Genomic DNA, 72,089 nt, shown 5'->3' with positions numbered 1-72,089 from the left:
GAAAACATAGTCTTCAGCCTTCGACAGGACAAATATCTCTAGTTAAATGCTGGGCTTCTCTGTCACATACTGTAATAGAACATATTCTTATTTATGATTAGGAGAACACCCTGGACATAAACAGTTAAATAAAAAATAAAATAAAAAATAAAAATAAAATAAAATATATATATCATTTGTAACTGCACTACTACACTCTTAGAGTTAAATGAACACTGATGTTACTGTGTATCTTCCCCCATCAACTCCTTTGATAGGATTTGGAATGACTGCTATAATATAAGCCCTAACTAAGTGGAGCGCCATTATGCATGCAAATGAGAGGAAACTGAGTGTGTTCGGCAGTATTCCAAAATGCACCCCAGGGATGTGCTGCTGTTTAGGGCAGAGAACAAAACATCACACTTTGTTTGAAGGGTTCTGAGGCAACAGGATATGGAACTACTTATCGCTGCAGTGAAGCTTATTGCAGTAGTCAAATGACAGAGTACCTGTCATCATGAGCGGTTGGAAACGAGGTTCTGCAATTATAAAAATCTAAACTATTTTAATGAAATCATTGCTGTTTGTAATCAGTTAGTTTGCACTTTCATAGAGGTCAGAGTAATGTAGTAAGAGAGTGGTGACACGCTTTGATCTCGCCGCAAAGCGGGTGCCTATGGGCGATAGTTCCAAACATTGCTCCTATGGCTGGAACTATTCCATTGAGATAGAATGAGCACTTCCGCATTCCATTGTTACAATGAGAGTCAACGGGAGTGTCATTACTCTCTTTTATACTACTCTGATAGAGGTTAAGACCTGAGGCTTAACCTCTATCAGAGGTTCTCAGTCTCACACTTTCAAGATTTTTAGCTGTGAGCTTGTATCTATTATTTTTGAATAGCCGACGCAAAATGTAAAAAAAAACACTGCTCATCTGCTGAAAAAACTTAAGTGAGGTGCTGGAGTCACAAAAGGATAATGAACGAAAAATAAAGGGAAGCTCCGCACACTCAAATCTGTGCGGAGCTTCCCTTTTATTTTTTCTTCATTATCCTTTTGTGACTTCCCTCACGTTTTTTCAGCAGATGAGCAGTTTCTTTTACATTTTTATCTGAATAGCAAAAACGCAAAAACCTAAAATGACACTGATGCTTTCACGGTTTTAATGGGTTAACGGACTGCTTTCTTTATTCTATCTATTTTAACCATCCACATATTGAACTTCAAAGTTCAATATGTGTATTTCTTTAATTAACAATGATTATAGCATGGACACTAAAATGTTAAAGCCCATCAGCTCAATCCATTATATAAAGAGGAAAATAGTGCAATGTCCCACAAAGTGCCTAGCCTGGTTTCCAGCCTGATTGGCTGCGTTCTGTGGTGTGTTTTATCACGTCGCTACCAAGGGGCCAGTGAGGCTATTCAACGTTGAAGGTCTGGGTCCTAGTGGTAGGAGGAGGGACTACAGGCGGACCCGTGGATTCATGACCGGGAAACCCCGTGCAGCTGGGCTTTAACATTGAGCGCTCGGTTGCATACGTCACCCCGGACCTCAAAGTTGAGGTCCGGAGGAGGGACTTCCGGCAGTCTTCCGGGTGCTTCAAAACGCCACTGAGCAACTTCCACTGACATGAATAGCTGGGGGGGCGGAGCTTCGCGCCAGTTCAGTCTCTATCCTTTTATATACTCTATGGTCGCTACTGCATATATCAGGAAAGGGTCCTATCTCCAAGGTAGGCGGGACATGTAAAAGGTAGAAATCGACCCGGGGCTTCTGATAGATCTGAGGACATGTAAAAGGTAGAAATCGACCCGGGGCTTCTGATAGATCTGTGGTGTGTGGGTTGGGAAAAAAACCACCAGTTTGACATCGCATCAATGCGCACTGCACAGCTACTGCTGTTGCCCTGCAACGTATGTATCATTCACTAAACTCATCCCATGCAGCCGTCGGTTTTTTGTACTACTGAATCTGACATAGTGGACTACTGAATCTGACATAGTGGACTACTGAATCTGACGTAGTGGACTACTGAATCTGACATAGTGGACTACTGAATCTGACATAGTGGACTACTGAATCTGACATAGTGGACTACTGAATCTGACATAGTGGACTACTGAATCTGACATAGTGGACTACTGAATCTGACATAGTGGACTACTGAATCAAATGAGTGTTTACTTTTTAGTTTTTACCCTAGGTTTTACTCTCAAGTCTCGAACTGGGACAATCTCTTTCAACAGTGAGAAAAGCATGGACAGAGTGGCGCTGACTGATGACATATCAGCAACAACGTGGCTACGTAACAGGTGACGATATGAAATACGAGTCAAACAGGAGACTTTCCAGACTTACTAGCAATAGTAGCAAGTGACAAAACAAATCACGGAATGCAGCGAATCAGGTTAAAACCAGGCTACAAAGTGCCAGTAAGGCTAAAGTGAGATTATCAATGGCATATTGCTCATGTCAGTCGATCTACAAACCTATTCACAGCTTAAGTCAAGTAGTTGGAATGTGTCTCCTGCATTAAACCATCCTAACTGTTAGGAGCAGTGGGAAGTTATGGAACAGTGTCTTGCTCAAGAGAACATTGACTTGATGCCAAGAGGAGGTTGGAATGAACCTTCCGAGTAGGTGACTGCTCTACCTTTGAACGACTGCCACAACTTGTGAATATGTATATCGCAAAAAGGGGTTAAAATGATGTAACACAATTATAACCCATGCAAAACTTTGACAATCACCTTTTTCAACCAAAGAGTTGCCCAGTGCTTTAATATTTTTAATATTTTTGAGAAACACTTATTGGAAGAGAAAGCTACAGTGTGTCTTACTACACCTGTACATTTTTCAAAATACAGTCACATAGTTATACTTTTTTTCAAAGTCACATAAAAGTAGGACTGGTAACTATTCTGAGCTAGGGCCTAGCACTCACAACGGTCCAGGGTCTACAAACTCCATGATGATGATGGGCAAGAATGCATCAACATAAAAATACATATTCCCAATTCCCAAGCATCAGTCATGTTTGTGTTTTCATCAATTTCAATACAGTCTGACTTTGTTTTTCAGCTGACTGTAAAGAATTTCCTGCAAGGCTTCCAATTCTCTCTCCCTGGCGGTCATCAGTGTAACGCTGGCACGCAGAGGTAGGATGACTTAAAAGTGGGACCTGCTGCCTCCATTGTCTTCCATGTACACATTGCAGCTTTGCCAGCATGCTGTGGCAAGAGGAGAGATAGCAGCTGCCACACACAGAGAGATAATACATATTTTTTTATGACTTGGCTCTGCTAGAGGCGAGACGTCTCCAAATGGGTCTGTCTGTCTGTCTGTCTGTCTGTCTGTCTGTCTGTCTGTCTGTCTGTCTGTCTGTCTGTCTGTCTGTCTGTCTGTCTGTCTGTCTGTCTGTCTGTCTGTCTGTCTGTCTGTCTGTCTGTCTGTCCCCAAATAAAAAAAAATTAAGCTCAGCACACTCAGATCTGCGCACAATCAAATTATTTATTTTGATCAATGACTGGACTTAAAGCTGCTATAAGCAATAATATGTCAAAATTTAAATGAAAATGTTTTTTTTTTATTCAGACAGCCAGCAATGGGTAGAACGCTCCCCCTACCATCAAGATGTGATTAACATTGTGAATCACATCTTGATGACATCATCAAGATGTGATTCACAATGTTAATGATTTTTTTCAGACCTCCAGTTCTAGGAAACACAGAATGGGGGGACTTTTTTTTAATTATTTCCAGCTCAAAGGTATATTAATGACATAGTAAAATGTTGAAAATGAGTGGTATGCCCCTTTAACAAGTTACCGCCCTATCTAGTATCTAGTCTCTCGGGACAGACTGCTGACAAAGGAAAAGAGGACGCTGTTTTTCCTTTGTTTTGCCAATGGGTCCCCAGATTGCCGCCTATCTGACCGACTTAATAGATGTCCCTCGGGTCATCGGACGGTTCTCGAGATGTTCTCATTTTGTTGACTAAACTAAAAGACTAAGGTTTTCCAGAAGACTAAATAGGACTAAGACTAAATGGTGTGTTATTCAAAAGATTAAGACTGAAACAAGAATTGTTTCAATCAAATTAATTACCAGCTGCTGCCATATATCCCATAGCTAGAGGCAAAATAACAAAAACGCTAGAAGCTAGAAAACAAAAACGTAAATTTGAGGGGGAAAAATTAAGTGTGACCGGATAGTGCGTTGATTACATAATAATGACATAATCCGATTCTGATTGGAGACCTGTGTCCTCTGCCAAAAAAGCCGAACGACAATCCTGATTTACTTGTAGAAATATGTCATTATCACTCACCCCGTTGACAGGATAGGTCCTCCAGTCTAGTTCTCCGAGGACTGTGGTAGTGTCCAACAGAACCACTAGAAGAGAGTATAGAGAGAGAGGTTAACATTGTATGATTAGAAACTATAGAAAAGGTGCTCTCTGTCAGGTCAGGTAGGTTATTGCGGATCAGAAATGTTCAAAATTCGCCAATCAGGATGGAATATGAAAAGTCGGACAGAACCGTGTTGATCACATGACTATAGAGATAATGTGTACCAATTTCCGTGATGTTTGGACAAAATCTGTAGGAGTAATATCAATAAATGTGTTTTGCAAAAGTTTGCCTCCTGGTGGCGCTATAAAAGCCTGCTGTGAAGCATTCCTTGGACTCTAGGGAGTGTATAGTGCAAAGTTTCATGCAGATCGTTCCAGTTATAGGTACAAACGCAAATCAGTTGAATTACGATGTTTTACTTTGGATTATTTTTTAAACATCTGCCCCAAACTGAGTTTACAGTATGCTTCCTTCAATGTATGAGGAGTGAGCAGGCAGCTTCTTATCACCTGACAGGGGCAGTTTTCCCACTAGGACATAGCGCATGGTACATGTTTTTCCAACCAGTTCCTTTCCCCTCCATCAGGCACTCTGGCTGACCAGGAGAAGGCAGTATAGACCAACACCACCTAGGGCATGGGGTTCTCAACCCGTGGGTCGCGACCCCTCGGGGGGTCGCCAAATTATTTTAGGGGGTCCCCAAATTATTTTCAAAAAAAAAAGAAAAAAAAAAGATTTTTTTAAAATTTTTATTTTCGCGATTTTTCAAAAATAGCAGACCTACAAGCTCGTAGCGCGCCACTCGGTGGCGCGCTATGAGCTTGTAGATCTGCTATTTTTCAATAGCTAAATTATAACAATGCTTAAAACACCAAAAGGGGTTCCCGCCCAAAATGGTTTAAGGTTATTGTAGCAGTCAATTTATATTGGGGGTCGGGAGGGGGCGGGGCGGGGGTCCCGAGACGTTGCCAAAGCATTTTCGGGGGTCCCCGCCCAAAAACGTTGAGAACCCCTGACCTAGTGTATGGGCACTAATGAGGTGGAGGAGAGAACACGCCCCATGCAGGCCAGCACCCACAGCGTCCCCGGTGGTACTTGAACCCGGGACCTTCTAGCTGTGTGAGGCGACTTTTACTTTGGATTTAAAAGATTCCAGTAGGTTGGTATCTACTCACACATTGTGCTTGCAAATAGTTTCGGTTCGCATATGCGAGTGAAATACTCACTGAAGTACAGAGGAATGGGTAAATATGTGCAAACACACCTAAAATTAAGTCAAGACAATTGAAAACAGAACAGCCATGCTGGAGACAGTGTGGCCACAAGGAGGCGGGCCACGCTCATATATTCTGGACTTGTCCAGGATATCCACTCCACCTTGGAGACCATTCTGTGTTTTAAGATACCTCAGACTTGTTCCTTTTTATTGCTGGGAAATATCCCTGAAGAGTTTCTAATACATGATAAATATTTAATCAAGTAAGAAAGCGATCACACGATACTGGTACCAACAGGACCCACCAACGAAAGAACATTGGATGCACATTACTGAGGAACTGTATGTTATGGAAAAACTAACATTCATACTTAGACTACAAGACAGAGAAGTTCTATAAAAAGTGGGAAAAGTGGGATCTCTTCTTTCAGCCTAGTGATAATGTATGAGGATTTCAATGAATGTATCTTGTAATATGAAAAATGCAGCCTTGTTTTTGTTTTTCTCCCTTTTCTTTTTTCGTATTGTCTTTTTTTTGGTTGTCTTTGTCTTTTCATCAATACAAATTAAGTGAAAAAAATAAATAATACTCACTGTAGTAATGAAATCATAAGAAATGTGACAGTAGGTCGTATAGTTTACTATGAAAACCTGCATCTCCTGTCAGTCAGACCATCAGTCACATGACAGAATTATTCCATATGTTGATCTGACCTCATAAAACCCCTATAGTGGTTCCATATATTGATATAGCTGACCTGTTATGACATCACAATGATGACTCGACCAGCTCAACAGAATGGTATAATATATTTCACCTCTTCAGGACTCTCAGCTGACTATCATCACCTGGATATATTGAGATCACGACACTGACCTCATCAAACCCTGGATAGCCACACATGGAGAAGACTGGATCATCACCTAGATCTGCATCTATGGAGCCGGCCAGCAACTCTACATCTGACCTCACGGACACCAGATTATTAGTTTAACTCCTGGTTCTTAACTGTGCCGTATTTAGAAGCTCTTTTGTGTCAGTCGCTTCTCGTCCTCAGGGCGTCTTACTGGTATAGACTATTTTATAACCCATAGCCTGGATGGACGATTGCTCTGCGATTGGCTAGTTCATTGTTAGGCCCCCACTTCATCATTCAGTCAGTGAGTCAGTCAGTTAGTTGCAGTCCAGCCAAAAATAGTTGTAAAGCTCTCAACAAAGACCCGACTGAGCTCTCAAATAGCCCCTATGGAGGAATAACAGCTCAGGACTGCTCTATCAGTGCATGAGCAGCTTGGCATCAAGGTGAATACTGAAGTAGTAGAGCATTCTGTGCTCCTCAACGATAAACTACTAACATTAAGGGGGGAACCTTTAATCTTTCGAAATGCTGAAAAACTAAATTTAAACCACCTTTGGAAAGAAATACAATTTCCATGAAAATTAATTCATAGAAAAAAATAAAAAAGGACAGCTGTCTAGTGTCTAATAATATGCGTGACCTCACCTCTGACAAAACATTTACAGAGCTGGCTACAACGTGGAAAGCTTTGACTTCAGACTTGTTGTTCCAGGCATTTTACAATGAATCCCACTTCAAACCACAAGTATCCACTACATGCTGCATTCAAGTGTGTCTACATCTGGTCTGTGTGTGTCTCATCCGTGTGCGTTTTGTAAAAGACCCATACCTAGATCCCATTCTCTACACCCTGGTCACGGCTTAAGCCAGAAGAGAGCCCGCCTGAGCACATTTTATATGATGAATGTGCAATTTCCTTTGTCTCCGCACACCCAGTTAATTACAATCTCCACCAATAAGTGGGCTTCAGTAGCCCACGTTATAGATCAGAGCTGTCCTCAGACAGCCTGTCATTCAAGCCTACGGTGGACTTCTCTAATGCTTAATTTATATACACAACAACAACAGCATCACACGCTGAACATAGCCTAGTACCTACAGTACGAGCTCACAATGTGCCGTGTCGCATAGCGTTGTGTACCTGCAGATCTGATCATTTCAACACAACACCAGCAAGATATAAAGTCAGGCTTCAAAGAGGCAAAACTAAAAGTAGTGTGAGTGTGAGTGATATTTTGTGGTTAAAAAGTTAAAGCTCTATATTCCGATAGTAATCATTGCTACTGAGTGTTTGTTCAGTAGTAGGGTCTCTGAAGCTCTTTAATACAAACATAAATACATTTTCAGGTGGCTTGCCAATTTGATCCAATCAGGAGAGATTGCCCATTTAAATCTGCTTCAATTATAGTTTCCAGATCCAATTTTATCAGCTCATTCCTGTGTCATCAATTCCAATTATTTCTGTTGTTAATCTTGCTTCCTGTATGGGTAGCTCAGTCTCAGGTAGCTCTAATGCCTTCATTAGAGTTACTCTTCTCTTCCTGCGCTCGCATGAAATGCAGACCAGCCTCTCTTCTGTTGTGAAAATGTAAAGAACGTTTTACCTACTAATACAAAGGCAGCTTGTGTACTTAATCTTCATATGACCACCGCGCTCTGACTGTAGGTGCGCCACCCGATTTACAACATATCAGGATCAAGGAGATGGGTCGCACACACCAAGACTGTGGTTCAAAATGTTTTATTTCAAACCATGACAAACGTTTCGGCTATCCAGCCTTCCAGCCAGCATGTGTACTTAGAAAGCCTACTTTCCTTAGTGGACGTACTCTGAGCCCCCCACCACACAGAAAGGGATTTTTTTTTCACCGGAAGGAAAAATCTTGTCTATGAGGTTTTCTCTTGGCAATATCGGTAGAGGGCGCAGTGGAGTAACTAAAATTATTTTTCTTCTGGTGAAAAACAAAATTGATTTTATACGTGTGGGGGGCTCAGAGTGTGTCCACTAAGGAAAGTAGGCTATCTAATAACACAAGCCACCTTTGTATTGGTGAGTAGGTAAACGTTCTTTATAATTTCGCAACAGAGGAGAGGCTGGTCTGCATTTCATGCGAGGGCAGGAAGACAACAGACAGTCCCAGAGACTTAATGCAACGGCAACAAAGGGCATTAGGGCTATGGACCACTTCTGTTTACTAGAGAGCTGGAAAGACGAGGAGACCCTTGTTACGGAACAAACACTCTATAGCAATGATTACTATCGGAATACAGAGCTAAAACACTAATAAAAAACCTACAGCTTTATGTTGAACGGTTGAACCACAGGTACCGGTATACAGAAAATCCTTTTTACACTCTTGGATTTTACTGTATTATTAATATTTGTAGTAATGTCATGAGGCCTTTTCATACCCTGCTGGTAATTAAGGAGTGAATTGTAATACAACTGCCTTTTTGATTGATTAATTGATTGATTGATTGATTGATTGATTGATTGATTGATTGAATACTTTATTAACAAGTTTGATAACAGTACAGGTAGTACTGGTAGTCAAAGGTTATGATGCTAAAGTAATAACATAAAAAGCCCCAGGGCCTTGTTTCCATTCCTTGATTCTCTTGTTGATTGATTTGCAATATGATAAGAAACAGACTGAAAGAGATTGAAAGGGGAAAAAAATCACAGTTAGACATCAATCAGTTCCAGCAACTATAGTATTTTTGGAGGCAGGGAATATGACCCAAAGCTGCACACTTCAATATGATGTACAGCGCTCATTTAATTATTAAACACACGCAGGCAGGCAGGCACGCACCACAATGGAAAAAAGACCCAGACCCAGGACTATTTTGTGTTATCCTTTTAGGTGTTAGTTACTATACTTCCCGTGCTGCTGTTTACATTTTTGTATAAATAAAGTATTCAACGCACGCACGCACACATGCACGCACACATGCACGCATACACACAGACACAGACACACAGACACACAGACACAGACACACACACACACACACACACACACACACACACACACACACACACACACACACACACACACACACACACACACACACACACACACACACACACACACACAGAAAGATTGAGAAGAGCACTTCCATCCATTGTTATGCCAAATATTACTGTTGCCGTCTATACATCTATTTTGTCAGGACAAATACAATCATGATTGTATTATTTTGTTCATGACATGTAAGGTCTCACACCTTAGTATGGGACATAAACTATTTTGTAGTGATCTACTGCTGTAGGTGAGACATTTCAGACTTTTATTGTGTTGCAGACTTGAAAATCAGTAGTAGTGACATAACAACAAAGGATAAGGATGAGTGGTGTAGCCATCATGGTAAAGAGTGTTGTTATTCATCAACATTGATTTCTAGATTTTCTACGTAGCTACGTTTTTCTATACATCAGTGACTGGCTGCTCCATTTGAATATTTGCAGCATACAAAAATGCTGGTACTCATGAAAGTATAATGCGCAATTAATAAACAACACTTTCTCCTTTGGCGTTTTATGGACACATTTTACAATTGACTCATTCTAAAATAAAAGTCTCTGTTACATAATTGGCCATGGGAATATTAACCTCCTGCATACATATTTTGCTTAAGACAAATTTGAAATACAGCATATTATATACAAAAATATATAGAAATTATATATATTTGACTGAGATACATTTATCAAAACGCCCTTCCGCTGCAAAAATGTTTTGCCTTCACCAGGCATGTATGTTTATATGTAATTAAAAGGATGGTGATGTATTGTTCTATATGAGATGATAACCACACTAAACAACAGAGAATGGCAATCACAGTGTACAGAATCTGCCTGTGAACCACACTGTAGTTACTACAGTGTATTCTCAGGACAAATCAGGACCCAGGGATGTCTACAGAATATTCCAACCTAGGTTGGTGATACAGCACAAAGGCGTTCTACATTAAAGTGTCTGCCAGAAGTAGGCTATGCCTGAAGGCCTGTTGAGATGACATACATGGGAATTCTTACAACAGTGAACAACAATGATAAATACAGTAAACGATCAACAAAAAACAATGTAGAATTTAATAAATACAAATATCTCATTCTCACTATGGTATATGTCTGTCTCTCCTTTAAGGACACCAAGTGTTTTACGTGTTTACCTTTACCTGGGTAAATCTTCACCTAGTCAACTACAGGTGCATGGGTAAAACTGACTAGCATGTACTACTTGGTACATGAGTGTGTAAAAGGCATGCATGATTGTTACGCTATAGAGCTAGACACTTTATGCATTGCACACAAAATAAGCTTGAATAGAGTGAAATAATTCAAGCAAATGGTATTTTGATGCTGAAATGAACGGCATGTGAGCCATACAACCTGCATCTGAAGCTTTTAGAAGTATACACCTAATATTTGAATCAAAAATGTAGTTTAATTAGTAAAATATTAGCAAAACGTGCATGCTGCTTTATTATGTTATATATATAGCCTATATATGTTAAAGTGTAATAGGTTACTTCTAGAGTGTAGGACTACACAGAATTTAATCACCAAACTTTATTACAGGTATGAATCCCCTCTGAGCATTGGCCTTCATTCTGCTCAGCTGTCATGCTACTATTAAAGTAAAGCATTATGCATAGCCTAGACACACGCACGTACGCGACTACCCGCACATGCACGCACACACACACACACACACACACACACACACACACACACACACACACACACACACACACACACACACACACACACACACACACACACACACACACACACACACACACACACACACACACACACATGCAAATTATTTGAAGAATGTGACATTTAGATTGTGAAGGGGTTATAGCCCTTTATAAAAGGGTCAGACATTTGTCCTTTTGAAAGGCATTTTAAACAATTGACAAGGACAATCTCAAGAGATTTTACAGTTGGATGTCAACTGCTTACTTAACACCTGTATGTGTGTGTGTGTGTGTGTGTGCATGTGCAAGGGAGGATACTCTGAAAACATGTAGAGGAATGTCTAAATATCTAAATGTAATGCTAAACTCGCTCTCATAGCCTACCAGATATATTGATGAACAATGCTTGAAGTAGGCTAGAACTTGTGAAAAATAACCTTTTTTGTTTAGTATTTTCTTCTGTAGCATTGTTCCAAGATAGCCTACCTTATAATATATGAGTATGACTGAGGGAGTTAACACATGCACAGAAACAGTAGGCCTACTAAAACGATTTAAAAATGATCACATTTGATTTAAAGGTAGGATAAGTGAAAGGTTAAAGCAACATATTCTGATTGCTATAGATTTTTCAGTAGGAGTCTCCAGGTGACAACATTTCAGCCAATGAGGAAAGAGTATACCCAATTATCAGCATTTTATAGTGCTCCAGTTCCAATTTTGCCTGCTAATTTCTCTGTCATCACTTCCAATTTCACTTGTTTAATCTGAATCCTGACTGAGTTCTCTATCCTGAATGGATACAATTGGTATTCCGACCTGAACATGCATTTTCTGTTAAATAAGAGAGGATACCCCCTACTGTAGCTGTTACTGAACAACAGAACAATCAGAATATAGAGCTAACACTTAATTGCAACCAAAGAAAATCAAGTTAGGATAGGCTTGCTATACTTTTCTTGAACTCTGTATGCACTGCACGGTGATTCATTCCAGTAGCCCGATCTCTGCAATCTCAAGTGAATTGGTATAGATAGAACATTGAAGAATGGAAGTTGACAGTTCTATTGCGGCGTTAGGAAGGACGGAGAGTTGGCAGGTATAGGCTATTTAGACTTATAATGACGACTGTACCATGTTACAGGTAGCCTAGCTTCAAACTATTGCAAACTAAGTAAAACATATAGTAAGAGTGTCACTTTGTATCGCTATAGCTATGTGTTCTATGTCCTTGAAACTCACCTTGGTTTGTGATACCTGGGTCCGACAAGATACTTTTAATTAAGAAGAAGAAAATTACGTAATAATTTCCACTCGACATGTTTGAATCGAACATCCAGTGAGTTAATGCTGAAGTCTAATGCTGGACAGAGATCCCCAAACAGCCAAACTACAATGATTTTAGTTGAAAATATGCTTCTGTAGCTTCCTTAATTCATCCAAGCCCAGAGCGATGCTGTGGAATCCTTAGAAATTGGTTTTCCAACCATCATCACCATCCCGATCCCCGCCAGGAAGGAGACTGGAACGCCGAGCCATTGCGCACACGACCAGTGAGTGGCAGTGATTACCGTGGTCGGTGCGCCGTTGTCTGTGTATGAGCTGGAGCAAGTTCAAGATAAATCGGTGTGCACCCTGTACCAAGATGCACTTAAATCTTCAATGACTAACCCCGATACACGGTACGTACGCAAATCAGTTATCTTGGTCAGTTGGTGAACCGTTGAATGTAACCGACTCTCCAAAAACTGTAGGCTTATAAGCGATCAACTTCGGTTATGCATCCAATGATCCAGACATCCAGTTTGTGCGGATGTCTACCTCGTAGACTACAGTAGGCATAGCCTAGTTTTCTCTCCGGATACGATTGATCTTGTCCATTTGAAGATTCCTCGAGTCGAGTCGGTTTAGGTTCAAACCAGTGCGCCTCTCTCTGTCTCTATCTCTGTTATGCATCTCTATCTCTCGGTCTCCCCCCTCTGTCCCTGGTGCTCTGCGCAGATTGCACAGATTTAAGTTTTTCACACGCTGAAACTGGAGATTTCTTTGTTGTAAATGAACACATAGGCTATAGCCTACATACATATTCATATATTTATTATTGGAACTTATATTTTACTTTAGGCGGTGAGCTTTGATTGATTGATTAAATAATAAATAGGCAACTCAACAGTTTGCAGAAAAAAGCACAGGAAAGTAGTAGCCCCCAATACAAGGTCTGCTAAGAGGATTTTTTTATAACCCAAGAAAGCCTGCCTTTGTTTCCATTGGGGTCCTTCATATTCAATTAATCAGAGCGGTCTGTATTGCTTTTTATTGGCGGTTTAGAATAGATAATACAATTGTATCAGTAGAGCCTATGCTAAAGATTAAGAGATAAATAATTAATGTATACATTTTTAACAAGCTGTTATTGCTTAGTCAAGGTAGTGTGTGTGTGTGTGTGTGTGTGTGTGTGTGTGTGTGTGTGTGTGTGTGTGTGTGTGTGTGTGTGTGTGTGTGTGTGTGTGTTGAATACTTTAGTAGACAAAAATGGGTTTGAGAAAGATGGAGAGGAGAGGAATGGATAGAACCATTAAAGAGGCTGGCTAAAATCAGTGAGTTGTCTTGACTGCAGGGTGGCATGAAATGATTAACAATGTCTCCAATCCAGGTTCCTTTATAGTCATGTAGGCCTTCATACAGATATCTGTCTATCTACTTGTATCTTTTTGATTGATTGATTGATTGATTGATTGATTAATTGATTGAAGTATTTATTTAACAGTTTGCAGAATTACAGTACATTTCAAGTATACAACTCAATACAAAAACTGTCAACTGTGAGTATTACACTTGTTTACAAGAGGGTCCACCATTTTCAATTCATCATAACATTTAGAGACGTATACAAATATACACTTCTATATAGCCAAAAAACAGGAAATCATCATAGAGGAGGTAAAAAGGGGGGAAAATACAGTGAGGGGAAAAAAGGGTGGACCAGCTGGGCTATATGTCTGTCTATCTACAGTAGGCCTTACTATACTGGCCCTGTTAATTGATTGAAAGTAAACGTCTTTGTGTACCTATGTCATGATAAGTTCCACAAGTCACTGCAGTGGGTGCAATGCTCATTGAAAGCAGCAGGAAATCGTTGAAAAGTAATTGTGGGCTGGTCACAGCGATAAAAGCAGCAGCAGGACAAAGTGATCCTGACACCGAGACAGTTTGCGCCCTGCACTGCACACACCCCTGCCTGTCTTGTCTAATGGCCTGTGAACTCTGATCTGGACATGACAGAGTGCTAATACCAGCCCAGCGGGATCCTCAGTGGACAGCTTATAATCAGTGGTGGAAGAAGTACTCACTCACTTGAGTAAAAGTATCACTAATGAGATGTGGAAATACTGTTACAAGTAAATGTCCAGAATTCAAAATGTACTTGAGTAAAAAGTACAAAAGTATTGGTATCTATTAAAACATAGTCCTAGGCCTACTTAAAGTAGCAAAAGTAGAAAGTACTCGATATGCAGAATGTCCCATTTCTAATGTATGTCTTGTATAATAATAATAGAAATAGTACTATAATAACTATAGTAATTCAAGTTTTCATATAATTGTAGTGGAGTCAAAATATTTGTCTCTCACATGTAGTGGAGTAGAAAATTGGAAATACTTGAGTAAAGTAAAAAAAAAGAAAAGTACTACTGCTTAAAATAATGACCACCAGGCCTCCAAGGTCACAGCTCAGATGTAGGCCTACTGTACTGTAGGTTCTTTTTGACTACAAGAACTAAATTAACCATACTGGCAAACGTATTTCACCACGTCTGTACTTGTTTCCATTGCCAATGCTGATCTACAATCCCACTGTATAGAAAAGCTTTCGCACACTTAGAGTATAGGTTTAGGAGCAGGTGCGTAGGCAAGTGCACATCAATAATAAAATGGATAAATACGCCCACACACTGTGGATCTTCTCGGTACACGAGAATACATTTATTTTAGAGGCAACGTTTTGGTCACTGCTGACCTTCAGGCATCGAACTACATGCCCACAATGAGCTATTCTAGGATTATTCTTATGAATAAAGGGATATTTCACTTTAAAAAAAACATTAGGTCATTTCATCGTCTACTCAGTCTTATGTGAACACCCCGGACAGTTTTTACAATTTACAATTTACAATTTAGGCATTTAGCAGACGCTCTTAATCCAGAGCGACTTACAATAAGCAAGAACAAAAAGCATGGGAATACATCACATATGTAAAAAGTTGCTCGATTCAGTATTTAGATATTTGATATTCATTTTAGCTGCCCCACCCCCTTACAAACCCATTGTAACTTCAAACTCCATTTTAACCATGATAGATTCATCAAAAACACCTGTCTTTTTTCTGGTGACTGATATTGTCTTTCTTTTTTTTTTTTTTTTTTTACTTATTGTTTTTATTGTCATTGCCGGGGTAGACATTTTATACATGAAGCATCATATAGGATCATTCAGTTCTCGGTACAAAATTGTCTCCCCAAGGAGACAGCAGCAACATTGAAAGTAACACATTTGAAAAATAATAAAAATCATAAATAATACTAACAATAATAATAAAGTGAAGAAATGTAAACAGACATGAAAGAGAAAAAAATAAATAATAATAATAATAAAAATAAAGAAAAGGAAGAGGGGAAGGGGGGGGGGGGGGGGTTTCCATAGTAATACATCTTTGTAATGTTAAATCTCGATGCGTGCGAAGGGCGTCCATTTCTTAATAAATTGCTCATTTTGTAGCCTCACCAAATAAGTAATTTCTTCCATGTCTCTAATTTCTTTTACTTTATTCAACCATTGTTCGTGGGTTGGAGGGTGTTTTCCTAGCCAATTTATTGTGATAGTCTTTTTGGCCGCTGTTAACAATATCTGGAGGAGGTACACCTTTTTCCCACCTTCAAACCCAGTCGGTACCACTCCTAGAATAGCTGTCTTGAAATCTTGTGGTATCTGAGTGTCAAACACTCTGTTAATGTCATTAAAAACATTATTCCAGAATTGCTGTAATTTAGGACACGTCCAAAAGATATGCGTATGGTTACCGATCTGTTCACCACATTCCCGCCAGCACTCAGTTGTAGGAGTAGTGCCTGCTCTACCAGTCAATAATGGAGTCTTACAAAATCTGCTTACAATTTTCCATTGATATTCTCTCCAAGAGTTAGAGTTTGTCTAGCCATTCTTCTTGTGAAATCTCTTGTTGTATTTCTGCCTCCCACTTGGCTTTTATATAAAGAGAATTATTGGGAACCATTTCTAGCAGAGTTTGATATAAGATAGAAATTACTTTGGTGAATGAACCATGCTTTTGTATGTCCATAAAAAGAGATTCCAAACTCGAAGGGGTTTGAATTTTGTCCCAGTCATCATGTCTTTGTAAATAGTGTCTTAGTTGGAGGTATCTATAAAAATCAGTTCTGGGCAGATTAAACTAGTTTCTGAGTTGTTCAAATGACTTTAACTGATTGGAGGAAAATAACTGGTGGACAAACCTCAGGCGTAGCAAACTCCACCCCTGGAACCCAGCATCTAGCCTTGAAGGCACAAACCCTCCCATGCACCCAATTGAAGACAGGCCTGATGATAGTTGAGGCAGTTTAAATTCTTTCTGGACTTCCTTCCATATTTTAATTGTGAACCTAGACCAAACTCCCATAGCATCTCCATTTATTTTATTCCCTGAGAAGGGAAGGACTGCTAGTTGTGACTGTGTGCATAGAGTTTTCTCAATTTTTAACCACCTGGTTGATTCATCATTTTCTATCCACGTAGTTAGAGGTCTGAGAGTTGGGCTGCCCAGAAATAGTATTTTAAATTAGGAAGAGCTAGTCTACCAGCGGTCTTGGCCAATTGTAATGTTTTGTGACGGATCCTGGGTCGTTTGCCCTGCCAGATGAATCGTGAAATTAATTTATTTAGTAAGTTAAATGTGGCGGTAGGTACTGGGATCGGTAGCATTTGGAATGGGTATAGCAGCCTTGGTAGGATGTTCATACGCACGGTCTCTACCCTACCTATTAAAGAGAGGGGTAGGACCGTCCATCTGTCAACATCTTCTCTGATCTTATTAATGAGTCTAGGATAATTTGCTTCAAATAGTTGGTCAATTGTTGGTGTTATGTAAATTCCCAAGTATTTAATTCCAGTTCTAGGCCATCTAAAAGAAAAGAGAGATTTGGTTTGTTGTGATATCAGCCCCCCAATGTCCATAGCCTCTGTCTTATCAACATTGATCTTATATCCTGAGTAACGCCCATATGTCTTTATTTTATTTAGAAGGCAAGGTACTGACGACGCAGGGTTCGTTGATATTGTCTTTCCAATACGTAATTTTATTTTTATTTATTTTTTGGAAAATAATGAGGACTCCCTGGAGGACGGAGGAGACTAAAAAAAATAGCCTATCTGTTTAATGTTTTTAATTATAAAGATTAGAACAAAAAAATATACAAGTTTGCATCACACACGTTTGTTTTCTGTCACCACACAATGAGGCAAGTATTTCAGCACCATGGACAGCGGAGAGGTTAAGTGACACGTCTCTTGCAATCCTTGCAACACTCTCGTAACAAAGCCGGCTGCACCACTGGTTTTGCACATTATGTATGATGTAGTTGTTCAGTTCAGTACCTCTTCCATAGTGATATTGCTTTCTTTTTCCAATGAATGATGCCATTAATAACTTTTGTTTGATTTTCTACTTTGGCTTCACGCAGGTGTGAGACATGTAACAATTAAGGGGATATTTGTTTTAGTATTAGACAATGTGCTTGGAAGAGCCAGTATTCCATCATTAATCATTCACAAACATTCACTCGATTTTATTAATTTTGGAACACAACAGTGTTATTACTGCTACAAGTCACCAAGGACCAATTATGTTCCCTAATTAGTTGCCTAGTATGTCACATTTCATTACTTCAACCCTTTGCTAGAACTGATATTGCAAAATATGCTGCTCTATATTGGATAATTATACCAGAGTAACTCATTCCAATACAAATGAGCATTTGTAACCTTTTATTCCCTTGTGCCCTCTAGCACTATTGTTGGATTAAAGCGTGTGCTTCATGGTATATAGGAGGTTATGAATGTTGGGTGACAGTGATAATGCTTAAACCATGGAGGAAACTTCAGGGCCCGTGCATGCGGTCATTTAATTACCTATAGGCTAGTCAATCTAAGGTTTGACCCAAAATAAATTGCAATAGTAATCGTTCAAGGTTTCTTATGATCCTCAGGGTCATCCAAATAACACATTAAAAATGGGGTACCATTGAATACATATATAAGGCAAAATGTATTTATTTTTAAATGATGCTTTAAGTAGCATGCGACGATGTCAAACTAGCATTAGTTTTGCACACAATACACTCCTTCCATAGCCGTCATCACAAATGTGATGAGGTCATCACAAATGTAATGAGGTCATTTGGGCAAGTAGCTATGGCCAAATTTTGCCCAAGGAGTGTTTTTCGTGCAAAACCCTAATGCTTTAGTCCGGCAGCCGACAGGCTTCTCTTGTTTAACCCATTCAGGCCTGACGTCGAAATAAAAAAAACGTTCGCTCTGAAAGAATATATATTCCAAGATTTGTGCCGCATTTTTACGATTTTTCAAAAATAGCAGACCTACAAGTTCATAGCGCGCCACTCGGTGGCGCGCTATGAGCTTGTAGATCTGCTATTTTTCAATAGCTAAAGTATAACATAATGCTTAGTTAAAACACCAAAAGGGGTTCCCGCCCAAAATGGGTTTAAAGCTATAATATGACACACATGCGTCCTCAGGTCTAAATGGGTTAAAGTGGGAAATTTGATATATAGTCTTTTTTATTGGCCTAAAATATTGTCTACACACATTCATGAATCCACTTGCTGACCGGCTGTCACTATTGGGCAATTATTTGTATTGGGGTTTCTTGTGACCCTACCATTAACATCCTATGGCAGGCAAAATTGTCAAAAATGTCAAACTTTCCTTATGCTTTAAGTATCATGTGACATGTCAAACTAGGGGGTTTTCATGATTCTGAATCCATTCCAAGCATTAGTTTTGCACAAAAAAACACTCCCTGGGCTAAAAACAGCCATAGAAGTCATGACAAATGTGATGAGGTCAGCACAAAATGTGATGAGGTCAGCACAAGTGGCTATGGCTGTTTTTAGCCCAAGGAGTGTATTTTGTGCAAAACTAATGCTTGGAATGGATTCAGAATCATGAAAACCCCCTAGTTTGACATGTCACATGCTACTTAAAGCAAAAGGAAAGTTTGACATTTTTGCCTGCCATAGGATGTCAATGGTAGGGTCACAAGAAACCCCAATACAAAATTGCCCAATAGTGACAGCCGGTCAGCAAGTGGATTCATGAATATATGTTGTATATAGACAATATTTTAGGCCAATAAAAAAGACTATATACCAAATTTCCCACCCGTCCACCTCGACTGCCGGACTACTTGAAATGGATTCAGAATCCAACGATCAACCTCTGAATGTACCATGATGATCCACAATTTTTCAATTACGATTACTATTGCAATTTCATTTGGGTCACGCTGCTTTTTAGCTTAGATTGACTGCTCTGGCCTACTAGTATGAGTTTGTTGTAGTGATAATGCTATAAGACCTCTTCATTTTGTCATTCAACAAAAAATGTGGGATCACTGAAATTACTATTTTAATAACTAATGTGGGTAATACATTAGCACAAGCCTTGTGCAAATGTATTTAGTATAAGGCTACACTTACCTTGTATTTAGTATACAACATTGGAACTTTAGTATACAAAATTGTTAAATTGTTAAATAGCTCTAGCTACTTTACCTTTTGGAATAAGTCCCTATCCCATGATTTGCATTATACATTATGAACCCTTGAGAAGTGTCTTCTGGGACTGGTTCACTAACTGTTCCCAGAGTTAAAACTTATTATACCACACATAGTCGGAACATACCTCCCGAGGATCTGAGGCATGCGGCAACTCTGACTAAGAAAAAATCTCAGGTTATTAATTCCACCGTATACCTGTTTTCATTTCATCTTCTTTTATCATTATTTTATTCATTTGTTTCGGCATTTTTTATGCTTTATTCAAGATAGGTCAGCGTAGACAGGAAACCAAAGACATAGAAAGAGGAGATATAGAAGAAAAGCAGGAGTCAGAAATAAGTAGAAATTAATGTAGAAATTCAAATGAGCTCTTGACAGGGATTAGCAGTAAAAGGCTGTATTCTAGGAAACAGGAAATGTAATTTAATATTAAAAAGTGTTTTTTTAAATTACAGATAATAACATACTAATAAATACTGTTAAAATCCCACCATAAATTAACAGCAATTGTTGTAGCTTCATTTGACCACCCATGTGGTTTCTCTAGTTGAGACATTTGTATATGATATGAATAATTGATTTTGCCGATGTACTTGTGTGACTACAGGATACAAGTGAATCCCAAGTCAACCATGGCTTGTGGATCTGTTCTTTTTAGCGAGTGAGTATGACAGAAGGTACACTGAAGAATTGACTGTGCAAAATGAGTTTAAGGCACTGCACGAGTGCACGTGAATGTGAAATAATTATTCTTCACTTAGAGTTTTAGACAACCATTATTACACCTGCAATCAGTGCAATGTAATTAGAATCACTCAATATCCTATTATCCTTTTTATATTATTGGCCATTTCCCCCTGATTGTCTCTCTGTATCGTTACTCTACTTTTCTATTTACAATTCACTCAACTTCTAGCTAGAATATGTTTCTCTCTTCTCTGTTTTTTATACAGGTTTAATGTTTGTTTTTAGTTCAATGTTTGTTTTAAAAACGCCATTGACAATGAAGGGAAAATTTACGCCATCTTGTCCCTAACACAAACATTAAATGCCATTAACAATGAAGAGAATTTAATGTTTGTTATGTCACTGTTTGTTTTACATCACCATTACATCAACATGAGTTTGACTTTAATATATTAGCACCCCTCACTTCACACGGGTGTGATTTTTTATTCTCCATGATCCTTTTCAGCCTTGTCATTCACTCTTCTGGCAACTCTGTAACCAACCATTCTGTGTTGAACGTTACATAATCCCCCTCAATTCCTTTCCTCAGCTCTCCTAACCCCTCCTTACTCCTAGTGTGCACCTCCAACCATTGTTTCCTTCTACATGCTGGGTCTCTCTCTCTCTCTCTCTCTCTCTCCTCTTCTCTGAATATTTCATGGTTGGTGGCAAGTGCTATGAGGAGTTTTCCTCAGCCTGAGCTTGCGCAGCACAAATATTTACTCCCTTAGCTGAGCTTAGTTGAGTGGTACGACGGTGTGTGTGTGTGTGTGTGTGTGTGTGTGTGTGTGTGTGTGTGTGTGTGTGTGTGTGTGTGTGTGTGTGTGTGTGTGTGTGTGCGCGCCTGTCTGTCTGTCTGTCTAACTGTGTGTTTGTCTTATAAATAACAGTGATTACATGTGACATGGGTCCCAGAGGGGAAGGGAGGTCTGTGGCCTCATCCTACATTGATGTTTCTGCACCATTGCACACCCACTCAAGTCTTCTAGTGAAAAAGAGAAGTAAGGGGAGAGAGACCGTTGGAAAGGAGTTGAGTGTGGGATAAAATGAAAGCCTGGGTGGGTACCGAGGCTAAGTGTGGGTTGAAATGGAATGAAAATGTGTAGCTGTTATAAACAGAATTAACAGCTACACCTGTGGAGAAGGGAAATAAAGCCTAATTCAAGTATAGTATTTCTTAAACTTGTGGGCATGGGACAAAAATCACTTATCACTTAAAATCACAGTAAAAACATTATTTTCAAGTATTAATTAGGCTGTGGTGGAATGACAGAGAGGAGACCGACATAACAAAGATGTGAATTGACAAATATCTTTTCTGTTTTGGCAAGCAAGAATGGCGCTCAATTGCAGGTCTAGAAGAACATCAAAACACAATTAAGGGCTGACAGAGAGTTGGTCATGCAGAAGAGTGAAGAATGGGGAGGAGGCAGGGGGCAGTGAAGAAAGGAGCTAGGACATGGACTGGACTAGATCAGGACAGAGAAAAAGAGAGGAATGAAACATGGCAGGTGCAAAGTGAGAGTCAGAATTAATTGCAAAAACAGAGACGAAACCTTTTTTTAATACCTCTTCACAATTTAACCCTGGCGTCCCTATTTTGGGCATATAGGCAATATAGGCTATGAATATGAATAAATGAATAAATAAGTAAGAAGAAAAGTAAAGCGATAAAAAAGCATAAACGATTTAAGAAGCATGTGTGAATGAATTATTACCTTGTCTCTCGTATGCGTGTATTTGGTATACAAGTGGCCAATTCTTATTGAAGTTGCTACTTGTTAAAGATACTAGATGTAATTTGAGGTAGTAATTGCAGAGTGTAATGGCTGTATAAGAATTATAAGACTGGTTGCTTCTATGTCTTAATTTATGGGGGGTTGTGGATACAGGTTCTGTCACTGGAAATGATGTTCAATCTCTCTTCCATATTGACCTAAGAATGGAGAGTTGATTAATTGAACAACTTTACCAGTTCATCGCAACTGAAATTAATATGCATAACGTGTGTTGCATCAGTTTACATACATAGCAGTAAATACGCTTACTTTTCTTTGTAAAACATTACTGTCATAATACATACTGTACAATACATAAAGTAATATACAGTACAAGAATAATGTGTTACGATTGCCTGGCTCTGATGTTGTAAACATGGTTGACAGGCAAAGTCACTAAACCAACTGTGAGTGGGTTCAGATGGGATCCACTTAGCTTTGTGGGCAACCTCTGTCGAGGATATATGTTTATATTTCACAGTTTGCCTTTTCTATGAGTCAATTTGTCTCACTAAACTGAGATTTTAAAAGAAAGTGCAAGGCTTCTATCGTCAATCACATCAGTGGACCGCTTTACAAATGAACAATTTAACTGGAATGCAGGAGAAAGGATGAAATAACACCTCCATCCCTCGACCTGCTGCCAACCTTATTATTTTGAGCACCCATATCTGGGACCTGTCCCTACATTTCCCATTGAGTTGATTTATTTTGCTCTTAAGCTGAAAAAGGGGGTTTTCAATATGGTCATATATTTCCAGTATGACCATATTTATATTTATATTGTGGTCAATCGTGATTTCAGGGGCCTGCTGGCCAAGTGGTCCAGGTGCATGCCACATAGAGGCTTTGGCCTGACAGCACGCCGCGTGTTCGAGTCCCGTTCATGATGACCTTTGCTGCATGTCTCTCCCCTTCTCTCTCTCCCGCTTTCCTGTCAATTTTCACTTGATAAAGGCAGAAAAGCCAAAAAAATCTTTCAATATAAATCGTGATGGCAGGGAAGGGACAAATTTGAGGTTCACAAATTGTATTTTAGCTGTGTCTGAGGAGGGTCTGATGGGATGTGTGGTGCAAAAGATATTGAATTCAACCACCAAGTGAGGGGTGATCAAACGAATTCAAACGAATATTTAACATGTACACTCCTGGACAAACATTTAGGTCTTCTTACATACAGTATATAGGTTGGAGAAATAATTTAGTGAAATACCATGGCACTTCTACAGCATACAAGTATATACATACATGTCCTTATAGGGCACAGTAGCATTAATGTGAGGGTGGGTGACTTCCTAGAACTGACTGCAGACTATCGGTAAACATAAGCAGGGAGCTTCCACTCTGAAAAATGAAAAACCTGCACTTTCTATACTCTACACTGGTTTAGTATTATTGTATAGAAGTCTATGAGCAAATTACCGTACCTCTCACTTGAGTTAGCTATTATACTGTCTTCTTCATTATTAGGGGCATTACCAATGTGTACCCCCAAGCTACATCCTCTTATCCAAATATGGTCACATATGGTGCAAAAGATCCATGGTGTCCGTAGCCAAAATGGCGACAGGCAATTTAGCTGAACTCAAGGTTTCAAGACGGGACTCCACAAACCAATGGGTGATGACACGGTGACTCTACAGTAAGTCCATTATTTCTTTAGTCTATGGTTAACATAACACACCCTTTATGTTATGCATTTGAAAGAAGCACAATGGATCCTGATCCTGATCCCTAACATGTTCTTTATTCATGTTTCGCTTACCCAATATGTATGGTCCAAAATATGTTATTAGGAAAATCTAACATTAGCTATACTCTCTCTTTCCCTCCCTCCCTAATTCGCTGAACCTCCTTTCTGTGTCTGCCACTCAACCCTAACCTTTAAAAAACAAACACAAACAAATTCAACCTTCAAAACTTGAATCTCCAATGCATGATCCTATCACACGTTGAATATTGTTTCACAAACTAGCTGGTCTTGCACAGGTATAACAATTCTCAAACCCATTAAACAACTATACAAGAGTGTGCTAAAGGTGTTCGATAGGAAATCCCACTCATATCACCACTGTAATATCCTTCAGAGGTACAGTTTCTTGAGTTAATTTTAAGGTTTTTAAACGGGTTAGTATTATTTACAAGATCCTACATGGTCTGTGCCCCCTAAGTGAATTCATAAAAAGGAAGCCTAATAGATGGATCAGCACTAGGGCAACCGCTAGAGGGGACTGCAAAGTGCCGTACCGGCAAACCGCTTTTGGTAAAAACATCCTTTCAGTTCAGGGCTGTTCAATCTGGAATGACCCACCTCTGACAATAAGAGATTGGACGTCTAAAAATTGGACAATCTAAAAAAAAAAAATGGTTACTCGACAACCAAACCTGTGTCCATGTAAAGTCTAATAGTCTACTCTAGTCAGTCTAGTGCACTTGACAGTGTATCCTGAATTACTTGAATCCTGTATTATTTGAAAACAATACTGCACCTTATGCACAAGTTACTTTAGTTACAAATTCGTATCACCTTAAAAGAAAGCTGCTAAATTATATAGATGCACTTTACACCTTTGTACTTTCCTTGTGCATGTATGTTTTTAAATGCTTTGTTTCCTAATGTAAGGTAATGTTTGCTTCTTTTGTTTAATGTTTTTAGGTGGAGACTGCGGATGAAAATTAGCATTTTTGCTAATTCCGGTGTATTTACATAGCAATTATGTCTATTAATATACATTGTCCTGTCTAAATAAACAAATAAAGTAAAGATTCTTGAGGCTCCATGTCACTTTAGACCAGCCTGGCGAATTGTACATTCCAGTTCTATGAAAAGTTCATCTCACAGAACCATTTATGTTTTACCTTGTCTCTATATTTATACCTATGCTCTATATTTTCATGTGCTACATGTACGCCTCATATTACTGTCTTGGGTTTCCCCCGTAGTGAGCCGTCTTCTCTCTCTTGCTATATCCCTCTGTGTGTATATGCACAGGAACAGGTAAGGCCTGGGCTTAGATCTGCTGTTTTTGAAAAGTGTGTGCCTATAATGAGTGGGTTTCATATTTTCCTTTTGGTCAATCTCTGATATAAATGTTCTTTCACTGCTCATCATCTCATGCTATCTCTCTTCCTTCTTGACCGCCTCTATCTCATGGCTCATCATCTCATGCTATCTCTCTTTCTTCTTGACCGCCTCTATCTCATGCTATCTCTCTTCCTTCTTGACCGCCTCTATCTCATGGCTCACTGCTCATCATCTCATGCTATCTCTCTTCCTTCTTGACCGCCTCTATCTCATGGCTCATCCATTTCATTTAGTGTCAGCCGGAGCATATTAGGCTCCTCAATTCTCCTCCTTCAAAGCAAACCAGTTGTATTCCACCTGATTAACTCTGGTAACAAGAATAACCTCACTTATCTCAAAACAATCCGAGTGTCATACAGAACAAATACTTTGGAATTGGGGTTAATATAGATAACAAAAACTAACAAAATAATGAAAACTAGAATTGATAAAAACAAACAAAAAAGAAATGGTTAATTAAAAATAAAATACAAATGGAGGGTGTAATTAGGGGAGGGAGACAGAGACATTTTCCACACAATTAGCTTAATCATCTCCCTGCGATTGAAAACATCTCCTCCACCATGGCCTGTATCAGTCATTTTTAGATTCCACAACTGGACAACAATCACAATAATCTTACATGGCAATTATACATACTTACTATTGCTAAACTACTCTGATATAGCCCTAAAATGTTGCAATCTTGGTAACATAATTAATGTGTACATTACTTATTATTATTGCGACCGTAAGTCTCAGTTTACTATGAAAATGTCACGCTCCATATATGGTCAAGCCTCGTCACGTGACATCACGCCTCTTGACACATCACGCCACCATATATGGCCATCCCCATATGAAGATCACAACACTGACCTCATCAAACCCTGGATAGCCATATGAGAAAACTGGATCATCACCTAGATCTGCATATATGGAGCCAGCCAGCAACTCTACATCTGACCCCAACCCAAAGATCTCCATATATGGAACTGACCGGTTCTGACATTCTATATGTTGATCTGACCTCACCTCCTTCCCCACCCATCCTTCCTCTTCGATGTCTCCCTTTTGACTGATGCCTGTCCATTCAAACTCGCCCAAAAGAGTTCTCAACAGGCCCGAAAATGAAGGACCGGCTCTACCTGGGCCCTCATCAAGCCCGGTACACTCAACACACTGCCCCCGCTGCCACCCTTACATCTGCATATATGGAGCTGACCTGTTCTGACATTCTATATGTTGATCTGACCTCATCAAACCCTGTACACTCAAGACACGCTCCATATATGGACAGTACATAATTCATTCCGTATGTTGATCTGACCCCCCATGCTAAAGCGCCAGCTCTCGTCCAGCAGTCTGCCGTCACCCAGGTGGATGCGTGCACGCGACCTCTGTCCTCAGGGCGTCTTACACGTTAAAACCCTTGGACTGCCACCCCAACAGCTTTTCAGTGCCTTCTGCCAGCTCTATTCATATTTTTAATTCATCATTTTAATGCCAATAGAAAAATCCGTGATATACACACTATATCTCATTTTAACACGGCAATCCTATAGTATTAGAAACCCAGTCCTGATGGTGGTGGTAACTTCACCATTATGCCGATTTTGAACGAATAGAGCGAATCTGGCGATGTAATTTCCAGTTAAACGGATCACAACATCCGCTAGCTTTCTGCACTGTGTTACACAGTGATCTGTCCCCGATTCTATGCAATCATCGTTTATTTTCATATCTAAGTCAAATTAAGCTCTAATCAAGCCCCGAATATCGCATTTTACGCAGCTATGCACATAAAGACCGTGCACGTGCGTGCGCGACCGTGCACGCGAGGATTTCGGACGGTTTTAGGTAGATTACATCGGCCGTTAGCCAAACTAGCCAAAAGTTGCTACATTATGCTACATTAAGCCCCCGAATAAAACAAACAATTCAATCCGTCAAATCCGTCAACGGTAGTTCAAGGGTTAAAGTACTTATTATTTTTTCTGCTCACTAGAACCAATTATGAGAACTTCTGTCTTATCCTCATTTAGCTTGAGAAAGTTCTCACTCATCCAGCATTTGATGCTGGATAGACAGGTCAACAACCGGTCTAAAGCACAGGGATCGTCTGGAGCTACAGAAAGATCTAGCTGGGTTAGCCTGGGTATCATCGACATCCAGAGAGATAGAGACAAGAAACCAAGGGCAGAGGAGACACCAAGGGCGAGACATAATGGGAGTCCTCACGACTCACAGCAAACATTTTGGTTAGTGCTGTAGCTGCACCTCCACCATGCATCCCAATGTATTGGTGCAACCACTCCAAGGAACAGCAATGTCCGTGTTAACCTATGTGACTGTGTGGCTATGTGTGTGGCTATGTGACTATGAGTACCAGTAGGGGCAAAAGTGGCGCTGTTGTGCCAGAAACAGAGAGGAGAGAGATAGTGTTGCACTGTTGCCTAGTGCTAATTACAGAGAGAGAGAGAGAGAGGCAGGGAGAGAGGGGAGTTGCACCACTCAGTTCACACAGGTGTGATTTTTATTTTAATAATGTATTAACTAAGATGCACTCATTGCACTGGTTACCTGCAAACCAGTATGACAATATGACAAATCTTGTGCTTTTTCCCTTTACAGACTTATTGTGACTGTGTGACGTGTGTGCTCCATTGCGTAACCTCATTCTCTGAGCACCTTAGTTTTTATTGTCATTACTGTCAAGGAGACAGCAACAACATTAAAAGTAACACATTTGAAAAATAATAATAATCATAAATAATAATACTAATAAAGTGAAGAAATGTAAACATGAAAGACATCTGATCGAGTAGTTCAGTCAACAGACATGAAAGAAAAAGAAAAAAAAGAAAGAAAAGAAAAGGAAAGAGGGGAAGGGGGGGTCCATCAATCAAAGAGAATGATAAATAGTACAGTATATGCGAGTTACAGAACGTACCATACATATTTTTATAATTATTGTCACAGTGCGCATCTACCCACATATTGTACAATAATATCACATTAAACATGTGTTAAATCTCGATGTGTGCGAAGGGCATCCATTTCTTAATAAATTGCTCATTTTGTAGCCTCACCAAATAAGTAATTTCTTCCATGTCTCTAATTTATTTTACTTTATTCAGCCATTGTTCATGGGTTGGAGGGTGTTTTCCTAGCCAAATGATTGTGATAGTCTTTTTGGCCGCTGTTAACAATATCTGGAGGAGGTACACCTTTTTCCTACCAGTCAGCACCAGTCGGCACCACTCCTAGAATAGCTATCTTGAAATTTTGTGGTATCTGTGTCAAACACTCTGTTAATGTCATTAAAAACATTATTCCAGAATTGATGTAACTTGGCACAAAACCTCCCATGCACCCAATTGAAGACAGGCCTGATGATAGTTGAGGCAGTTTAATTTCTTTCTGGACTTCCTTCCATATTTTAATTGTGAACCTAGAGTCCTAGACCAAACTCCCATAGCATCTCCATTTATTTTATTCCCTGAGAAGGGCAGGACTGCTAGTTGTGACTGTGTGCATAGAGTTTTCTCAATTTTTAACCACCTGGTTGAGTCATCATTTTCTATCCACGTAGTTAGAGGTCTGAGTTGGGCTGCCCTGCCAGATGAATCGTGAAATTAATTTATTTAGTAAGTTAAATGTGGCGGTAGGTACTGGGATCGGTATAGCAGTATATTTGGAATGGGTATAGCAGCCTTGGTAGGATGTTCATACGCACGGTCTCTACCCTACCTATTAAAGAGAGGGGTTCTTTCTGAGCACCTTTTAATAATGCATTTATTATGCCTGATGATAATTGAATCACTCCTGTGTAACCGTTTAGTTCCCTGCATTATACATGTTATTATGGGGGTATGGCCAATGTTCACAAAAACATACAATGAAACCGTACAAATCTCTGCTTAAGTCGTCCCATAACATACAGTAAATATAAATAAATATGGCTTGTGTATGTGAGTGTGTGGGTTGCATTTGCATACGTGTGTAATGTTAATGTATAAAGTACATTCCATGTTTATATTTCACCACACTGGCCCATCTAATTGATCTGTGCCAGAATATTCGTGTATTTGTGTGTGTGTGTGTGTGTGTGTGTGTGTGTGTGTGTGTGCGCATGTGCGTGTGTGTGTGTACGTGCGTGCCATCTACCATTTCCTTCAAGAGCCAGTTGTGCCTGCACCTGGTGCATTGTTCTTTTAATTGACAGATAATAAGTTCACGGTGAAGTGGTTGACTGGGAAGTGGCCTGCCGCAGTGGAGTGGAGTCTGATCAGAACTTGAATGAATGAATGAATGAATGAATGAATGAATTTGATGATAAAAGGAAAGAGCACTTCCACAGCTTACAGCAGACACAATATAACAGAGGATAAAACACAATAAAGCCCCATGGCGTATTTCCATTGTGGTCCTCTAAAAACACATGAGATTAGCAGCAGACATAGAATGGAAGAATCTCCTGGTTGTCAACATGGTTGTCATTGACCGATTTGTGGAATTGAGGTCATTGGCTTGCTGGAAATATCACACCTTAATAATTTGTAAGGTTACTTGCAGACAGACACACCAACACAGAACAATAAACAACTTATATTACATTTGCACTGTTATAACATTGTCATCCCTAACATGGCCTAATCTTAGTCAAATAAAAACACAGAATGGGAAGCTTCACCATGTTCAGTACAAACCAATGTCCTCGTTCAGTTGCTGTCAGACACCACATGATCCACCTGTCAGAAAGGCAGCATCCACCTGCACAGCACAAACACTCAATGTCAATACACAAGGACACAAAAACTGCTGGTGCCCTGTTTCTTTTTCTTCCTTTTTTTGGGGGGGCTTTTGTGCCTTTATTGGTAGTTACGGATAGGAAAGAGGGAGAGAGAGCAGCGAAGAGACATGCAGCAAACATGCCTGGACCACTAGGCCAGCGGGCGCCCCTGGTGCCCTGTTTCTATCGCTGAACACATCTCCTTGCAAACTACACTTCACACCATACAATTGCATCTATGGACTGTTGGAAATTAATGTGTATCAAGTAATTATTGAGCAGTCAAATTGTACTAAACCAAGGATTAAATGTTTTATTACATCTGGGTAAAAGATGATTTTCTTTTCTTGTCTGGAGGCAAAGGGTAGATTCTGGATTCGGCATAAAGAGGTTAAGGTTAAGTTTAAGGTTCAGAGGTTAAGGAAGAATTAAGTGCCTGCCCATGGGAACCAATGGCTCCTGGGTCATGTGGTCCATAGGTCCGGCCACGGAGATGAACCCCAATCTTTCAATCTCAGGACAATCACTACAGGAAATAGTACACAATATAGTACACATCTATATTTGTACTGTATGTCTTTGCGAGCATTGTAATACAATTGCATGTGAGTGGAGGCACTGGTAATAGTAGTAATAGCAAATACTGTACAATACACTCTCTCCTCCCCCTGCGCTTCCTCTCAGCCAAGGGTTAGGAGAGTACATGTTGTGCCTCATGAGTGCTGGGAGCACATGTAAGTTTCACTGAACATCAAAACACAATCAAGTGGTGCGAGTCCCTACGGCCTGAAGCTGGGAGCGAGCACTTAGTGAAGGAGAGGAGAGACTCACAAAAATATACATGAGAAGGATATACTTGGTAGGTAGTGGGAAACGAGAGGATACAGAATCACAAGATGCTTAAGATTACCTGATACCATAAAAGAGCAAAAGCAATCTAATATCAGTATATTCTTTAGTGAATATTGGTTGCACGTGAATCAGAATGTGTAATGTATTTCATGATTGGCTGACTGAGCAATCCATTTCAAATAGTTATTGGCTGAGTTTCCCAAAAGGAAATATGCATAGTGAAAGAAAAAAAGAAGAAAATTGTGGCTGACTGGCTACCATGCAGCCAATTAGGCTTAGAGGAGTGTGTTCAAGCTATGTGCAACACAACATTTCTTTGGGAAACCCAGCCATTGTCTGTAGTCGGAGTCCTTTGTAGTTTGGACCACAGCTGAAACAGCCTGATATGTCTAAAATAAAGACCAAGTCCAAAAACACAAACCAAGACAGAAAGAAAAGCAAGGAGACAGCCGGATATATACTGTAGAATATCACTCTATTGAGAGAAGAATAGTAACAAGGTTCACAAATACAGGGTGTTCTCAAGTGTGTGTGAATTACACAGTGAAATGCCTCGCTATATAGGAGCTGTCATCCATGTAGTCAGTGAGTTCACTGACCAAGGACAAGACTGGACAAGAAGACAAGAATCATCATACAAACAATGTGTCCGATTGTCCCGCTGAAGTGATCATTGTATCACATCGTAGACGTCTGGAGTCAGATATTGTCAGGACATTTCTGTAAAATTCAGTCTACAGAGATATGCTTTCTATATGACAAGGTGACATGAGGATGGCAGTTCAAATGGGCTATTACATGAATCAGAAATAGCCCAGGGTGACAGGATTATTACAATTACACAAAATTATACAAAATAAACTTGACCTAAAGTGCTTGACCTAAAGTGCTACATTTTACCTCTAAGCTTTCTCTCGATACTGCCTTTATAAAAATGCCTTTATATAATTTACTAGTATTTTTAGATGGCAGCATGAGTACCAAAGCTCTTGTGAAGGCAACCTGACTGCAGGACCGCAGACTGCTACAATTGTCTGTAAAGACACTAGCGAAAATCACTGGCACAGAAGTAACACAACTAATCATAACCTTTACACCTCACTGTAAAAGGAAAACCCAAACATCATTAGGGACACTAGCCACGACGTTCATGTTTTCGTTCCTTCCTTTCCTTCCATCTCAAAAATGTTACCGGAGCATCAAATCACACACCATCCAACTCAGTAACCGTTTCTTTCCACAAGTAGAATGGCCACTTGGGAATTAGAATGTTCCCGGTCAGATCAACAGATCCCCCTGAGTTAGTGTCAAAAAGTGTCCTTGAGCAACACACTAACTGCTCAGGCGGGTACCTCGCCATTGTTGCCTCTATAGAAAAGCAGCATACAAGCAACAATTACCTGATAATAACTTGAACTCTTCATTCTACAATATGGCTGCAGCTGTCAACACGTATTCATGCATGCCTGTCACATGCTCATACGTGTGCATGCATGCTGACATGTGCACTGCGTGCACGCACGCACGCGCACACACACACACACACACACACACACACACACACACACACACACACACACACACACACACACACACACACACACACACACACACACACACACACACACACACACAGTATGTTAGCATGCCCAGGCTTGTCATTAAAGAGTGCAATGTGAAGATATGAGGTCTCAGTAGACCTGCTGCATGAGGCAGAGCTGAAGTTAAGACATTAATAGGCAAGAAACAGCCGTAAGGCTCCCTCTGCACTGGGACCAGGAAGATCAAAGCCTGAGCCAGCCAGAAGGAGAGAGAGAGAGAGAGAGAGAGAGAGAGAGAGAGAGAGAGAGAGAGAGTAGACAGTAAATAGAGAGATCGACAGACACAGCAAGGGAGAGAAAGGCATAAAGAATAAAAGGGGGTGGAATGAAAAGTGGAAAGAAATGGAAAATGCAGGGAGGGAAGGAAGGGAGAAAAAAATGAAGAAAAAATTGGAGCAGGAGAGAAACATTTTTGACAGTTCCCGGCTGCCAACTGCCGTAGTGCCAGCCTCGTTTTATATTCTCCTACGCTGTGACCTTAGAGTCACCTCCTGTTTTCCTTGGCTTCCCCAGCAGCATGGCATGCCACTGATCCTGTCTAATCAACACGCTGACTGCTGAGTCATCACCCATTCACCGCTGACTCATACTAATTAGGGGGGGAAAAAGCTTAAATGACTGTATGTCACACACACAAAAAATTACGCAGTGCCTGGTTTAGTCTATACTAGACTATACCAGTGGTTCTCAAACTTTTTCATGTCAAGACCTTCAAAATGTAATTTGGCCATGGACCCCCATTTGAAAATAATTTGTGCCAGGGTCCAGGGACAAGATTTGTGTTGTAAAATTCTTCTGAGCTCTATTATGCTTTATTAACTAATTTTTTTGTGGACCCCCTGGAATCCCCCTCAAGGACCCAGTGGACCCCACTTAAATTTACCTAAAAAAACCTGTTTAGCTCGTGTGTTTCAAGGGAACCAGTAAAACCCTTTTCTCAAACAATGCAGCACTTTGTGAAAGTGTTCATTTCAGAACGCTTGACTCAGCAGACTGTTTTTTAACAGAATTTGCCTGCTAACTTTCAGCTTTAAATAGAAATTATTGCCATGAAATCCATCATTCTTAATCGGCCTCTCCACTTCTTGATTCTCTACCCGCCTATTCCCTGAGGGTGAATAATCTATTATTTATGCGTTTGCCTCACTCTGGAAGTGTCACTTCCACTTTAAAAAGCTTTGAAGTTCAGAAATTTGACTTGACTGCTGTAAAAATTCAGATAAAGCACCTCAATCTGTCGAGCTTTCTCCTACATGACTACAGGGTCAACAGTATATAGGCTACCTGGGAACATGGAATGTGCTCACTCGAGCACTCAGCTGGATGAAGCTGAAAACCAATTTCCACCTGTGGGATGAAATAGGTCTATTATTATTATGCCGGAGCAGGAGAGTTCACAAGGCTTTACTGTAAGTGTGAGTGTAAAGAGTTTGGTCCCTGAGTCTGTGCAGGGACTTGTTACTGTATGTATACAATATAACACTTATATACCCTCAGAATGAGCAGCTTTAACTTGAGTTCGGTTCAGTTGACCAGGGGTATCTACTGTATACTTATAGGGACTGAGTATCTTTTTTCACCACTGGTTGCATCCTAACTATAACAGCCTACTGGATGTCATTTAAAGAGTTTCCTCTCTGGCTGAACTGAGCCTTGGTGCAGGGTATGGTTGATGCAACCCAACAACCCTCATCATTTCCCTTTTCACACAATTGACTGTGCCTGATTATCTAGCACCACCATAACTCAGAGTGTCGAAATGGAACCAAATTGATCGGTCAGGTCCATTTGTACACTATCAGAGTTGCAGTTGGAACCTCCTCAATGAACCCTGAGGGTCTCTGGACCCCACTATGAGAACCACTGATCTAGCATGTAGCATTAGCTAAGCTAAGCCAAGTGTGAGTGTTAAAGTACTACAATGAGGCTGTGTGCTCGCCTGTCATTCTGTTATGTACTGTTATATGTCACTCTGTCTACATATGTGGCCACCAGATGGCGCTGTAAAGGACAATTGAGGTTTAAACAATGCAACACTAGCCTGGCTCCAGCCCTGAATCTCTAATTCTCTACCATTAAAAACACGAGTGAAACTAAATGAAAATGTCAGGCAGGGCCTATTTCCCAATAGGACTAATAGATACAAAATACATAGGCCTACATATATTAGAAGAATACAAAAAACACCTACCAACTTTGTTTGAATAAAAATACATGAATCGTCTCCGCCAGGCCGAAAGGCATGGCCGAGACTATGTTTTGTACCCTGTCCGTCCATCCATGTGTCCATCATCCGTCTGTGGACAGCTAATCTCCGGCACCATTGGCTTGATGGCAGCAAACTTGTGCCCACACACTCCCTGGATGCCAGAGGAGAACCTCTGCCCAGATTCCTTCACATAGGCATGTTATAGCTCCTCTAGGAGGCGATTTGACGACAGTACTCCTACAGATTTTGTCCAAACATCAGGCACATCGGTGACACAATAACCTGTGCTCCGAGGAGTACATTCTCTAGTATCATCATTAAATGACTACAACCCTTGATGATGGAGGCAAATGTGTTTGGACCATCTTTTTGCCCAAAAAGATCCTAACCAACCATCTCAATTATGGCAGAGATTTGAGAAGTGATGCAGAAATGGATGCTTGCGTTGACTCCTTCATTTTATAACCACACAAAACATTTATCAATTGCTGTTGTAACAGTTATACTGAAGCCAACAGCCTGATCTGACATCAGCTTCTACAATGCATTACTTATAGCTAGTGCGGTTGTTCCCATGTTGCGTTCCAATTGGTTCTCAATGACAATTGATGGTTATTGAATTCCTTGAATCCCATTCTGCTCTGTGACTGTCAAAGGCTTAGTTTTGTTATCTCCCGATCAATCCTGTCTTTTACTCCAAGGATGAATGAGTGTTCTGAGACAGGGTAATCTGTCCACCTGCAGCCTGCTAAGTCTGTGCTTTGTCTCCACACAGCCATAATGGATGTCCCTCGAGCCAGCTGAGGCGCAGCCACACAATACCTCAAAACTATGGAAGCACAGCCACAACACTGCATCGTTTCTTAGTACAGTATCAGCTGGTAAGTAGTGGATATACTTTAATGTGTTACAGAATCCTATCCCATGGGTCCTGAATGAATTAGAACATCCAACATGTTTGCATGCCTGTTACTTTGAAAACAGATGATTACAGTCGACATACTAGAATAGCAGCATTTTGCCATTTTAAATGAGCTATTTTATTCCACAAATCATCACCACACTATGGCCACACTATTTAATAATATGAAATATGCTAAGTACCAACCTGTATCGTTTGAGCAAATGCAGTAGATTACTGCAGAATATGAAATGGTCATGGTGCCTGCTGAGATTATACAATACGTTCAATATCTATTTTAAAAGTGGCAGATATATCTTTCTATATTCAATTATTAAATTCCAAGAACATTGTTTGTTTGTATGGAATAGAGATTTTGGTTGGGGTGATTTTAGTAGGTATCCTCTCTCACCCATCATTTTTCCTATATTTGTTTGTTCCGACAGTGATGCTGTTTGAAGGCTCCCTGGGCTGTAAGACACAGCAGACATATGGTTTCTGTCAACAAAAACACATCACAGCCTTTTCCCCCTGCCTTCCACTGACTAGTGTATCACACTAAGTAAGTTGTTCCACTTGCTGCAGTCTTAGAAATGCACTTAACTATTGTTCTAGTATTAACAGTCACAGAGAATACATTACAAGCTTAGTAACACCACAATGAATTAATGTATGACTAAAAACCAGATCATCTTTGTCTTTGTGAACGTGAACTACAGTAATGGACTTGAACCTTACATGAGTATTATGAAGACTGTATTCACAATAAGTGCCACCATAAGCAGCACTCTCATTCTGATGAACTAATGATCAAGCTAGAAATTAACCTCTCAACACCAACTGAGACATTGTGCACAGATTTGGAATAACTATTCATATTCGGTCAATAACTTATTTTAGGCTGTTTAAAACTGCGCTGTCCTCTCACCTTGAGACTAACTGTTTATGCTTTGACTAATCGTCACTATAATATATAATTTACACGTTAAGTAATCCACTCGAATCAGACTCGATCCACTGTGTTTTGCTGTTGAACCCTATGAAAAAGAACATATGCATTTTGTAATGTGCGGACCCCCTTGAAAACGAGATGATTCATCTCAAGGGATTATTCCAATAAAGATTTTCAATATATTAGCAATACAACTTTAGAAAGACAAGTGTAGAAAATAATAGCACGCCAACATTTCATCCTTTTTCTTTTGGATCCTTTTTCTTTTCCACAAGCAGGCTCTGCCCAATTAAAAGAAGAAGTGCAAACATGTATTATCCACCACAGCAAAGAACAATGTTAACCACTCAAGCAAATTGCATACTTTATCATACAACAGTATTGTGCAACGAAAATAGCAAATCTACAAGCAGCTTGCAAATTGGCAATTTCCACTATTCTTGAATTTCTTGGGATGTCAGGGTTACCACCCACCTACCCACACACGACCAGCCATGTCAGTGGGTCTAAAACTCCATACTCATCAGTGATTCTACAAAGCTTAGGTGACAAGAGGCTAGTTGGCTATAATTGTTGTTCCTCTGACATGCAAATCCCTCTTTCACCCCATCTCTCTTTTCCTCAACTCCTTACCCATCTCTGCTGTAATTCTTCCTCTAATTCGCCCTCCTCCTTTTTCCTGGTTGTCAGTGGCGGGGTTTTTAATGATTGCATCTGGCAGTGCCGCAAATTAATTCCTGCCTCTCTGGCAAAAAGCTGTTCTCCACCTGATTATGCAAAGCAGGCCTACATTCACTCTCTTTGAAGTAGAGGGAAGACTGCTTATAGATTCTCCCCCCTTGAGCAAACACAGCAATACGGGGAACACACCAACACCCACAGTTCACACAGAGGTCAACGACATGGCTACTTTCAACCTCCTAGCAGCACTTCGAATCCATTCCTCATCACTTGGAGTTGTACCGCTATTATCTATGTTGATATATTAACACTCTGGGTTTTCCTGTGTATATGATATATTCACACTAGAAAGAGTGAGGCTACATTTCTAAAGAGAGGCACACAGAAGTGGAAAGAAAGTAGGACAGCCAATATAAATAGCCATATCTGAATGCACCGAATAATCCTTGTGTCTATGGCCAAATAAGAGTAACCGAATGAAACAGGTGCAAAGCCATATGTGTTGCTACGGTAACTTATTCTATTGATCATATCCTAAGAATGCAGAAGGACAATTCCAGCCTGTGAAAGAGCTTACCCAGACAGAGAAACTTTTATGTTTAATAAAATATAAGTACTGTATGTGGATTCACATTCATGCAGCCACTTTTAAGACATCACTTGCTATACTCCCATCAATGCCTGAATTACTGGTATAAAATAACAGATATGTTTCTATTCATTAAAGGACCACTTCACCACTTTTCAACCTATCTTCATATAATAGGTCCTCACTAATAATCATGAAAAAATGTCACAATTTTTTTCTACTCAGTCTGTGTCTCATAGGACAGCTGTGGGCAGTATAGAAACCGTCTTCCAGTGACAACATCATTAGGCAGATTTTTTTTTAAACAAGATTTTATTTACAAAAATGTTTAGATTTTCATTATCGTGAGAACGATGGCTTCCATTTTCGCATTGCAACTTTTCAGGACAAGAAAGCCTGCAGTTTCGATTAGCTTGTATTCCCCATCGATGGTGTCACTGGAAGACGGTTTCTGAACTGCCCACAGCCCTCCTATGAGACACAGACCGAGTAGAAAAGAATTGCATCATTTTTTCATGATTATTAGTGAGGACCTATTATATGAAGATAGGTTGAAAAGTGGTGAAGTGGTCCTTTAAGTGTTTGCATTTGGTTATTGGCATTTGGTAAATGGTCTGCATTTCTGTAATGTCTTTATGTGAAGCGCTTTACAATGTGCATTCCTTTCGCCCCTCCACACATTCACTCACAGACAGCAGAGGCAGACACAACCTGCTCATCGGGTGCAGTTAAGATTCTGTGTCTTGCTCAAGGACACTTTGAGACAAAAGCCAGGAAGAGCTGATCGAACCCCAAATGGCTACTCAACCTTCTGTGCCACCTCCACCCAGTCTACCTAATGTAGATGATGTGCTGCCTTTAGACACACTGAAGACAAGAGGCAAACTCTAGTCTCTTTTGGAAGTTTTAAAATAAAATAAACTCTGACATATTTCGGCTATTTCGCCAAGGAGTGAAGCAGAGCTGTAAATCATTAATGGCTATTGAAAAGGGGGAAAGGATGCACTCAGTTAACCACTAGTCTAAATTAGTGGTTAAAAATAATATACTGTATGGAACAAATTGCCACTTTACTTGTGTAAGAGCTATATTTATGGTCATGTGTGCAAACTGTGCATCAATGTGCAATTTTTTTTCTATATTGTCTAAAACAAAATAAGAGCATGTCAAAACACAATGCAGAAATTCAAAAAGTAAATGTTTTATTCTAAAAAGCTTTCCTACAAAACAGAAATTATTTGGTCCAGACATTAATTACATTATTAAAGCATTATCTTTGCCCTTATAAGCCTATACAGTAGGTGTAGTCTTTGACCATTTTTAAACACATTAAAAGGCTGATATTATTGGCTGTCAAGAATTATGCATTTGCTGTCTCTAGCCCATAGACTACCCAGTCTTGTTTTAGTTTATACATTATTTCTAGACATGTTTTAGTCCATATTCGTTTGTTCATGTTTGTTTTACTCTATTGTATGTATTTGTTTTGTTGTGAAGTAGGTTGGAAGCTATAGCTTCCAACCTACTTCACAACAAAACAAATACAAGTATATTTGCAATACATTGATAATATATTTTAAGCATAATTGCAATATACTCTATATATTTATTTAGTACCTGATATGTATTGTTAATGCACTATAAATGTAATGATAGTATACTTTAATATACTTAATGAGACCAGCAAAAGTGTACTGTGCTGTACTTTATTTGTAATTAAATTGTATTTTTTTCGGGGGGGAAAGTACATTAAAATATATTTAAAATATGTTTAAATATATCTTTAGTGCAACTTTAGTGCAACTAAGTACAACTTAAATTTTTTGAAAATAATACATTTATATAATAAATGTACTATACTTTAGTATATTTCTTTTTCACCTGGGTATTCAGAGAGGTATCAAGCATTATCAAAATGAATCACCAGTGATATGTACTGGTACCCAGGAGGGAATATGAAATATCACTGCAAAAGGTAGACACCATTTTATAACCTTTGGTGCACTGGAATTGGTTTAATGAAACATCCCTTAATTAAAACCAACAGATGTGTTGCTGTAACAGATGTGGCTGCTACCTCAGCAAATAACTTCACCATTTAGAGTTCAAGGGTCACATTTAATATGGCTGACTTTCTTCTGAGAAAAACAATGAAAGTAAATAATAGATGGAATAGAGGGATGCATCATAAAAGATGGACAGATAGGGTTTGAATCTTTACCCCTGCTGCACTTTCTGACAAATGGTGCAACATTACAAACTCCAGCTATCTATTGACAACAGTGTATATGACAAACATATTGTCGTTGTGAGACGGAAACTATTCAATAATTAGGGGATTGGCTATTACAAATATAGAGATACGTTTCTGCCCGACAACAATATATATCAAATAAGCATAATTAAAATTCCACAACTACACACTGAAGATGGAAAAGCATTTCAAAGTTGAAAGATGATGCAAACTTGAATCTGGAAAGGAATAAGGAAATGTGCTGGTATATGGTACAAAATCATTCCCAATCAATCATTAGGATCTGCTGGAGAAAAAAAGATTTTTATATATATATATATATATATATATATATATATATATATATATATATATATATATATATATATATATATGCAATAATATCAGCTTCAGTACTCCCAAGGCTCTCTCTCAAGTCTTCCAGCTAACTTTAAACAATGAATTTAGAAAAACTACTTTAATTAAACCTGTAGGCAATCATTCCAGTGTGAGTTAACTCTTAGGGTTCTTCAGGGAGAGCAACACAAAACTCCCCATAAAACGGGGCTAGATAGGTGAGATAAGAGTATTATGCATCAAACGCAATAAAAAAGGTTCCAACTTCCAAGTTACACAACCACAACAAAATGCGTAAAGCAGGTGTTCACTGTATTTACTTGGGGTTACTTGGCTATTGGGTTCTCCCCCTGCACACAAGAACACACAGTATTCCCAACTGATTTATGTGTGCAAGCTCAGCATTTCCTTCTAATTCGACACAAGAACATTGGTCCCCAGGTATTTCCCCACTGAGGGACCACTAGAATGCCATGTTTGTGTGCGTAAGAGGACACAGTGCCATATTGTTTATGCCAAGATGGTGTGTTGTCTGGCTCTCTGTAGTCCGTGTGGACGGAGTCAAAAGTGAAATGAGAAGAGAACAGATGGTGGAGGTGAATGGAATACTGTCCCCCCCCCCTCCCAGTGAGCTGTGGCGTTCCACAAGGGAGCATACTAGGACCTTTACTGTTCCTAATATATGTTAACGACATGACTTCAGCTTGTGACTGCAACTTGTTCCTGTTCGCAGATGACTCGGCACTGCTAGTCTCGGACAGGAACAAACTGCAGGTTGAAAAGGCCCTCAGCTCTGAACTCGGTAGAATCTGCACCTGGCTCGCTGATAACAAACTATCTTTACACCTGGGAAAAACTGAATCCATTCTCTTTGGCTCTAATAATAATCTCAGCAAGGCAAATGGCTTCTTGGTTAGAGTGGGTGACAATGTTATCACACGTAAAGATGAAATTACCTACCTAGGTTCCATCCTGGAGGCTAATCTTTCCGGTGATAAAATGGCCACCAACGTAATCAAAAACGTCAACCATAGAACAGGATTCCTTTACAGGATCTCCTCACTGGTCAACAAAAACACCTTGAAGACCTTAACAGGAGCCCTTGTACAGGGTTTCTTTGACTATGCATGCACCTCCTGGTACCACAGCACCTCAAAGGCCCTTAAAACCAGGCTCCAGACTTCCCAAAACAAACTGGTCAGGCTCCTACTTGACCTAGCCCCCCGAACCCACCTCACCCCTGCCCACTTCGACAGGCTGGAATGGCTTAGGGTCGACGACAGAGTACAGCATCTTGCAATGGGTCTGGTCCACAAGATTCGATACACCACCAAGATACCCATGTACCTATCTAGATACTTCCTTAATGTTAACGAAGTCCACACCCACAACACCAGAGGGAGTGCAACGAACCATGTACAACCCAGATTCGGCACAAACAAGGGACTAAATTATTTTCGCTCCTATGCCACCAAAATGTGGAACGCCCTACCAACTGTCATTAAGACATGCGAATCCCTTGACTCCTTCAAAACCGCTCTCAAAGGGCACCTACGGACGGCTGCAATTCGAAACTGGCCCCTGTAAAATCAGAATCCCTCAAACACGAACGCAAGGACAACACAAGAGACGGTCGTGGCCACACAGCCAACTCAAGGTATGGCCACTGAGCCGACTTGGGGACCCAACGCAAGGACAACACAAGAGACGGTCACGGCCACACAGCCAACTCAAGGTACGGCCACGGAGCCGACTTGGGGACCCAACACAAGGTCAACACAAGAGACGGTCACGGCCACACAGCCAACTCAAGGTACGGCCACGGAGCCGACTTGGGGACCCAACGCAGCTCCTCCAAGGAAAACAAACAAATTAACGGAGCTGAACGTGAATCCCCCCCACCGCCCACCCCTTTTTTTCCCCTCACTGTATATGTTTCTTTTCCCTTTTTACCTCCTTTATGATGAATTCCTGTTCTGTCTATAGAAGTGTCTATTTGTACGTCTCTAAATGTTTTGATGATTTGAACATGGTGGACCCTATTGGAAACAAGTGTAATGCTTAATTGGGTCGTCCACTCACAGTTAACAGCCTTTGTATTGAGTTTGTGCTTGAAATGTACTGTAATTCTGCAAACTGTTAATAAATTCTTCAATCAATCAATCAATCCTCCCACAGATCTTCAGCCTGGGCTTTAGGGCAGGTGTTGAGAACCCTCTCTACCACAGGATGGTTCTCACAGCTGGACAACGTGCACGTTGAGTAAACCACAATCCCCCCTGGACGCACTGCTGCCAGTGCAGCACTGCAACGCAAACACATGCACTTTAGAATCTCAGAATTCCGTTATTATGCTAAAGCCTGATTTATACTTGGTTGCGCACTGATCACGTCACAGCATTTCACGAGTCACGACACAGTGTGCAACCAAGTATAAATTAAGCATAGGAATATATTGTTTTTTATAATATTTGGACACCATAAGAGTGCATTATATATAAAAACACTATTTCAGTTTGTTTCACACAGTTCCGGAGCATACAGTATCTGCATTTGAGTATTTGTGGGAGCAGCTGTCTAGCTTCTGTCAACTGTTTGCCACCCACCTCCACCTGCCTGCCTCCTGCTTGCAGGGCATATAGTACATTTAGAATGTGAGCGCAAACTGTCACGTACAGCATATGTATAGGGAGATACATATGCTGTACGTGACAGTCTGCGCTCACATTCTAAATGGAGGGGGAGTCCCTTGGTGCTTTTAGAAGCTGTTTTAGGTTAGAAGAACGGAACAGGACCTACCGGAGCAGCTGAGCCTGGAGGACCGGGCAGACTGCCTCTCTCCCTCAGTCTCTGCTCCCCCTGCTGGCCACTGGAAGAATACAGCCAGCTCCTGTCATTAGAACATGGAGCGTCTACTAAAACCTGAGAGAGAGAGAGAGAGAGAGAGGGGGAGAGGGGACCATGAGAGAGGGCAGAAAAACAGAAAAGAGAAGTGTCAAAACTGTCAATGCAAGAGTTGAGACGTTCAACAAGTGTTGTATTGGTCGGGGGAAATACATCTGACGGATGTTCCGGACAGACACAACCGCTGATAGCGTCTCTGCCTTAGGTTGTGACCAGAGTAGGTTCAAGGTTCAAGGTTTCTTCAAGGTTCAAGGTTTCTTTATTTTGTCTCCCAAGGGAGAAATTTGTCTTGGACCCCAAGGACCCGTCCTGCAGCATACAGATACAAAACAATACAGTACAATACAAAACAATACACAATACAAGACAACAAAGGCACACGGTGACCCGTACAACATTAAAAAGAAAAGAAAACACACACCAACATACCTAGTGCAAAAGAAGAAGAACATCACCTCATAACCTTTGACCCCTACCCTGTCTGCTCTCTGCAAGGACTCTGTTAAGGAGTGTGATTGACAGAGGGACAAAGGAATGCTTGTACCTATTATATTTGCACGCATGGACCTCGTACCTCCTACCTGATGGCATTAGCCGATATTCAGGGTATAGTACATGGGAGGGGTCAGACACAATTTTCTTAACCTGTCCAATGGTGGCCTGCTCAAAAATGACCTGGGGGGTGATCGGAGGTGTAGACATACCCATGATCTTCCCTGCCATTTTGGCTAATCTAAGGATCTCAGATTTGTATTTCACAGTTAGGTTTCCAAACCAACTGGTGATACCATACCTTAGAATAGACTCTATACTAGCTCTGTAGAAAATCAGCATTATGTTTCTACTTACACCAAAAAGTCTGAGCCGACGGAGAAAGTGAAGGCGTTGGTGTACCTTTGCACACATACTTGTCACATGGGAGTGCCAGCTTATATCACAATCCATGTGCACTCCTAGATATTTATAGGAGGTGACCTGTTTGATGTCATGACCATGTATGGTGATCGTGGTGTGGTCACCTATAGACCTGGGATCCACTACAATCTCCTCAGTTTTCCTTACATTAACTTGTAAGTGATGTTCATCACACCAGGTTACAAACCTGTCCACTCCAGTTGTATGGCTACTGGTGTTACCTTCACTTGTGAGTAAACTTGTAAGTATAACAGTGTCGTCAGAGAACTTGACTACACACTGATTGGACTGTGAGCTGACACAGTCGTTTGTGTATAGGGTAAACAAAAGGGAGGAACTAACTGTCCCCTGGGGGGCCCCTGTACTGCTTACTGCTCTATCAGAGAGCGCCAAATTAAATCTCACCTGTTGTGGCCTGTTAGATAGAAAGGAGAAATACCATCTAATCAGAACTGGATTCACCTTCATCTCAGATAACTTACGAAGAAGAATGTCTGGATGGATTGTATTAAAGGCTGAGCTAAAATCAACAAAGAGAAGTCTTGCATATGTTTTTGCTCCCTCTAAGTGCTTCAATACACGGTGTGTTAGTGTGGAAATCGCATCACTAGTTCCCCGATTCCGTGCATAAGCAAATTGATGTGGATCTAGTGATCGCTCCGTTTCCTTTCGGAGCTCCTCAGTTAGGATTCTCTCCAGGGATTTGACCACATTGGAGGTTAATGCTACTGGCCGATAGTCATTGTTCTCTTGTGGACAGGGCTTCTTTGGGACTGGAACTATAATAGATTTTTTCCAGATTTCTGGCACAGTATAGGTGTCTAAGGATAGCTGAAATAGACGCTGCCATGCAGGAGTTAATTCCTCTGCACATGTTTTTAATAAAAAAGCACACATTCCATCCGTAATGTAATGTAATAAGAGAGTGGTGACACGCTTTGATCTCGCCGCAAAGCGGGTGCCTATGGGCGATAGTTCCAAACATTGCTCCTATGGCTGGAACTATTCCATTGAGATAGAATGAGCACTTCCGCATTCCATTGTTACAATGAGAGTCAACGGGAGTGTCATTACTCTCTTTTATACTACTCTGGTTGTGACCAGGCTTTTCTCTTCGCAGATGAGTAAGGCTGGGACGGCTAGACTCCTTCAAAACCGCTCTCAAATAGCACTTACGGGCGGCTGCAATTTGAAACTGGCCCTGTAAAAAAGTAAGCCCCCCCACTCTATTTTTGAGTGGTGTAAACCACTCCTACAACTGGCTTTGTTAGTCTGTCTGTCTGTGCTCAAAAAATGAGCACGGTTGCTATGGTCACCCAGTTCACACGGGTGTGATTTCATTACGTCAGACCACAGCTGATCAGTCTATATAAGACCTTACACCACTCAGTTCACACGGGTGTGATTTTTTCTTTTTCTATTACACGTTTACCCTTTTTTCTAACCGTGTATACGATGATTTCTTTTTTTTTGAGTGGTGTAAACCACTCCTACGACTGGCTTTGTTAGTTTACGTGTCTGTCTGTCTGTGCTCAAAAAATGAGCATGGTTGCTACGGTCACCCAGTTCACCCGGGTGTGATTTCATTACGTCAGACATTACGTCAGACCACAGCTGATCAGGCTATATAAGACCTTACACCACTCAGTTCACACAGGTGTGATTTTTTGCATATTAGTGTATATTTGAATGTCTTTAAATGTTTTGATTAATTGAAAATGGAGGACCCTTATGTAAACAAGTCTTTGTGCTTTTTCTGGTTGATTTTGTAGTGTATCATGTATGTATTGTATTGTATGTAGCAGATTTTGTATTGACCTTTACATTCTGTGACCATTTTGCAAACTGTTAAAATAATAAAATGTTCAATCAATCAATCAATAAATCAATCAATCAATCGATCAATCAATCCGGTTGGGTGCAAGTAATGGAAAATGTTTACTATTTAAAGTACCTCACATCCTTGTCTAAATGAGCAAAACTCCATAGTCAGTCGGTTTTCAAGTTATCACATTTCAGCAGAAGTACCGGTAGATATTTATTTTTCACCACGTGGGCATTTGTGGTCTGTTGAATAGCCAATATTCTGTTAGGTGAGCCAACCACATTTCTATAATGGTCAGTGTTGGTAAAAGAAGTGCAACTACTCCCTCTGCTGGACATTTCTTTCTTTGGAAACGTGTAGTGAATTTCAAAGCCTGTGACTTTATAAACAATGTATTATGTATTGTCTTATTCATCCAGGATATGCTTAGTTTTCCAATGGTCCTGGCTCACATTAAAGGTGCAATCAGGATTAACCCTTTATGGTCCCCGGTGCTTGGACTCAGTTTGGTGCCCTAAAGTCCTTGCATTAAGCCCCCACTGGGTGCAATACAAGTTGAGGGTGCACTATTGCCAGGTATCAAAACTGTAAGGCATCAATTCTTTACCCACCTTATCATAAGTGCCTGCTTCACTCTGCCCAAACGATCTGCCATCCTGGCTGGATACAATCACTGTAGCCTACTGCTTTGCGAGTTTGCGACTGGGGAAGGAAGGATTCCAGGGTTTTGACCAGCCAGTCTCTCCGGTGGGAGTCTGGCTCATTACAGCACAGCAATGCTGGAATATACAGTAGCAATCAGAGAATGAGATCAATAGCTAGAACACATGCATTCAATAGAGGCAACTTATACATGATTGACAATTGATATTCCTAACTTACATCATGATTGGCAAACTGCTTGAAGGGATAATTATTAGGATTTTCAGTGTTCGAACTTCAAGAGTGTACAGCTAGTTGAATAATAACGCCTTATTCGAGTATAAACTGGACAAAATCACAGAAATATTCCCATGGAATAGGATCAAATATCGTAAATATTAAAATTGAAATGGGTGTTTTACCTGGATTGGCAGTTTGCATAATAGCCAAGGCTTTGCCCCCAGGGGCAGAGCAAAGATCCAGGACTTTGTCACCATCCCTGACTTGCAATGCCAGCACTACCAGCATTCAGCAGGTAGTACTGTTTCAGCTGCCCTGGTCTGTGAGGCTGGGAGGGAAAACGCAACGCTGTCGGGTGTACATAACCCTGTAGAATGGCTGGAGCCTGATAGGATGAAGACAGGAGTCAGGGTTATTATAACTAAAACAAACTACATCTAGAAATGGAGAAAGAAATAGTTAACGGAATAAAGAGGCTAAAACTGAATTGTGTTTACAAAAATAAAGAAAATGTCCTTGATTTGAATCTATTTTAACCCTTGTTGAATCTTGACCCTCCGAATTACAATGACAAAATAAAACAAATAAAAAATAAACTACAAATATATATATATATATATATATATATATATATATATATATATATATATATATATATATATATATTTGTTTATATATTGGCTGTTTGAAAATAGGCAATCGACAAGCTCCCATTGTGAAAAACTGTCAAGCATACTGCATCTGAACAAGCGTGTGTACTGTGTGTGTGCATGTGTGTGTTTGTTTTATGCCCGAGAGGCATCCTAACCAGATGCCCGAACCACCTAAGCTGGATCCTTTCCAGGCGAAGGAGCAGCGGTTCTACTCAGAGTCTCTCGTGTGACTGAACTTCTCACCCTATCTCTAAAGGCTCATTCATAGTCTGGATTTTCGGTGGTGAGGTGACCACCGCTCCGGTGGTGAGGTGACCACCGGAGTTGACATAACGTTGAGCAGTGGTGAGTAAAAACAGAGAGAAGGGCTGGGGCGGTGGCGGTGGTTTACTGACGTGACGTCATGTTGTATTTCAGTGGTCACCTCACCACCGAAAACCCAGACTATGAATAACGCTTAAGGGAGATGCCAGCCACCCGTTGAAGAAAACTCTTTTCGGCCGCTTGTATTCGTGACCTTATTCTTTCGGTCATGACCCACACTTCATGACCATAGGTAAGAGTAGGAGCGAAGATTCCTCCTTATTAAAAAAAACATTCTCAACAATGGTGCCATTGCATCAAGAAACTAAACAAACTAACTAACTAATGTTTAATTCATAATAAGTGTTTGAATCTATTTCAATCTATACCATTAATATGATTTCAATTCCATGACTTCTCTTCAACTGACAAATGGCTGCAGTCTTGCCAGCAAGGTGCTAATAGGTGCAACTTCCCATAGACAGCCCATTCATCCAAACAGAAAAGTCCTATCTAATTGTATTAAATGACGTCAAACTCACCAACATTTGCATCTGTATGGAAAGCTTGACCTCTTTCAATCTGTAAAGGTTTTGTTTAATAAAAATCCACCGCAGACTTAAGTATTGGAGTTTGGAAGCACTCGTTTTTAGTAAAGCAACCTCCTGCTGCCTCCTGCATTATGTGCAAATTCAAAACAGGTGGTATAATGCAGGGCAGTTGAGTGATTATCCAACGAGCACTCCCAAACTCTGACACTTAAAAAAAAATAACCTGCACAGAATTTCTTGAGAGGAAGTAGCTAATAAGGTCTACGGTGGATTTTTATGAATTGAAAGAGTATAATTCAAGCTTTGGCTTGGCAGCGGTCTGAATATGGTCAATAGGAATAATAATTTAGCATAGCTAGTCATGTAGTGGGCATACAGAGCCTGATGCTTGTGTAGTGATGCACAGGAGCGGGGATTGAACCCCAGTCTCCTACTCGCCAGACCGACGCACAACCTGTCGTGCCAGGGTGTGGGTTTTAAACTTGATGCATTTTCACGCTAGTGGAAAAGCGTTTCCGGTTTTCCCCTTATAATGGGAGTAGATGGGACTTGAAGTTGCTTGACGCAACTGTGTGGTTAAACTCAGGCAGGGCATCGCTAGCCTCGCGTTGCGATACTAATAGGGCATCCATCGCCAGGTCTTGGCTGGGTGATACGATGAGAACCAGATGTCTATAGAGCGCTCACCATTGAAACACACAAATCCATAATAGGCACAGCTGGTGACATCACAGTATGTTACGAATGATCTGTAGGTCCTATATAGTGTCCCCGCCCACAGCGAGTCTCACTTTGCTTGCAGATGAACAACAAACGTTGAGATCGTAAGACTAAGGGAGAAGACGAGCTCATCGAGAAACAAAGGAAATGTACGGTGATTACATGACGCCAAATGAGAACACAACCCCAGTCACAGAGGTACGGGAGTTAGAGAATAAGGTGGAGCAGGAGGAGAAAATGCTGGAAGAGAAAGAGAAGAGGCTGAAGGCCTGGGGATGCAACATAGATGATCGGGAGATGGCTTTAACGCAGTTGGCAAAGAAGCTTGAGGAGAGGGAGGAGAAAGCTGTGGCCTTGATAACAGAGGTGGAGAAGAGGAAGAAGGTGGTGGAGGTGGTGGAGAGAAGAGAGAGCAAAGTGAGGGATGAAGACATCCTGGACACCACCCGTGTCAGCGAAACACAAAGAGATCAGAGAGATCAGAGACCCGGAACTCCACCTGTACATAGAGAACAACCCAAACCCATGAGGGAAGGGAAACCCGGGGAGGCAGAAGTGAGGCAACCCACCGCTCACCAACTGTTTGTGGGAAACATCCCTAACGATGTAGACAAGACTGAACTCACAGAGTTCTTTGAGCAATTCGGTAGAGTCCTGGAGGTCATTATCAATAATGTTGGAAAGCTCAGTAACTTTGGCTTTGTGGTGTTTGACGACTCGGAAACCGTACAGCAGATACTCAGTAAGAGGCCTATAACGATCCGTGGTAACTTGCAACTAAACGTGGAAGAGATTAAAGGAAAAAAAGATGGAAGGAAGGGGGTTCCGCGGAGCCCACCGACCCATGCACAGAAACCTAGCTTTGACAACAGACATGGTGTGGGCCAGGAGGAGGAAAAGTGTGCAGCAACTCCCAACCCTGGACTCTCGGCGGAGGAAGAGAAGGCAGTAAAGCCTGCAGCCATGGAAGAAGAGCAGAGACTGAAGGCTTGGAGAAACAATTTAGTGGACTGGGAGACGGCTTTGAAGGAGATGGAAGCAAAACTTGCTGAGAGGGAGGAAAGAGCTAAGGCCAAGATCATAGAGGTTGAGAAGATGAAGCAGAAGTTGCTGGAGAGGGAGAACAAGGCAAGGGAGAAGGACTCCCTGGACACCCTTATCCCTGAAACACAGAGAGACCAGATACCTCAAGGCCCTTCACCTGTACATAGCGAAACCAGGCCAGTGTTTGAAGGGAAACAAGGGGATTCACAGGTCAGGAAACCCACTGCTCACCAACTGTTTGTGGGAAATGTCCCTCACGATGTGGACAGGACTGAGCTTATGGAGTTCTTTGAGCAATTTGGCAGAGTGTTGGAGCTCACTATCAAGAGCAGAGGTAAGCAAAGCAACTTTGGCTTTGTGTTGTTTGACGACTCTGAACCTGTACAGCAGATCCTCAGTAAAGGAAACATAATTTTCCGTGGTAACTGGCATCTCAATGTGGAGGAGATAAAAACTAGGTCATCAAAGAAGGCAGTACCATGGAGCCCATCGACCCATGCACAGAAATCTAGCTTTGACATCAGACAGGGTGCGGGCCAGGAGAAGGATGAAAAGCAGCAGGAGATTGAGCAACAAGAGATGGAGCAGCAGGAGGAGCAAGCGGTACAGCAGGAAGAGGTGAAAGAGTCTGCGGCGACTGCCAACCCTGGATCCTTGGCGGAGGCCGAGAAGGTGGTGGTAAAGCCTGCAGCTATGGAAGAGGAAGAGAAGAGACTGAAGTCTTGGGGACACAATCTAGATGATTGGGAGATGGCGTTGAGGGAGAAGGAAAAGAACCTTGTTGAGAGGGAGGAGAAAGCTAAAGTCATGATAATAGAGGTGGAGAAGAGGAAGCAGAAGGTAGTGGAGAGAGAGAACAAAGCGATGGAGAAGGACATACTGGACACACCCGCTGTATCCAGAACACAGAGAGAACCGGGACCAAGGCCAGTGTGCGATGGGATGCAGGGGGACTCGGAGGTAATGAAACCCGCCACCCACCAACTGTTTGTGGGGAAAATCCCTCACAACGTGGAGAAGGCTGAGCTCACAGAGTTCTTTGAGCAATTTGGTAGAGTCCTGGAACTTATTATTATCAAGAATGATTCACTCCCTAACTTTGGCTTTGTGATGTTTGATGACTTGGAACCTGTGCAGCAGATCCTCAGTAATAGGCCCATAAAGTTCCGTGGTAACTGTCGTCTCAATGTGGAGGAGATGAAACCCAAATCAGCAATGAAGGTAGTTTCACGGAGCCCACCGACCCATGTACAGAAACCTTGCGTAGGCTCGAGACAGGATGCGGAGCCGTCGGTGGAGGCTGAGGAGGCGATGAAGCCTGCAGCGGAGCTGAAAACAGAGCCCCAACCAGAGACACACACAGTTGAGCGGAAGCTCATAGAGACACCATGTTCAGAACCGGGGGTTCCAGCAGAGAAAGATGAGTCTGTGGTGTTTGCCACACCTGAACCCCTTGGAGAGGCCAAGGAAGAGGCACGGTCCACTGTTGTGGATCAGAAATGGCCATCAGTCCCACAGCTCAAGATGATTTTTGAACAGGAGAAAATCATGGGATTTCCACTCGGTCAACCAACCCAAGCGCAGAAACGTATTGGCTCCAGACAGGGTGCGGGATTAGAGGAGGACATCCATAAAAGCCCTGAACCATCAGCAGAGGCGGAGAAAGAGGAGCCTGCTGTCATCAAGCTCAAATCTCCGTCCGTCCCCAAGATCAAGATGTTCTTTGAACAGTTTGGCCAGGAGGTTCAAAAAGAGAGGAAAGATAAATGTCCTCCTAGGACTGTCCCTCTCCGGTGATGCAGGGTATACATACATATACAGAGCACATCTCCTAGGACTGGGACAGTCCTGGGGATGTACTGTATGTCTATCCTGCACCATTCACCAGACAGTTCACTACGTTGATGATCTATACACGTATACCTGTATAGAAGGGCTGTGGTGAACCGAAGGAGCCACAGGAGAGAATCATGGAAGAACAGTGCAAAAAAGACTAAACGACTAAATGGGCTGCACAGGTCAAAGAGAACAGTGGAGAATGGAGGGGTTGGAGAATGGAGAGAGTTGGAGTGAGAAGACAAAATAATGAAAAATGCTAAAATAATGCAAATGGATGAGAATTGGAGGACAAGAACGGTGCAGAACACTACAAACATTTGACTAAACAACGATTAATTGACTGCACTGGTCGAATAGAATAGAATTCGCCCTCACTTTTTTTACGCCGACCGCTCAGTGGGGCGGTTCTTGTATTCTTGTATTTGTTTCACTAAGAATAAGGTTAGAAATGAGTTTAGGGTTAGGCATAGTTTTACTGAGGTTAGGTTTGGCACCATTTTACTGAGGTTAAGGTTAGGGATAAGGTTAACTTTATTTAACCCTTTAAGCAGAACTTCTACATTTAGGAATACCAGGCTGAGCACTTCCACCGACTCTACGCCCCAGGTGAGCATTCTATTATCCCGTTGAAGAAAGCAGGAAAGTGATTTTTGATCGACCGCAGAGCAATTTGATAGCAGCAACTCAATGGGCTGGGGTACTACTTTTTAACCACAGTTTAAGAAGACAACAGCTAGTATTGGAGATTAATTTGGGAAGAAACACCACGAGACCACAGCTTAAGAAGACAACAGCTAGTATTGGAGATTAATTTTGGAAGAAACACCACGAGACATTTGAAAACATACTATTTCCATTGGGAAGAGAATAGTTTTCATGTGAAAATATTTGTCCCAACTGTAATAGCTGCACAGCGATAGCTGACATCTCGACTAGAAACATGAGTCTGTATTCACAAAGCTGGTTGGTAAAGTTATTAAGGTGATCACTTTTGCCACAAAAGGACTCAATAGGTGAGGACACTTTCTCTGTTCATGGACTTAGTAACCAAAACAGAACTAATCCACTATGACAGACATGATGGACTGTGACCACAAAGCACTGATTTCCCCCTGTTTCTCCGCTACCATTACATTATGCACCAGTGAGTGCTGTGCAGTTTAAATTTCGGAATATTATCACTGTCGGGTAGACACCTCGTATCTCTGCATTTAAACTTTTTATGTATTTTTTCGTAATTAATGACCTGCTTTGTCATACAAGAATGTCATGGAAATAGTAGATCTACAAGCACGACATCATGATGCGTTGTGAGCTTGTAGATCTGCTATTTTAGGAACATTTTATAGTGAAATTCTGTCTGGGTTTTATAAATATTTACTGTAACCAAGGAAAAGTGTTAACAAGGAGCTTGTCATTACTAAATAATAACTACATCAGATCCATTTGGAACACAGGTTATTTTTTCCCATTTCCTGCAAAGTAACAGTTTTGGACATACAAGGTTTCCACCCGATAGCGATGATATGAACGATGTGGAACACAGTCATCATCATGTCTGACTTCCAAGACCTTTGGAAGTTTTTATTTATTTTTATTTCCCCCCTCATTGAAGTCCAATAATATCTACCTGGAATATTTTCTTTCATTTTTATTTATTTGCAAAATAACTGTTCAATATATATTATCTGCTGTCAAATCAACACTTTGTGGAAAGAACAGTTTTTTCAATCTTGAATTTTGAATAGAGACATTTTGATTTGTCAGTATTTTAAAGGTGTGGGTGTGTGCGGGTGTGTGCGGGTGTGTGCATGTGTGTTTGTTTGGGGCCAATCTTGCAAACTGCTGGACCAATCAGTACCACATTTATTTTTTCCCCACATGCTTTGTTGTTTTAAATTATTACGGTAAATAGAAGTGAATGGTGGTCAGATCGTGCTGAAGCCCTGCCCAAATATGAAATCATACATCATAGACACATTACAGATGACATGAATCCCGAGGTCCATATTCCATTGTTAGATTTTTTTTGGAGGACGAAGTGGTAGCAAACATTTTGTGTTTTGAAGAAAATGCTAAATGGCCCAAATTTAGCCTACATGGATACAACGGTGACTTGTGTCATGATGAAACACACATGGAGTGTCTTCCTTGGCTTGGCCTACTGGTGGAATGCATGAAAAGTGACGCAGATCTGTCCAGCAGTTTGCAAGATTAGCATAATGGCCTTGGCCTTGGCACCCCAGTAATGAGTAATCATTTTTGTAGGCCACATCCATATGCAGAGCACTACGGATTGAGAGAACCATTCTCTCAAACACAACATCCGATAGCTCAAACAGTTATACAAACTCACCAAATATAGAAAGTTCCCAACATTTTTTGAGTGGTGTAAACCACTCCTACAACTGGCTTTGTTAGTGCAGAAAAAATGAGCATGGTTGCTATGTTCACCCTGTTCACCCGGGTGTGATTTCATTACGTCAGACATGATTTCATTACGTCAGACAGGCTATATTACACCACTCAGTTCACACGGGTGTGATTTTAATTTCACGGACCCCCAGTTCGATGTGCAGTAGGCCACTCCGTTCCAACTCTAAAACGTTCTGTGTGCTTAGGACATGTGAAGCTGAGGGATTTATTCTTTTCAACCCAGCAAGGCTCTGCTCCAACACTCTCCAGTAGGAGCAGAGGCGACCCGAGTAGAGAAACAGTGATCGTCGGTTCTGAAACTACACCACCACCCTGAGTCTCTCCCTACTTTGAGCTCCAATTGGATTTAATGTTCAATAAATGCTGTTTAACTTGAGCAGGTGTTATCTCTACTACTCTACTAGTGAAATGTAGTTGTGTTAGCGTTCAACATATGTTCAGGAGTAGAGACTGATGTTAAAAAGACAATCAGAGAGTCCAAGAATCTTTTAGGGTTTTTATTCACCTTTCCAGTCCAGTGTAGAGTATAATAAAGTGCAGCCTCGGCAGAGACAGACGAAAAACAAGACTTAATTGGACAAAATAACAGTTGTACAAACATAAACACACTTGAAGACTACACCAAGGAACAACACCTAAACCAACAAGAAGCTGCAACAGGCCATACGGTACCATCACTTTCCAAAGGGCCCTGGCAGCTCTCACTTAGGCTGTTACCTGTGTGTCAACCAAGGTCACCGTCTAACCAACACAAGTGAGACATACCAAACCTCATCTCAGCAATTGGCAATTCAATTAACTTGGCAATTCAATTAACTCACCACAAGCAAACAAAAGGCCAATGAATTAACACACCATTACTGAAGGTTTTACCATTAACTTAAACATGAAAGTTCGGACGCCCATTCATACACCAACTATAGTTTATTTTTGAGGGGCGCTAGCCCTTCCTATTGTCTCTTTATTGTTAATGGCGTTTAATGTTTGTGTTTGCACCATTTGTTTTACATCACCATTTACTGTACATCACCTAAACAACATGAGTTAGACTTTAATATATTAGCGCCCCTCACTTCACACAGGTGTGATTTGTAACACTTTCAGCGCCTCCTGCTGGCCATTTGAAATGACCGCAGGGAGCCAGCAATATCCCCTATATAGGCACCATTCTATTACCGTCAATACAGCCCAATACAACGAGTAGAGTCATTATATAGATACTCCAATGAGCTATTGTTCCTCACGATGGGAAGAACATGGGCGCTGTCTAGCAGCCTGGGCAGCACGGAAGGTTAGTGTTGAGCTTCGGCTGCATGGTACTAATATAACCCTTACTACACGTCATCTGACGGGTTTGGCGACCTCCGGGGTTAAATCTTAACCCTGTGAGGCGATCTGGCGTCCATCATGTTAAATATGATTTATCTTGAATCAAACACCCCTCCTCCTCTGTAGGAATGCCACTGCAGATGGGGAGAGGTGACTCACAATCACTTCAACTTCAGATCAATAAATACATTTAAACCCATGAGTAGTAGTATACTTCAGCAATGATTTTCACAGTATCAATAATAGAACATACAATTTACACTTCCAAGCTGGCTGATTTATAATTAATTGCAAGCAGGTGTAGTCAAGTTTATGCAACGTCCCCACTCATTGTTTGTGTATAGGGCACGGGCTGCCCTGTGACATTTCCCCTCCTTCAGAAGACGCCCCCTAGCTGTGGCGTCCTGTAAAGAAGTCTGCTGAATAGTTCTGACCCTTGACTGTACTGGACACAGAGGTGGAAGGCCGCATTAAGGAACCAGTACTATATTCTGGCATTTGTGTCCAAGTCTTTCAACCCACCCGCTTTGGCTCCTCCACTGGCACCAGTGCCGCTGCAGAACGGGAACTTGCTGCTGCCGCCGATCCGTCGCTGCCACCGACAGGCTGCTATTGCTATGCCCCAGCAGGCACCCTTGGCTGTGCCCTGGCTGCATCAATGTCCTTGGAGCTGGCCGAGCTGTTGGTTGAGATCGCTGAACTTCCATCTCTCCTTGTCCTTCCTCTGGAACTGCATGAATGACTCAGGCCGCTGGTTACAGAACTCACTCCTTGGGACTCACCAGTCACCATAAGCAAACAAAAGGCCAATGAGTTAACACCCCATTACTGAAGGTTTTACCATTAACTTAAACATGAAATTCCGGACACCCATTCATACACCAACTATAGTTTATTTTTAAATAAGATTTCTCTTGAATCAAACACCCCTCTTCCTCTGCAGCACTTGGCACCTTCCCAATCAATGCCACTGCAGAGGGGAGAGGTGACTCCAGAGTAATCTAGTAAGAGAGTGGTGACACGCTTTGATCTCGCCGCAAAGCGGGTGCCTATGGGCGATAGTTCCAAACATTGCTCCTATGGCTGGAACTATTCCATTGAGATAGAATGAGCACTTCCGCAATCCATTGTTACAATGAGAGTCAACGGGAGAGTCATTACTCTCTTACTAGATTACTCTGGGTGACTCACACTCATCAATTCAACTTAATCAATAAATACATTTTAAACCATGAGTAGTAAGTAGTATATGCCTACTTCAGCAATGCATTTCACTGTATCAATAATAGAACATACAATGTACAACTTGACCCGCCACTTCCAAGCCGGCTGATTAAAAATTAAGCAGGTGTAGTCAAGTTCATGCAATGTTCCCACTCATTGTTTGTGTATAGGGCACAGGCTGCCCTGTGACAGAGACCACCCTCTCTCTGCTTATGTCCCCCAATACATGACCAAATGACATCATCCCTCACCAACCTTAATCCGGTCGTTTTAACACATCCCTCACCAACCTTAATCCAGTCACCAACCTTAATTCATCCCTCACCAACCTTAATCCGGTCGTTTTAACGCATCCCTCACCAACCTTAATCCGGTCGGACCAATGATATGTACGTCGAACAAAAGTCTGCCTCCCGTCACCATCAGGACATCATGGCCTTTTTTTGTTTGACAGCCATTGTGGGTGATGAGAGCAACGTTGTGATTGCAACATGGCTGCCGTTCTCATCACCCACAATGGCTGTCAACAAAAAAACAAAAAAGGCCATGATGTCCTGGTGATGACATAAAAATCATCCCCTGTGATCTGGTCATCATAACATCATCATGTCATTTGGTTTGGCTTGGGAAGTGGTGAGTCAGACACATGTTCTACACTAACTGCCCACTAATTAAGAGACTTTTTACACTTGGAAAAGTCTTAAAGCTATCGTACACTCAAAATCTCCAATACCATTCTACTACATTGGATTCATTGGTTCTTTTTTTTTTTTTTGCTAAAAAGTAAAAGATTTCCAGTACATTGCAAGTTGAATGTGATGCATTTAACATTCATTTTAATATTTCATTTATATTTAATATCATACATAGTACAGTAAATATGTACAACTAGCAACTTCTTCCAATCGTGATGCCATTACTCTGCAGTTCGAACTGATCCATTGCTACCCATCACCTTTTTTAGAAAAAATTTCCATAAAATTATATGTAAAAAAGAAAGTAATATTGTTCTGAAAATGATACGCTGTCCTTATCTGTTGCCCAACCCTTAATGTTATTTTTTTAATGTATTGATTATATATATGCCTTTTCTTTTTATAAGCCATTTCACAATAAAGGTCACAGCTATAAGCTAGGACTATTTGGGGGTCCTTTGACCAGGGACCTTTGTATGGAAACGTTTGAGAACCCCTGAAACTAAAAGTAACACCAGTGTTTGCACACTCATTCTGTCCACATGACACGTTCTGAAACGCACTACCACACAGCTCAAATGAAAGACCATGAGCCAATTGAGCTCTAGGTCACAGTGTTAGTGTTTTAACTCCTTTAAGAAGTTTTTAAGTCCCGTATTTCCTCTAATAGTGGTCTGTATTCAAATAACAGCCAGGTCTCTAGGTTCTGTTGACACAAACAAATAAAAGCCAATACAGGCATATGAAAACAAAAAAACAGGTGGTTAGACTGTGAGGACAGCTGTGGCTCAACCGAAGAAGACATCTACGGGGAGATTCGAGGCAGCATCAAATATTAAGTCTGATTGCACGAAGAACTTGTCGATAATTTCATTGGCCAGTCTACAGACGTCCTCATTTTCATGACTCTGCAGCTGTTCCATCTTCTCCAAACCACCACACTCCTCGATGAGACGTACAACGGTTTCAACCTGGTCATCAGCCTTCCAGAGGATGTTAAGGAGGCCGTCCAGGACCACGTGCAGCACCTGGGTGTCCTTCAGCGTCAGCAGGTTGCAGAACGGAGGGACCACGTTCTTCTCGATGAGGTGCGTCACCTGGTCTTTCCTCCCGCTTATTGACAGGTTGCTGATAGCCCACGCTGCTTCCTTCTGTGTAGGAAAGTCTCCCTTGTCGAGCAGATGGATGATCATGGGCACGAGACTGGCATCGATGACCGCCTGCACCTGCTGCCGGTTCCCTGCCGTGATGTTAGAGAGGAACCAGACTGCTTCCTTGTTAATGTTCCCCTTGGGGTGTGTGAGGAGAGAGGGGAAGTGGCTGAGAGCGTTGCAGTCCAGGACGACCTGGGTCTGTTCATCTGTACCGGTCACTATGTTCCCCACAGCTCTCTGTGCAGCCGTCTGGACCTTGACCTCGTGGTGACTCAACAGCGGAACAAGGCGAGGTATGATACCGGAGTCAATGACCATCTGGACGTGCTCGTCTCCAGCATCTGCCAGAAAGGAGAGAGCCCACACAGTGTCCGCCAGGATGCTGACATCGGTGTGCTGGATCAGGAAGCAGAGAGCCGGCAGGATCTCCTGAACAGCCTCCATTGACGGTGAAGGGTCCTTGTGGCGGCAGAGGTTGAGCAGCATCCAGGTGACTTGGCGAAGACACGCAATGGAAATAGAGGGACCAATGAGCGACAGCAGGGGCTTTACGACACCCAAGCTGAACACATAGTCTCTGCACTGGGGGCCGTCGCCGGCGATGTTGCCCAGGGCCCACACAGCCTGCTCACACACATTCTGGTGAGGGGACTGGAGCAGCCTCAACAGCAGCGGCATGGCGTTGGACCGGACCACAGCTTGGGTCTGTTCTGAGGTCCCTGCCGCTATGTTGGTCAGAGCCCAGGCTGCCTCGTGCTGGAGAGAGGGGCAGTCATCTTTCCCAAGGCAGTGAACCAGAATGGGAAGGAAGCCAGCATTGATCAGGTCATCTATGGGGGGGTTATGGGCACCAGACAGCAACCTCCTGGCAGCTTGAACAGCACTCTGCTGCACTTCCAGGTGTTCACTGGTAGAATTCCTTACTATTTCTTCAAGAGAGATGTTTTGCGATCTCCAGTCTCCATCATCAGCATCCGAGTCGTCAGAGATATCTTCGGACACATTCCTCCTTTTGAGAAGGTGTTCCTCTCGTTTGTTCTTGCGGAGTTCCACTGCCACTTCAGTCCTCTGTCTTCTCATAGAGTCTAAATCACGACCCTTGTTCTTGAAATTCTTCAGGCGTGTATCATTCAGTCTGTCCTTATCATCCATGTTTGCAGTGATGACTATTCAATAAATACGTTAAATTAAAACTCTCAAGCGTATTTTTTGAACCTTGTGGTTCTGCTGGTGTTTCGATGTTCAAATTGGAAACACCAATGGTAGATTTAAGTGCAATAGTGCAACATAAGTGACAGTACTTATATATTGTCAAGGGAGCACAAATGTCACACCAAGCATGGTCAATCAGCAGTGTTGTATTGGTGATCTTTTCTTTGGGGATTCTATTTTAATGACGTCACGTGTACAGTATACGTCACTTAACACCTACAATACAGGAGTTAGCAGGTCACACATTGGACTCTTGATATGCATCCAGACTCGTTCCTATGTTGATTCACACTGGTTTGACACTCGGCAGCCTTTGTAAACTTTGTTGAGATGTGAATTTAAGGTCGTTTTTTGAGGGGCCCTAGCCTCTCCTATGTCCAGCTTTTAGTGTGTGTGTAAAGTAAACACAAACAGGACATTAGGTCTACTAGCCAGGATAAAAAATCTACCGTAATCTGCTCACTGCTAATACCCTAAATTTGCCTTAATCCAAGATGGCCCTATTGATAACCTATTATAAAGCAATATTTTCTAAATGTCATTATGCTTTAAGTATCATGTGACGTGTCAAACTAGGGGTTTTTCATTATTCTGAATCCATTCCAAGCACTAGTGTTGCACAAAAAACACTCCTTGGACTAAATTTGGCCATAGCCACTTGCCCAAATGTCCCCAAAATGTGCTGACCTCATCACATTTGTGATGACGGCTATGGCCGTTTTTAGGAGTGATTTTTGTGCAAAACTAATGCTTGAATGATAGATTTTGATAGCCTGGCTAGTAGACCTAATGTCCTGTCAGAATCAGGTGAGAAACAAAATAATCCAATTTTGTCCAACCTCTGCCATTTAATTATTGGACTGTATGATGATAAGAGCGCCCCTCACTTCACACAGGTGTGATTTTATCAATGTATGGGCGTACACGCTAACCTGACTCTGCCAGATGGTGGCAGTATTGACATCGACAGGTGCCCTTCCCCATATATATGGCCATATCACGCCTCCATATATGGTCACACCTCATAACATCACACCTCCATGGTCATGCCTCGTGACACCACGTGACATCATGGAGACCCTTAGATCTCCATATATGGTTGCCAGTCCATCACGCCTCGTGACATCACACGCTCCATATGTCATTCTGACATCATCAAACCCGAAACCTGGGCCCTCATCAAACCCTGTAGCCTACACTCAAGACACTGCCACCGCTGCCACCCTTACAGTAAATCTCCAGATATGGAGCTGACATTCCATATGTTGATCTGACCTCATCAAACCCTGTACACTCAATACACGCTCCATATGGCCAGTACATAATTCATTCCATATATTGATATGAATTATATATATATATATGCAAGAATCCGAACATTCTGTTCGAACACTAATGACACATGCTTAATGAGTCATTAATTAGCATAGCGCATGGGTCCGGGACCTCTAAAGGGGCCTCAGAGTTACTGCCAACGTTAAAAACCAGAGTTACTGACAAATCTTTGTGTGATAGGAACCTTTTATTTTTGAGGGCCGCTAGCCCCTCCTAAGCTCCTATACACAGGTTTAATGTTTGTCTTTAGTTCAATGTTTGTTTTATAAACGCCATTGACAATGAAGGGAAAATGTACGTCATAATGTGCCATTTACGTCATATTGTCTCTGTATTGTTAATGGCGTTTAATGTTTGTGTTTGCACCGTTTGTTTTACATCATTACATCATCTAATGGGGTAGGCAACCTCAGGCACGGGTGCCAACATTGGCACAGGGGAGGGTGGTCACTGGCACACTGGCATAAGTGTGTGAGAGAGATCTTTTATTGTAATGTTAAGAAGTATTCCAAAAAGTTTAGTCTGTGAAATGAAGTCCCCTCACATCTATATATAAATTACACCCTGCACATAATTCTACATTCAGTCAAACTCTGGGCTCTGAGTCTGTGTGAAAGAAAATAGGCCACATAAAAAGTGTGTACAGCCTATGGACAATCAAAATCAGATGGAAATATTACATTTTTATGTGGTGACATAATTAAACTTTATGTTGATACGGCACACTGATTATCAAGAAAATGAAAACATGCCACTTCATGTCAAAAAGGTTGCCGACCTCTGATCTAATCAACATGAGTTAGACTTTAATATATTAGCGCGCCTCACTTCACACGGGCGTGAATTATTTTACATTATACAATGACTTGAACCCTAGCATCCATATTTTGAGGGGAACATTAACCAAAAAAGTTCATTGTCAAAATATATTTGTATTCTGTGGCCTGCTTTATGTCATCAAGTTTGGGTTGGATGTGCATGTCTTTGTACTTTTTTCCTGCCATGTACAGTATGTCAATCAGTATGTGATTCAAAATTGATTTGAGATCCACCACAATCTCCAGTTCATGTGCATTAATGTGCATTAATCTGTAGGTGATGCTCATCACACAAACCCACAAGTCTTTTTGGTGTGACTATTCTCATGGCAGACCCATGGGGGAGCACAGGGTGCCTGTGGCCCTCCTGTGGCCCTGCCCTGACGTTGGCCCTGGTGTGCCTCTTCTGATGGCAGACCCCCTGCCTGAACAGTGTGTGTGTGTCATGGATCGTTGCGCCTCGCAAATGGATGTTACAATTGTGACTGTCCACCGTCCACCGTCCATCCACCCTAGGCAATTTTAATATAGGAGGAGGATAACCAGGTAAGAAAAACAAATCTATCTAGTCTTAGAAAGATCTTTCTGATCTGAAGTCCATGGCCAGTAGATATGGCAATGCAAAGTGAAATGCTATAGAAAGTTGAAGATGTTTTGGTGTTAATGTTTTTTGAGTGGTGTAATTGAGTGGTGTAAACCACTCCTACAACTGGCTTTGTTAGTTTACGTGTCTGTCTGTTCGTACCAAACAATGAGCATGGTTGCTATGGTCACCCAGTTCACACGGGTGTGATTTCATTATGTCAGACATTACGTCAGACCACAGCTGATCAGTCTATATAAGACCTTACACCACTCAGTTCACACGGGTGTGATTTTTGTTAATGTTAATGAATTCTCTTCTAGGTCGACATGAATCAATTCATGTTTATATGTCGTTGATGTCAGGCAGAAACCTCATAACTCCATACAGTATTTCAACTTTTTAGGTTTTGTTTTTAAAATTGATGACCTACTTCGTCATAGTGTCACACAAAAGTAGCAAAAATAGCCGATTTGTAGATCGGCTGTTTTTTGCTATTACGGTTAAGTGTAATATTTTACCAATGAAAATTATTAACGAGAGCTTGAGACTAAATAATTTACATTGGATCCATTAGAACACAGGTTCCTTTTTCCATATTTGTAGAAAAGTTACAGTTTTTGACAAGAGATTTCCACATGACAGCGATGATATCAGGGTCTTTTTATTTCAGAATTCTCTTTTTCACACATTCGTTACCATTCATGGGCAGATTTGTGTTCGGATTCTTGATTCCAGCAACAAGCACATTCTTGTACATTATGGTCAGTGGTGTTGAGCTGTAATTACAGAATCAGAAATGCCATACTGTAGTCATCTGTGGCTGACAAATAAATGCATGATGGCATTATGTTGACACCAGTGGTGGAAAGTAACCAAATACATTTACTCAAGTACTTAAAGGGCCACTTCACCCCTTTTGCAACCAGAGCTTATTTTAATGATATTTAGGACACAAGAAACACTTTCCTGGGTTTTCTATGTGTGTAATATGTTCATGTTCATGATCAAAACCTGTCATGAAAATGTGGTCTCACGTCCTTCCTGGACTACAAAGTCACACCTCCATGCAGCCTCCCCCCTCTCCACAAGGAGGGGAAGTGCACTAAAGCATTATGGGCATTGTAGGAATTCAGCAATCCAGTCAAACACTAGTCAAACACACATGCAGACACATGCAGATTTTTTTCTGGCTGGGTGCAAATTTCAAATTGTGCTATACTGTTATCTACTACAAATACTATTAAAATTGAGGGACTGCAGTTTCTTCCAGCTGTGAAATATCCCTTTAAGTCTGAGATTTCTTCAATATTTTATAGTTCTACTCCACTACTCTAAGGCAAATACTGCACTTGTAACAGAGTAGTATTTCTTCATTGTTACTTCTTCCACCACTGGTTTACACCCATCAACATATTACTTAATTATCTCCATATATTTTACTTTTTTGTGTTTTTCCGAAATATCAAAAGTAGCAGATCTACAAGCTCGAAACGCAGTGGGAAGCTATTTTTTTATTTGAATCCTGAAAAGTAGCCTAACTGTAACTGTTTTGAACATATGAGGTTTCCACCCGACAAAGACGATTATGGAGATAACTTACCTGATTTAGCGTTTGAATCATGCACACAGACTGTCAGGTTTTAACAGTGGTGGAAAAACTACTTTTTTTTGTCAATACTGCAATGTAGATACACTGTTACAAGAAAAAGTCAAAGATTTTGGTATCAAAATAATTAAAGTACCAAAAGTAAATTTATACTCATTATACAGAATGTTCAGTTTCACAAGTTATGTCTAAAATGTATTAAAAAATCTTTTGAAAATAGCCAGCTGAAGTGGTTAATGTATGTTTCGTATAGGGGCACCCGCTGGCCTAGTGGTCCAGGCGCATATAGGCTCTGGCCTGACAGCACGTCACGTGTTCGAGTCCGTTCATGACAACCGTTGCTGCATGTCTCTCCCCTCCTCTTTCCTGTCAGTCTTCACTTGAAACTATCAATAGAAAAGCCAAAAACAAATCTTTTTAAAAAAAAGTATGTTTTGTAGCAATTATCAAAATCTGCAAAGTAACTAGTAACTAAAGTTTTAAAATATTTGTAGTGATGTAAAAAGTATATTTGTCCCTTAGGTGTAGTGGAGAAGAATTAAAAGTATAGAAAATTGGAAATAGTAAGATTGACTTAGATTTTTCACTTAAGTAAAAGTATAGAAACAACACAATGTAGAAATACAAGTAAAACAAAAGAAACATTTTACTACACTTAAAGTGCCAAAAGTAACAAAAAACAAACTCATTATGCAGAATTGTCTTCACAAGTTTTTTCAAAAGTTTATAATGTCAAGATATTTCAAACATAGCTGATCTACAAGCTCACAACACATCACATTGTTATGTAAAATAAATAGTATAAAAGTGGTCATAATCCAAATATTATAGCATTTGCATCTGAGTTGTAGGCTAGTAGAATACCGTAAGTATAAAACAAGAGTGAAACATCATTTTGATCATCTTTTGCAACATGAAGAAACATTTGTTCTCCCATCCCAGCATATGTCAGATTATAATAAAATGTGTATGAACTATTGTAATTCATTGTCATACAAATAATTGTGATTAATGACTAAATATGTTTTATGGCATTCAACATTGGAGCAGTAAGAATTACATTACCGCTTGACTTGGAAGCTTTGTAAACAGAAAATTGCACAGAGCAGATATGACAAATAACTACAAAGAAATGACTGACAATGACCAGCAGCCTATACCAATTATCAAAGTACTGTACCATGGCCAAAGCGGACCAAAACATAATTAGCAGATCTACAAGTTGCATTGTGATGTATTGTGAGCTTTTCGCTAATTTTGAAATTATTTGAAAATGTATGAATATTTTCTAAGTATGTTTGTGATAAATACCCAGAATAGAGGGGTCCATGTTAAAACAGAAACAGTGTGCCGTGGACAACGATGTCATGTTAATTTCATCCAGCTGTTTTTTATTCAGCTGACTGGAAAACGATTTTTCAACGATTAGCTCAATTAATTGTGCTCAGGCGATTATGTAATAATTGTGACTAAAACTGAAGTCATTTTTAAACATTTCACACAAATTAACTATAATTCTACTATAATTACCTGTAATTCCCAATATTATACTGTACTTTCAGTCATTGGTCTAATAGATTTATCACGTTACGTTGAAAATAAACAAACATGGCCTGGAAGGTTAGCTCAACCGTCTGGGCACCTAGGCTGCTGAGCCAGCCTGACAGCGTGCCGAGGGTTCGACTCCCGATCCCGACGGCCTTTGCCGCGTGTCTTCCACCCCATTTCCTGTCAGATTACTTTCAATCTATCAATAAAGGCAGACAAAGCCAAAAAAAAGAAGAAAATAAACAAACATGCAAAGTGTTAATGCAAATAACTCAACCAACGACTGATTAACTGAGCTGAAAATATCCACTCTGCAAGCTTCACAATGCATCACATGTGTTGTGAGGTTGCAGAGCAGCTATTTGTGATCCGCATTTTTGGCTTAATGGTATAATGTACCATTAGAGCGTAACAACCCCAGAACCTTGTCTCTGAATGTCTGATGTTTGTTTCTTCAGTACCTGTACTGTAGTTAATGTCAGACACATGCCCTTATCAGTTCTCCGTCCAACGGATACGCAATCGATAGCTGGGCTGGAAAAGTGATAAGGAGATGTGAGCGACCACAGTTCCACCACACAGTAAAATACATCTCTAGCCATAGTCCTGCATTTGTTAACAAAACTATTCTTTTATGTGGAGGAAAGTGTTTTTCTTCTAGTCACTCAGATCTGGTCCTGATGTCCCCGTTGTAGCCACCGTCCATGGAGCCACCGACTTGTGGTCCTAAATCAACCGATGGGTCTGTTGTAGGAGCTGATGAGACCTGTGGCTTCACTTCCACCAGCGAGCCAGGAACCACTGCAGAGGTGCTGTTGTGGAGAATAAGTCCTTGTTGGTTGCTTTCTACCATGTCTTCCATGCTCTGATGTCCTAGACTCTGAGGTGAAAACAGCTCAGATCCCTCATGTGGTCCGCTGATCGTCTGGAGGCCGAATAGGCACCGGCGTCAGCAGAGGCCCTTCACCGTTTGACTGCCGACAAACTTTTGAGACACACCCCATTTGGATGAGTTTTATTTCACCGCAGCCCCGCCTGGCTCTGAGCGTTCCCCGGGCAGCCATTGGTTCAGATTCTATACTCGCCATACCTGCCCCCGGGGCTTCTGTGGGCCAGGAGCCAAATAGTACTCCTGGCTGTCAGTCATGGGGTGATCAGCCAGTGGGATGACAGAGGCCGGGGTTGGCGGGGCGTGTTGGTATAGCAGGTGTGGCTGAGAAGAAGCACATTCCAATACTACATACATACCTGTCAGCTCTGCTCTGCTGCCGTTCGTTCTGCAGCTCCTACAAACACACATCCGCCGTTGACCACGCGCTCCGCCCTGTCCTAGCTGTCCCTCTGCATGCATGGGGCCTGTGGGGACCAGGGACCATCTCCTATAACACACTGTAGAATGAGCAGGAAGTATTCATTTAACTCTGCAGTACTCATTGAATCAAATTGGCCTGTAGATTTGACTAAAACATTTTTATAAATCCATCGAAATGCACTAACTCTGCCCAAATAGTACGTGAGCCGATTGGCATCACTGTTTTGGGAACCAGTGTACAGGTACAGGCAAGACACCACCCCTCCTCCCTCCCCCCGCCCTCCCTGCACCCAGCAATAAACATGAATTTATCTCTGTCGGTTTTCTGCTTGCGTGCATGCAGTCAACTCATGTGTGTGATGGTCTCTCTCTCTCTCTCTCTCTGTCTCTCTCTCCTTCCTTCTCCCTCTCTCGCCTGTTTTTATTTGTGTATCTGTCTGCCTGTCTTTCTCTGTGCGTTCATGTGTGTTGGTGTTGGTGTCTTGTCCCTCAGTGGGTTACAGAGGACGATGTGGACGCCAGAGGCTCCTTGCTTTCTTGTGGGAATGCAGGTTTGCAGCATTCATGATGAGGCCTGGAGCAGCAGCGTAGCCCCAATGCTGCCATTATAGCGAGCCTGAGCATGCCATGCACACAGCTGAATCAGTGCAGCCACAGTGACGAAGCTCTCTGTCTGTCACTTGAGTCTGTCTCTCTTCTCACTCTCTGTCTCATGAGCCCTAGCGTCTGTATTCTGGGGGTGAACTTTCAGAGAAAATAGCCAATGTACAAGTTCAGTGCGTGCCACATTGCGGCACGTCTGCTATTTTCGACAATGAGATTTGGTGCACAGGGGAAATTAGAGAGCCTATATATAGTATCTAACCATGGGGGAGGAATTCAAAAGTGACTATAAACACAAGACGGGGGGAAAAAAAAAAATGGACAGAACTTAGACCAAGAAAGTGTATTTCTGGCCGTTTTATGAGACTAAAGCAGGCATTCTCACAGATTAATTTAATGTTGAGCGCAAATGAATGCATTTTCTATTAAGAAAATGGAATAATGTGAATCTTGGGATCCACATAGAAACAGTGTACACAGTGTGTGTAGAAACAGTGTAAACAGGGTAGGAATACATTCTACATTCTCTATATATAGCTCCAATGTGAATCTGGTAAGGTAAGGTAAGGTAAGGAAAGGTAAATAAAAATAAAGCGCCTTTCACAACAAATGTTACAAGGTCTACAATAAATAAAATGAAATAAAACAAGAGCATCACATAGATCAACAATAAAATGAAACAAAAACAACAATACAATGCATTAGAGTAGAGCAGTGAATAAAATACCTATAAATACAATATAAGTACATAAACAATATTACGAACCAAAATGCTTAGAAAACAAATGGTTTTTAGCATCCAGACTCTAGCTGCCCTATAGGGAAAGTGGTAGTTCATACCATTAAACTTCATGTGACCAGTCCGTGATATCACATGCACGCATCCGCCTGGGTGACGGCAGACTGCTGGGCGAGCGCTGGCACTTTGGCATGAGGGGTCAGATCAACATAATGGATCTGACCCCCCATTAAGGGTCTCCATGATGTCACGTGATGACACAAGGTTAGATCCATATATGGAGATCTAAGGGTCTCCATGATGTCACATGATGTCACAAGGCATTATGGATTGGCAACCATATATGGTGGTGTGACGGACGCGAGACGGAGGATTTTCATAGTAAATGCGACCTTCGGTCACAATAACATATGACTCCAAATTTGGGCAAGGTTTCGGATCACCTTGCAAATCAAAGCTCCATGTTGTCCAAAAATCACACCCGTGTGAAGTGAGGGGCGCTCTTATCATCGTACATCATCATGTAAAATAGACACTATGTCTATTTGCTCAGAGACTATGACGTAACATTTTCCAATCATTGTCAATGGGAATTTAATGTTTGTGTAGGACAAAGTTTGTGAACATACACTAAAAGCTGGAAAATGACTGACTAGAGAGAACTGCGAAAAGAGTTCATGAATAAAACACCTTCAATTGATAAGGGAAAATTAAATGTTTTTTGATTATTGGCAAAGTCCAGATCAGAATCAGCTTTCATGTCACATCACAGGTTTACAGGTGCAAAGAAGTGGGTGAAAGTATTTTCATTTTTTCTGTGCTCCATCATCTTGTAGTATTCCTTGAGAAGAGAGAGGATAGGCCATAGGTAGAGTGACACCAGAAGAGAAAGGAGAAAGAAACGCAGATAAACGTTAATGCCTGCATAATAAGCAGGTGTGTACATATAACAAGTCAAGTTACCCATGACCTTTTAGACTTGAGACTTTATTGTCCCTAAGGGGAAATTCCTTTCCACAGCAGTCCATTAAACAGCACATAGCACTGATGACAGCAAAACAACAATATCAGCTACTATCACACATCAACACACACAAAGGCCGCAAATAAAGGCCTATCTATTGTTTAAGGTGGCTAAGCCTGATTTATACTTCATATTATTTATAGGCCTACTTCATATGACTGTTGCACACTGCAAATCAAATCACACTGTCTGCAGTAGATCTACAGGCTTTGAATGTAAATTGAGAGTGGGGTGCTGAGGTGAGCTGCCTGCACCGAACCGGCCTACAGTATAGCCGATACAAGGGGTGCGTTCGGATATGCACACCGGAAGCGCACTCACATATTAGTTTGTATATCACAGTGCACTCAGTGCGCTATATCCGAACGCACCCAAGATGTGTCACCCTGTTACCTTACCAGCACCTCCTCCTATAGACAGAGAGAGAGAGAGAGAGAGGGAGAGAGAGAGAGAGAGGGGGGAGAGAGAGAAGCGTGAGAACTCTCGGCAGGGCCCAGGCGGGTGGATTTGCGGAGGGCAGTGTAAGGTGCTGGTTGCCTGGGGCAGTGTTCTGTCTCCAGGGATAAACACCATGTCAGTGAACACACACAGAGCCAGGGCAGGTGCTGACTCAGCTGTCCACCTCGTTTAACCCACGCTGCGCTGCTCCTCAACACGGTGCCACACTGACTGCGAGTCGGCATCTCCTATTCTTTTGCTATAGTGACGTCGATTCACATCCACTATTGCACAATTTGCACTTAGAGACTTATATAGGTGAAGCTAACTAACGTCACGTGAGAGTGGCTTAGAGCCTCTGCCTGAGGACCAACGGCAAAAATATAATATTTACCACTGACTTTAATTGAAGTAAGTAAAGTACAACAGAACAAATAACTCAAATCAAAAAATGTACATTTGTGGTTGTTTTTTCTTTGTGTATTTTTGGCAAAACCTCTGGTGGCTCTTTTGCTGCAGGCTTCGCTGGTCATACATCTCCAATATATGAATGAAATAAATACATTTCCAGATCCAAAGTACGTCCTGTGAGTTGTAGGGGGCAGACACCCACAGCCACATAAAAGTGGTCACACGTGGATTGGAATGGTTATTCTATAAAATATGGCAGTGACATTCTTATTTCTTAATCCAAAATATAATTTAATTTAAAAATGTTACAAAGTATAACTTTAAGTAGAAAGGTAGAGATGTATGCGGTTAAACACTTAGTTGTACTTGACCGGAGTCAACTAAGCGGTCTATACAAGACCCACTCCTTTTCCCCCTCTACAACAAATATCTTTCACAAAAAGAGCAGATTTTCAAACTCATTTTCGCCGTATATTCACCCACACATACACGTGTATAGGCTCAATGGCCACAATTTGACATCACATGAGGTGGTAGAATGTTTGTGAGTGAATTGGAAGGTTCTCGGTTTGATCCCTGGCTCCCTCCCATGTACTATACCCTGAGCAGAGTTACTGCCTTTAGGTAGGAGGAGATGTGTGGAGCTATAATAGGTTCAAGCATTCATTTGTCCCTCTGCCAATTACACTCCTCACGCTCCTTACGGAGGACAAACAGCGGGGTTGAAGGTTTGAGGTGGTGCTAAGGTGTTGCTCTTGATGTTATGTTGACTGTTATGCTGGAGGGTAGGGATGTCTCAATCACGTTTATTGCTCCCGATCCGATTCCGATCATTTGATTTTGAGTATCTGCCGATACCGATCCCAATCCGATATTGATATTTTTATAGAACACTTATGCCATATCACAACAATATCCAAAATCACAGACCACATCCAGTCTAATATCATGATATGGATATAATATTGATACTAGGGATGTCCCGATCATGTTTTTTTTCTCCCGATCCGATTCCAATCATTTGAAAGATGACGTGATCAGCCCCGATTTCCAATCACGTGATCGGATCGGGACAACCATACTGGAGGGTGATATAGGCCTAAATGACTGTTATAGGGTTGTCACTGTGTGCCTATTTCTTTTAGCCTACTGTATTGTATTGTATTGTGGATGTATACAGCTGCTGCAAGACAGAATTCTCCCAAGAAGACAAAATAAAGTAACCTTGAACCTTGATCCCT

General features: G+C 41.2%; 3 protein-coding genes across 3 annotated transcripts in view; all 3 read right to left on the bottom strand.

Moving 5' to 3' along the window:
* epha6 (eph receptor A6) overlaps positions 1 to 12,454 on the bottom strand; it is a gene marked incomplete at its 5' end in the record, with an annotated part of 76,887 nt that extends 64,433 nt beyond the window's left edge. The window contains 2 exons of the mRNA XM_079497258.1: positions 4,320 to 4,384; positions 12,376 to 12,454. Of these exons, the coding sequence (XP_079353384.1) occupies positions 4,320 to 4,384; positions 12,376 to 12,454 (144 nt within the window). The remainder of the gene's footprint in view (positions 1 to 4,319; positions 4,385 to 12,375) is intronic.
* Positions 12,455 to 42,905: 30,451 nt separating this feature from the next.
* Positions 42,906 to 49,483, bottom strand: nsun3 (NOP2/Sun RNA methyltransferase 3; the record flags this gene model as incomplete). Its single annotated transcript, XM_079496218.1, is given in 8 exon segments — positions 42,906 to 43,047; positions 43,542 to 43,561; positions 43,563 to 43,664; positions 46,998 to 47,063; positions 47,065 to 47,165; positions 47,451 to 47,548; positions 47,550 to 47,653; positions 49,463 to 49,483. Coding segments are annotated over 8 exon segments (654 nt in total).
* Positions 49,484 to 58,850: 9,367 nt separating this feature from the next.
* On the bottom strand, positions 58,851 to 60,368 carry LOC306919662 (importin subunit alpha-3-like; the record flags this gene model as incomplete). Its single annotated transcript, XM_079496217.1, has 1 exon — positions 58,851 to 60,368. One exon carries the CDS (start codon positions 60,366 to 60,368, stop codon positions 58,851 to 58,853), a length of 1,518 nt encoding a protein of 505 aa, XP_079352343.1.
* Between the last annotated feature and the right edge of the window lie 11,721 nt (positions 60,369 to 72,089).

Source organism: Electrona antarctica (genome assembly GCF_951216825.1).
Source record: "Electrona antarctica genome assembly, chromosome: 3".
NCBI classification, from domain to species: domain Eukaryota; kingdom Metazoa; phylum Chordata; class Actinopteri; order Myctophiformes; family Myctophidae; genus Electrona; species Electrona antarctica.
This window is presented reverse-complemented; position numbering and strand designations above follow the sequence as displayed.